The sequence below is a fragment of the Colossoma macropomum genome, unplaced genomic scaffold, assembly GCF_904425465.1.
Source record: "Colossoma macropomum unplaced genomic scaffold, Colossoma_macropomum, whole genome shotgun sequence".
NCBI lineage: Eukaryota > Metazoa > Chordata > Actinopteri > Characiformes > Serrasalmidae > Colossoma > Colossoma macropomum.
This window is the reverse complement of record NW_023494807.1, coordinates 23,607,487-23,679,575: the sequence shown is the minus strand read 5'-3', so window position 1 is coordinate 23,679,575 and position 72,089 is coordinate 23,607,487. Positions and strand designations below refer to the sequence as shown.

Here is a 72,089-nt window from a genome sequence, read left to right as displayed (position 1 = left end):
ATCCAGCGGAAAACTGACCAATCAGGAGTTGGTTTTTCTCTATCTAGCTGGATATAGCTAAGTGAGCGCTCCTATTGATTATTGACTTTAAGAGCTGAGGAGAAGGCCAAATGTATTAGACCTGCTACAAGGTAAAATATATGCTAATATGTTTGTCTGCCAGCTTCAACATGGAACATCTTTTAGAAGCTTAAATGTTCTGAAAAGGCTGTGTTTAATCTACCGCTTCCTAAAAAGTTGGGATGCTGTGCAAAATGTAAATAAAAATAGAAAGCAATGATGTGCAAATCATGTAAACCCAATATTTAATTGAAAATAGTGCAAAGTGATGTGCAAAATAAGCAAGGCCTTCCCTGAAAAAGACATCATCTGGATGTCGCTCCAAAACCTGTATATATTGTTCAGCATTAATGGTGCCTTCACTGATGTGCATGTTACCCATGCCATGTGCAGTAATGCACCCCTATACCATCATGAATACTGGCTTTCGAACTGCGCTGATAACAAGCTGGATGGTTTGTCTCCTCCTTAGCCTGGAGGACGTAGCATCCATGATTTCCAAAAGGAATTTCAAAGTTTGATTTGGCGGACCACTGGACACTTCCACTTCGCCTCAGTCCATCTTAAATGAGCTCAGGCCCAGAGTCTCAGTTTCAACATCTGATATGTTGTCTTTGTACAATTTATTAATTAAATATAGGATTTAAGTGATTTGTATATCATCGCATTCTATTTTTATGTACATTTTGCGCAGCATCCCAACTTTTTTTGGAAACTCATGTTTTGACCAAGTTTTGATATTTATGGCTTGAATTGAAGGCACAGCAGTGCTGCTGGGGTTTTTTATTCTCAGTCCAGCAGTGACAACTCAGCATCATGATAGTCCAACCAAAAACATCAGACCAAAGCATTCGGTGGGCAGCGTCAAACTCCAGCAGCGCTGCTATGTCTTATCCACTTGTACTAGTGCAACTCACACTAACACAACACCACCACGAGAATGATTCACCACCAAAATAATACCTGCTCTGTGGTGGTCCTGTAGGGGTCCTGACCATTGAAGGGTTCATAGGGTAAAAGGAGGTTAACAAAGTATGTAGATCAACAGATGTCGAACTAAAAAGCATATATATAAACTCTGAATCCTTTTTAATAATGAGCACTGGACTCAGGCCTGACTGTTTTCTTAAAGGGGAATTCCACCGACCTTTCAACCGTTCTGTATTATTAAATCGTTAACCTGTAAACAAAGTCATTCAGAGAGGTTTGATGTGAAACGTGCCATTCTAAAGAGCTTACTGAGCCACAGTGGTAGTGATAGAAACCAGACGTCCTAAGAGTTTAAAAGCTCACTAAAAGCTACATCAAATAAAGCTATTACATGAAATGGTTATGAATATGTTGCCTGATGCCGGAGACATTGATTTATGATAGTTTTGAGAAGGTTTTGGTCTAAAATGTATATTTTTAAATATACTCATGGAGTAGAGGCACATGCAGAGTGTTGTGAAAAAATAATTTAAAAAATTCCAGGTTTACCGCTATTTTACCATCATCAGCATTACATATTAAAAACGAACACCATCATAATCTGTTATGTTAATATCAGTTAGCATATAATCGTTTCAGGATGATCTCTATTGTGGTCACAGGCTGACCGTGGTGAATGATTAGAGATGGTAGAGAATGAAGAATACACTAGAAAGGAGTGGAGCTTTTCTAAAAGGAAGGAATGAATGAGGAACCACATCATCAGGACTTTCAAAACAGTAGGATGCACAGTAAGAGCTTCCTGATGATACGAAAACGAAATGAAATGACCTACAGTATACAAAAGTTTGTGTGCCCATGGTCGTTTTGTTGATTATCTAAGTGTAAATAAGTGAACACATTCTCTACAGAGAACACATTTCTGCACATTTTAATATACAATTACTGTTTATTTGCTGAATTTAACATACTAGGGGAAAAATGTGAACTTATTACATTACATTATTTTAAAAAGTTATCATTTTTTATATTATATTCTTTTTTCCAATATGTCAAACTCAATAAACAGAATTCGTGCACTAAAATTAGCAGAAAAAATGATATATTTAAGTGTGTTCCCTGTAGAGGACGCATTAACTCATTTTCACTCACAAGACCAGGTTGTTCAAACTTATGCTTGTCTAAAAACGTAACACTGCTTAATTTACAGCGCTTTACAGTAGTTTACAGTTTACAGTATTTAGAGTGCTTTATTGTAAATTAAGAAAAAAATATCAATTACCTGTATTTTGGAAGATTTGAGAAAGGCTTGAGAAAAATTAAATGTTAAAAAAGATTTGAGCTCTTTGAAGGTGGTCAAAAAGAACGATGGAAATAAAACGGGAAACAAAATCCAGGCAAAAAGAAAGAAAGCGCTGAAAGCCCTAAAGAAACTGCTGTACAGAGCTCAGACCGAACTACATGATGCCTGGTGTCCTACGCAGGAGACACTTTGCTGGTCTTGGGCTTGCTGGGCTCGTCCTCGTACTCTTTGAAGAAGGAGTTGGCCAGAAGCAAGGTCCAGAAGATCACAGACATGGACGTGTTCACGACAACGATGCCGATCATTAAGGGATGAATCATTTTGGCGGGAATGCCAGTGTTGGTGTCCCGGGTGTGTATATATTGGTGTGTGTGTGTGTGTGTGTGTCTCTTTATCCGTACCAACTGCCCCCCCTGCCCCCCCCTGCCACCCCCCCTATCCTTTTATTCCCTTGCTGTTATAATTCTCCCTCGCTCCAGAAAGGTAATCCTCCTAGCAGCCTCTCTCTATGTATCATAGCTGGAATGATGGTCAGGGGTCAGTGCTACAGGTCAGACATGTAACCATTACATTACCATACACTCTTAAAAACAGTCCCTACACTCATACACTCTGCTGCAAAAACCCATGGCAACCATTAAATGTTTCTGTTGGTTCCTGATAGTTTTGTAATGTGTTTTGGCTTTTTAAATGGGTTCATATCACAATATAAAGGATCCTAATGGTTTAACAGGTGACCAATGGCTGGTTCTATATGTTTATCTGATGGGATATAAAGGTGTTCTACAGAAAACTAGTGGTCTCTATTGGAATCTTTTAGGCCAATTTCCATTTTTTAAATCCTAATGGTTTCTAATAGCCCTTTTTTCAGCAGGGGACAGCAACAGGGGTTCTGTCACTTAGCAACAACAGCAGAATCATTTTTGGTGCACTGAATAAAGTGATGCATTGAATTTACTGCTTTCAAATATGAAGGTCACATGCACACTTTCTAAGCCGCTTATCCTTCTGGGTTGTGGGGGATGATGAAGCCTATCCCAGTGAGGGGAAAGCAGGAAACACCCTGGACAGGTCGCCAGTCCATCGCAGGGCAGACACACAGACATACACATTCACACACACACCCATTTTAGCGTGTCCTATTGGCCTGACTGCATGTCTTTGGACTGTGGGAGGAAACCCATGCAAATACAGGGAGAACATGCAAACTCGACATAGAAAGGACCCTGGTCACCTGGCCAAGAATCGAACCCAGGCCCTTCTTGCTGTGCGGCAACTGTGCTACCCACTGTGCCACCATACTACCCAAAGAAAGACAAACATCACCAAAACAATTACAAAGTTACAAAGTTATGCATTACTGTGACCACATTACATTTGTCTGTAAGTCAGTAATGTAACGCATCACTTGTTCTAAATTCAGTAATTCACATTTCAGTAAACAATAGTGCCTGCTTGCGCAAAAGAGACAGAACAACAATGGCAGAGCTGTCTACAACTTTTGAGGCGTGGAGATTCTTTCAATTTGTTGTGCAAAAGGACAAGAATGTGAGAGTAGAATGTTTGGCCAGGGCAGAAACAGCCATCCACTGCTTCACAACATCAACTCTCTTTTATATTGTTTTATATATTGACATTGTTTTATTTTGAGACATATAGTCCACTGCCAGTGCTTTGATTGCCCTGCTTGAAAGGTGTTCCAGCTTTTTTTGCATGTGCAACTGAGTTGTGTACTTGCCATGGCATTTTCCTGTGTAGTGCTCTTTAGGCTGGTTTTCACTGAATTTGCTGTCGGCTTTGTGTTACTAAAAAGCCCAAAACATAAAGTAGAAAAAAGGTAAATTAAAATTGTTTCATTTGCTTTTTAAATGCACAAATCTTCACTTTATTAGTATTGTTACAATAATGCTAATTTCCACTAGCACCTTTATAGGAATTTCAATGTAATGTTGAAATTTAGCACTTCACACTACTCACTTTTTGACTACGTGCGTCAATTCTAAAACATGGACATTTGAAGCATTTGAAGCTTGTGACATGCAAATGCCTTGTTCTTTACTTCGTATGTTGCAGTGTTTTACAGCAATCTGAATATTACTGGAGGAGTCTGTTAGCTGTCCGCTGAGCTGTTCTGCCCAGACTTAGTTAAACAAAACCTTTGACTTCATATACATATAATTTGTAACAACAAACATTTAATTTTACTTTATGTACATACATTTATGAGATCCTTCTTTTTCCTCCGTTTCTTATTTTGTCAGTGACACACACAACACCAACTTGAATGCTAACGGTGCCACTTTGTGGAGGATGTTCAGACCGTTGAACATGACTTTACAATGACCTGTTTTTCACACCCAAACGAAAAGCAATTTATTGAGAACATATATTTTAATTGATTTTTCTTTAATCCAGTTTTAATTGTAATTGTGACAGCTCTAAATAATAAATGATGCAATAAAAAATATAACACTGACTGTAACATAATTAGAATGGCACACATGAAAAGAACAATTTAAGCATTTATAGTTTCTGAGGTGTCATAAAAGACCTGATTTTTTGTGGTCAATACTGACACCGATTTTAAGGGGCTAAAAATTCTGATAATTGATGTCATCGGCCGATACGGTTTTCTATTTTTGATTCTAATATAACATTCAGATAGTTAAACAGTGCTTTCCTGAGAGATAGGATTGTCAGTTCTTCATTGTTACACTTCTAAAACTCAAATAAAAGGCAGAAACTAGTCTTAAAGTCTTAAATAATGTAAATACTGCAGTTTATATTGGGCTTCCCAGTAACACAACTATCTAAAGCACAATCATCATGGGTTGTTAATATTGACCAAGATATATAGATCATGCCCTAATATATGACCACTGCTTTTACTAAAGACTCCTTGATGATGCCTTTTTAAGAGTGTACGGTTGTAGGAAGGAAAAAAACCTTAATTAGTATAGAACCATTTAATTATGTGTAAGTTCTTTAAAGTTTAAAAAGGTTCTTCACATGCTCTTTCAGGAACTCTCCACTGAAAACGTCTTTAGGGAACCTATGGCACCACTCTAAATAACTTTTCACAACAAAAGTCAATAACATGGAGACAATGTAATAAATGTCTTGTATGATTGATTTAAAAAATGTTCAGAATTCTGTCGTTTGCAATTTGCAGTCCTATTTTGTTAAACGCACCAAATACCTAAACTAGACATCAAAAAAACATGTCAGCTAAAATGTCCTGACCCTGATGAGTTTGTCGGCTCAGATTCCAGTGCGTTCCCTTCTAAACAACAATAGGACAGGTCTATATATACAATATAATCCTCAACATAATCTTAACCCAGACTATACCTCAGAGCCATTCTTAATCTAAATCTCCACGAGCACAGCTGCCACAACACAACATAACCAACAAGACAGAAGAAAAGTGTGGCCTGGAAAGAGATTTGCGTCACTTGAGGGTTTCTGGGTCTAGAGGCGTCTAGACTTGTGGGTCATCTCAATAGAATCAAGAAACCTAGGCCTACATATTCTACAGTTTTGAGACAGAGTAGATGAGCAGATGGGGTTGTGAGGTCAGATGAGGACATGCCAGAAACTACGGCAGCACATGACCTTTTAGTAAGGAATGATGTATTTGAGGCAAATAGCATATAAAATAAGTTTAGTTAAGACAACTTTCCTGTTTTAAAACAAACACCTTCAAGACATAACAGAACTCTTTACAGAAACAGTGACAGTGAGATGTGTAACAATAAGTCCAACAACTTAGGCTTGAATCTGTACGGACCGTCCACCAGAGAGCGTTATAGTGTCCAGCTGCATGTCGGCTTTGGCTTTGCAGCACTCCTGAATTCCCTGAAACACAAACTTTAAGGTCTTTGCTCTCTTTGTAGGAGAAGGAGAAAATCCTAGCGTCTGCATATGTAACTTGAAAAACTTGCTTTGTTTTTCACAGCGTTGTCGCACAATTTTAACAAATAAAATGTTTTTTTATTTTTAAGACATCAACAAATACCATTTCCACTGCATAACACTGTACACTGTACTGATGTCTAATTTATTCAAACAGATGCTAATTTTAGTGCACAATTTCTGTTTGTTTCCCGAGTTTAAGAAATTAGAAAAAAAAGAAAAAAAAAAACAAAACATAAAACGTGCTGTAACTTTTTCACAGGCCACATTTTCTATTTAACTTTAAACAGTAATTGTGCAATAAAATGTGCAGAAGTGCGTTCTCTGTAGAGGATTTACTTATTTTCATATAGAAAATCAACAGAAACGTAATTTGAAGTCCATCCAAACCTTTACATATGACTGTATATACAGTTTGAGATGGATGCATGTATGACATATGACTGTCATTAGCCCTCCTCTCAATTTCCCTAACCGCTCTTTATTCATCTTGCAGTTCTTTTGATGTGCTACTGTAAATTAGTTTAATATACACTCTGCAACCTGCCTCTTCTCCTGATTCTACATCAGCTCTTCAACCTGGTCTTTAGCCATCGTGTTAGAATGTCATACCTTTAATAACAGTAAAAAGAAGACATCTTCAGCCATGTTATAACCTTCGGTTTTTAAAATGTATTTTAAGACGTAAGGATCTGAACTGTTTTATGGTCTGTTCATGATGAAACATTCACACAATGACAGCTGATCTTCAGAAATGGTGAAAAAAAATTACAAAAGTCACTACAAAAAAACTACAAACTATTTGAACTACAGAACAGGCAGGAACAAATAAAGACAAGCAAAATCAAAACAGGTATTAGAGTAAAGTAGACAAAAACACTACAACAGAAATGTAAGAAAGAAAACAAAGAGCACAGCTACAGACAAATATCACCAAAGGCGGAAGCAACAAGGTAGGCCTACACCTATACATATGTCCATTCAGGGTGAACTTGGCTTACAATTAATTGCTGCCTGTTATGCTCATACCAGCACAATACTCACTACCATGTCAGTCTCCATAACACTTTATTTGAAGGTTACCTAGACAAAACTTCAAAACACATGCACAAGCATTAAATTGTGTATTTGTAAAGCAACTCTTGAATACATTATGGCAGTAATCACAAGATGGAGTAAATGACATTGTATTGCCACAAAGGGCTTCAAACCAAAGTGATGGTAATTTGTCTCATTTATAACATTGTTATGAAGCATCATTTCTAAAAACTGGAACTTATAAGATGGAGGCCTAGTTAAGAGCACCACATACCAGTCTATGGAAGATTCTGGTACCCATAAACTATGTGATGATTGTCATACATGTTTTTCCATATGCATCCATACAAATACAAAAATTATGTACTTGAGTAAAAGTAGGAGTTTTATTTCAAGTACAAAAGTACAAGATTATGTACTTTTAAATATGCACTTTGATTTATCACAGATTTTGTGTAATATTATTCTAATAACATTTTCATTACAGAGGCCAGCAAACATGAAAAACAGAGTTAACTGTTCAGGTCTGCAGCCACATTCATTCAATGTAACATACTTTAATTCAAGTTCTATTACTTGGTAATGGTGCTTCATGACAGTGTTATAAATGGAGCAAATGTCCATCAAAGTGTGATTCACTTTATAAAATATCTGATGTCATACTGGGATTAAGACATAAGGTATTTATAAATGCTCATGTTTTGCTTTAAAACTGCTTAGTCATGATTCAGTGCTTATAAATGTGTTATGAAGTCCCAATGTAGGTAGCCTTCAAATAAAGCATTACCCTGGCGTCACTGCTGTTGTAATGGTCCACCGCCCAAATATCTCATCAGCAGTGGCCCTACAGTGGTCTCGTTTTATTGATGAACAACAGATCAGGGTACAGTCAATAACTGCAAACCTACCAAGTGCACCTATATGGTAGGAGTTTCTGATAAAATGGCCAATCTGTGTAGATATCTAATAAACACTTTCTTGTAGGGCAGTTATAGAGAACAGTTTGTCTCAGTTCTGCTGCTCCTGTTGGTTCTGCTGGTTGTCCTGCTGCAAGAAGTATTCACAGTACAGCGCTCGCACCTCATCTCCGGCAGGATTGTCGCCTGAGGCCGGCGCCTCATCAGCCGGCTGTGGATTGTCCTCCTGTCTCACAGCCTGCACCCACTCGTCCACAAAAGTGTCCCCGTGCACTTCGCAGACATTGTGGAGGATGCAGCAGGCCAGGATCATGGTGGGCACCACGTCCATGTGACAGTCGTTTCTTTTTAGCAGGCACTGCCAGCGTGCCCTGAGCCTCAGGAAAGCGTCGTCCACCACACTGCGGGCCCTCTCCAAACGCCGGTTGAAAGCCCGCTGCCCGGGCGTTAGTCCCTCAGACTCAGGGTAACCCTTTAGTAGCCAGCTTTGGAGGGGATACCCAGCATCCCCCAGCATCAGGTAACCCAAGGGCTTGCCCATGAAGTTCCGAGGCGGTGGATCACGGGGTGAGAGGCCGCCCTCACACCCCATGGCCCACAGTGTAGAGTTCTGTAGGATGGCGGCATGCTCGGTGCCCCCAGGGAAGCCAGCGCACACATCCCAGAACTGGCCGAGACCGTCCACTGCGCCCTGAGTGACCACAGAGAGCCAGCCGCGGCTGTTCCAGTAGCTGTCAGCATTGGCAGTCGGTGCAATAATTGGCACGTGGAGGCTGCCCAGGACACCCACGCAGTGCGGGAAGCCCCAGCGAGTGCTGAAAAGACGGGCAGCATCCTCCAGCTCCTGCTGACTGGGTGTGCGGAGGTAGAGTGGGCGGAGCATGACAGCGATGGCATGGCACACCTCCCGCACACACTTGCACACGGTGGAGCGACCTACGCCAAACAGCGTGCTGATGGTCCGGTACTCAACGTTAGAGGCCAGGCGCCACAGGGCCACCGCCACACGCTTCTCCAGGGGCAGCGCCGGCCGCAGGCAGGTGTCCTGCCGAGTGAGGCGCGGTTTCAGCTTCCCACAGAGGAGGAAGAAGGTCTCTCTGCTCATTCTAAAGTGCTCCAGCCAATCAGAGGGTTGGAACTCTGTCATGACCACCCGCTCCCACCAATCAGTGCTCTCTATGTTGGTCCAAGCACGAGTGCGTGCGACGCTGACAGAACGGGTGCTCTGAGCAATCAACATCTGGAAAAAGGAAAACAAAGCTGGACTCAGTGTTCCAAACAGAATTGTGTATGAATACTTTATAACAGCATACTTTACCATCCATAGCAATAAAAAGATTAACGGCTGGTCAATAAGTGTATTTTATAGCAAAGACTAAACATAACCCAAAATACCAAAAGAAAAAAACATGTCCACGTGTTGACTGACTAATTTTAAACAGCAAAACTGTAACTATTAAGCTCTATTTTACCCAGAAAGTGTGATTGTTTAGTTACAACATAATTAGGCACACATCAGCCTGTATTTCATGTCAATAAGTAAATTCTTTAGAGAGCCTTATAAGAGATTTACGAAAAAAAAGACACCCATGGCAACTACTTGATAATACTTAAAGAGGGAATTCCACCGATTGAAATGTTGGCGGAGATGTAAACAAGCCATTCAGAGTGGTTTCATGTGAAATGTTTCAATGTAGAGAAACTTTGTAGAGCACAGACTCTGTACAGTGGTGGTGATAGGAACCAGGGGTCATGATGTCTACAACACAAATATAACCAATTTATTTACTATCCAAAACCACCAGTGAACCTACATACATCTTCATAATTTCCATATGGAATACTGAACCTACACATGTCTCCTGAGTTTTTGTATGTAGTATTGATAACAGTGGTCTAAAGGTAAACCTTAGAAAAAAACGTTTTTGGGCACTATTTTGCTTTACAACATTACTCATGTACCTATCCACCATTAATGTGTTTTTAAAAAATGTCTTAGACATCACGCAGGTATCTGTAACCATTTCACATAATAACTTTGTGTGATGTAGTTTCTGAGCCTTAAGCGCCACAGACACCTGGTTCCATCATCACCACTGCAAACAATTCTGACGAGGTGTTTCTCTAGCATCACACATTTCACATCAAACCATTCTGAATGATGCTATACTAATATTGATACATGTTAAGGATTTAATATTGCCATTTATTTTGACTCAAGTTTCGTAAGTACCCATTGTCTATTAGCTAAACAAATCTGTTTTAGTGGGTTTGGTTTGTATACTCATCCAGAGAGAGACCTGTGACTGCACACAGACCAAAACTCGTCATGAATTTAGAAACATTTCTCCTCATTTTTGAGGCAAAAGCCTAAAGGCCAGTGTTTTCACACAGTGAAGAAAGAACATACGAATACTAGCTAAAGTATGGAAAAGGCTAAAGGAAGTACACTGGACAATTTAATTATGAAGCTGAAACCCAAAGTTGTGGCTCTCAAACAGCTCTTAACTGCTAATGCTAAGTAGCTCATAACTAGGACCATTTTTCAGAGAGGACCGCTGATCCAGCCTCTCTGAGACCAAGTTAAGGAGGTTAACCAGCTAACAGGCGCCGTTATGCTGGCTATCGTGGACCTTGTATATATTTTACAATGATAAATGTCCACTGAGACGCACACAGACACCGCATAACTTACCATGAGCATCCTCTTCTGTCTCTGGAGGAAATACTGCCTCTGTCTGATTCTCTGCTGGGCTTCATTCCGTCTCCGAGTCTCGGCGTTAGTCAAGTCTCTCCGCCGCTTCATTAGCATGTAAGTAAGCGTGAACATCAGAGACCTGGTCTTTTCGTCGTAGTCCATTTTGAGGCTTTTATATTGTTATTATGGGAGTGAGCGAAGCCTCAGGTTACACATTCAAGCCCAGCTTCCAGAGTACCGTAGTGCTCACAGCTGTAATCTTAAGTTTTTATTTAGCCTTCTAGCTGTCGAGCTACCGTTTCGTCTTCTTCTTCTTCAGTGGCAACGAGCGGCAGAATAAAAGTCCACATCGCCACCAAACGGCCGTTTTTTGACACGAAACAGGGAGGAAAACAAAAGCTAACTGCTGTAGTTCAGAACGGGGTGCTGATCAGCTCAGCAGGCTGTACGTAAAGCTAGAGTTAACGTTAATATAGATTGCTTCAATTTTCTATTCATCTAGGTATTTTATCTATTTCCTATTTGTACTTAAGGTTATTATCACTGTTTTATTATATTGCTTTGAGTGGAGTAGAGAGACAAGGACAGGTCTTTAGGGAAAAGGGTGTAGGAAACCAAACAAGGGGTTGTCTTCTATTAGTTTATACTGTACTGTGTTGTCATTGTTGAACATTACAAAATAAAAAACAGAATGTTCAAAAAACAAAACAAAAAAAAATATATAGATTGCTTCAGTGTTGCAGTAATTACCCAAAAAATAGAGTAATCCATTACAATTTACTGCTCTTTAAAAGTAATGGGATTGATGACTTATTTCGTGGAAAAAGTAATCTCTTATTTCTTAAAACAAGCAAAATTATCTGCCAATATAGTGAAATAATTTGACTCAATAAAATTACTTGAGTAAAAATGTCTTGACATAAGTTAAATAATTTTATAATATTCTCACAACATTCTTAAAATGAGAGACATTATACAGCAATCAGGCGTAACATTATGACCACCTCCTTGTTTCTACGCTCACTGTCTATTTTATCAGCTCCACTTACTATATAGGTGCACTTTGTAGTTCTACAATTACAGCCTGTAGTCCATCTGCTTCTCTGCATACTTTGTTAGCGCCCTTTTACCCTGTTCTTCAGTGGTCAGGACCCCCATGGACCCTCACAGAGCAGGTACTATTTGGGTGGTGGATCATTCTCAGCACTGCAGTAACACTGATGTGGTGGTGGTGTGTTAGTGTGTGTTGTGCTGGTATGAGTGGATCGGACACAGCAATGCTGCTGGAGTTTTTAAACAGTGTCCACTCACTGTCCACTCTGTTAGACACTCCTACCTTGTCAGTCCACCTTGTAGATGTAAAGTCAGAGACTGTAGCTCATCTGCTGCTGCACAGTTTGTGTTGGTCATCCTCTAGTCCTTCATCAGTAGTCACAGGACGCTGCTGGTTGGTATTTTTGGTTGGTGTACTATTGTCAGTCCAGCAGCGACACTGAGGTGTTTAAAAACTCCAGCAGCACTGCTGTGTCTGATCCACTCAGACCAGCGCAACACACACTAACACACGACGACCATGTCAGTGTTACTGCAGTGCTGAGAATGATCCACCACCCAAACAGTACCTGCTCTGTGAGGGTCCATGGGGGTCCTGACCACTGAAGAACAGGGTAAAAGGGCGCTAACAAAGTATGCAGAGAAGCAGATGGACTACAGGCTGTAATTGTAGAACTACAAAGTGCACCTATATAGTAAGTGGAGCTGATAAAATGGACAATGAGTGTAAAAACAAGGTCATAATGTTATGCCTGATCGGTGTATATTGACTAGATTTAAGATAGCATTTTTTGCAGTGTACACAGTTTCGCCACATAGGAGACCACTTATTAAAAGTATGCATTCCTGTCTTTTTCTTAGAGCCCCAAAATCAGTAAATGCGCCCCTGGTTACTGCTGAGTATCTTATTACAGTCGGATAACTGTGAATAAATGTCTTTAAATCATCTATATATCTTATCGTCTCTTCTTTGGTTGAAAGGGCATCCATTTGTGCTGAAGAAAGAATCGCTGTTTTCTTTAGGGTTTTGTGTGACTACTGAGGTACACTAATGCTACGCTAGCAGTGCGCTAGGCTACGCTATTCGCGATAACACACGACCTCGAGTGTTCTATTGCTTTTATACAACAGTTAAATAAATAAAGTGAGAAATTAATAAATTGGGCTGTGAACGCGCCCTTTAATATGTTTTAATGTCAGCAATTCCTTCTGCCAAATTATATATCCTTAACAAGCAGCTCGTTGCTACGTCAGACTAACGAGCTCCGCTCACTCACTGCACAGCCGGCAGTTCGTTCAGCTCCTTACACTAAACTCCCAAACTGTCATCACCGCTGAGCAGCTTCTCTGGTTTTTATCGCGTCAGTTTTATGGCTCAGTCCGATTTGGTCAGACTCTGAAGATCAGACTACACGTCTGGCGAATGGTATTCGGTTCGTTTCTGGCTAATTCCAGGTTGTTTAGCTGTTCTTCTGTCACAGCTGCCGACTGAAAAGCTGCTCAGTGGTGATGACAGTTTGGGAGTTTAGTGTAGACTCATCTTCAGAGTCTGACCAAATCGGCGATCTTGAAAGTGTCCGTTTTCTGTTTGTGGCAAAGTAAGAAGCAAAAACGTTCAAACGGCTTGAGCGTCTCCTACAGTTGTCAAAGTCGTTGCTTAGCAACGGCGTCTTAGCGGAGATATACAGTGTTTGTGAAAAACCCGTGATGTTATGGCGAAATATCAGCGCGGATAGAACGCCTCTCAACCAATCAGCTTGCGTGGCCGGAACTAACTGTCGTATAAATTTGCGTAATGCATGCTGGGTACTGTAGTGAAAGAACGCTGATGAACGAAAACATGAAAACAATTTAAAGTTGTGAATTCTGTCAAACTGATGAAGCGGAGGGATATAACGCTCCTCTCTAGAATACAGCACAGCACAATGAATAACACACTGACCTCTAGTTTTAGGCCGCAAAGCCCCTTTAAAAAAAGAGGTCTTAATGCACTCTTTTCAAGCAGTGGCTTCTCTGTGCTACACCCTTAAAAAGAAGGTTCTTCATGGGTTCTTTAGTAAAGAAAATGTTGAACCATAAACACTCAGAGAACCCTTTGCGTGAAGAAAGGGTTCTTTGCGTTGCTAAGGGTTCTTCAGGTTGATGGAAAGTGTGTCTTACATGGTTCTACATAGAACCTTTTTTGAAATTGGTTCTATATAACACCAAGAAGGGTTCTTCTATGATAACAAGCCTGACATTGCAACAATAGAAGAACCCTCTTGGTGCTATATAGAGCCCTTTTCAAAAAGGTTCTGAATAGAACCATCTACAGCACATTGTCCATCAGTCTGAAGAACCCTTTAACAATGCAAAAAATGCACTAATCATGCAAAAGGTTCTTTGAGTATTCATGGTTCTGTATAGAACTGTTTTCTTTACTAAAGAACCCTTGAAGAACCATCATTTTTAAGTGTGTAGTGTGTGTGTTCTTTATTTTTATGACATGTGGATGAAACAGAGCTGTTCTCCACTGAAGTCATCTAGTTTGAGAGAGTAGTTTTCCAGAAGCAGAGCTCTAAGGTCCTCCTGCGGCGCTGCTGTAATGCTGTAGAGCGGTGCGGCTTCTTTTTTTGGGTGTATTCTTTGATGGATTTTAACAGGATGCGAGGAAAAGCTTTTCCACACTGAAAGGCTCCTGCACTATGAATTCTCCCTGGATTTCTGATGTGCGGTGATGAAAAACTTTTTTTGTGTCCAAGGAGTCTCCAGTCACTCTTTCTTCCTCTGTGGAGCCTGCCCTGCTGTTTTCTTTCTCTCTCCTGCTCCTTTCATCATAACATCCTGTCATTTTAGGATGGGAAATTACTATCATCCAAAACATTATGCTGTCATAAGAGCTCTCAGCAATCCATTTCCTTTTTTATGGACACAAACAGTGAAATCCAAGAAGACAACGTGTGTTCTCAACCGCACTGTGCTCCATGTTTTAAACACAGACATTCAAAGCTTCCAAAAGACATTCTATGTTTAAGTTTGTGACAGACCTATTAGTATATATTTTACCTTGTAACACAATGACTCTTTCTTTCAGTAGCCCACTGATTTGGCTCCTGCTCAAGTCAGTGACATATCAGGACCTCCAGAGTGACTTTCCTCACTGGAAATAATGATTGGCCATCATTTGGTAACTAAGATGATGGTTAATCTAATGTGTTAGGGCTTTTATTTGACTCTTTAAGTCCTCTTTATAACCAGTACGAGAGCTTGCTTAGTTATATGGCTATATCTACTTAGATACCAGAGAAAAACAATTCCTGATTGGCAAGTTTTCTGCTGAACGGACCTAAAACCTTTGTTTCCTCCAAAACTTAACAATCAAACAAGTGTAGTACTTTAATACATACACCAGGGGTCGGCAACATGCGGCTCTTTTACTTTTTGATAATTTGGTGACAAATTGACGTATTTGCATTCATAAACACTCCAGCTGGTTTCCTGACACGTTTAATCTGCAATGAGAAACTGTCAAACACTAAAAAGTCGCAAGGCTGAAGTCGCTTCTCATTCAAATTTTCCCGTTCCACCTTAAATAGTGCAACATTTACATTCTGGCGCCTCAGGCACCATTTAAGGTGGAGCGGGAAAATTCAAACAAGAAGCTGACGAATGAGAAACTGAGTTCAGCCTCGTAAAAAGGTCGAACGTTGAGAGACATTTTACAAGAAACTATTCCACTTTCGCGGAGAAGTTTCCTGTCGGAGATGCGAGAAAAGCGACTATATATTATTGAAAATAAATGAACTAAAAATCATACACATGCATTTTTTAGTTTCCAGAAATCATTAAGCCCTGAGAGTCTGTAATGTGAAAAAAACTAATTATAACATAACAAAATGTAACTTTTCCTAGTACAAATTGTGGTTTAGCATGTAAGATTTCAGTTCTTACTTTAAAAAAAGGTTGGAGGAGTTAAAGATTGGGGGTGGATTTGGGAAAAGCCGTTGATTTTTACTTTAATTTTTATTTTAATATTTTTTAATCTATATTACATGCTAATGTAATATAAAATTTAATTTAATTTTAATTCTGATTTCTGAAATTCAAAATTGTGGATTAAAAGCTGAACCAGTTTTCCACGTTGAACTGCCACGATGAGGCGCTGTGACCGATCTGCCAGTGTAGCCGTGTAGCTGACTATGCTGAGCGACCGTGTTTTGTAAAGGTAGCTAAAGCAGATGTTTACACGAGGCCGGACAGGCGGCGGTGTTCTCAGGTAATCGCTGTAACCATAGAAACACAGCTGCATTTTGTTATTCAAAAAGGTGACGTCGGCGACGTAGATTACCCATATCACCTTGCGCTTTTCAGAACAACAATCATCTAGCTAGAGGTCTCAGTTACAAAAACAACAAAACGGAGGCACTTTGTCAGCTCGAGCAGTCAGTCTGGTGAGTAACGTTAGTTAAGCGTTTGATTCGTCTTTTACCAACGTCCATTACCAAGTTAATACAAAGTTCTGTGATTGAATTTGCTCGTCGTTAACTCTTAAATGCCTTTAGTTAGCTAACTTGGCTTCTCTAGTAACGTTAGCAGTGTTAATCTCCTGCTTCTTGTTCGAATTTGCCCGTTCCACCTTAAATGGTGCAGCAGTTACATTGAGGCGTCTCGGGCGACTGAATGTAACTGCTGCACCATTTAAGGTGGAACGGGGAAATTCGGAAAGGAAGCCGACTTCAGTCTCGGACATTAGCGAGGCTGCTTACTGTGTTTACCCTCTGAGAAACGCAGAATGAAACTCGCTTTGAATAAAGTTCTTATATCTTACATTTGAACTTCGTTCTTGTTTAAACATGTATGATGTCTGTTTGAACTGAGTTAGCTAACGCACTGTTAAGCACTTAGCTCTGCTGTTAGCCGTGGATTTCCGTGTTAAAGCGGGGGCTAGCGGTTAAAGCTAACAGCTGTTTTGCTTCGTCGGCTTTTTCTGTTATCAGGCAAAAACAAACGACAACGTTTTAGGGGCTTTATTCCCCCTAAACCAGAATCCGAACATAGCTAGGAATTTCGGCCACCGTAGTTATGTTATATAAATTCAGCCTGTGAGTATGTTTTGTTGTGGCTAACTTTTGTCAGACTACGTTCAAGCAAACTGTAATCCGTGTAGATTTCGTCTGAAGAAGGTCTAGAGCTCTGCGGATTGTACCATTGACCATTTATCTTATTTTACATTTTTACATTTTATCTATCCATTTTGTCTGGCGGATGAGTGACAGACGCGTCTGTTATGTGGATTAGGTGTGCATGCCTTTACATGGCTGGGAGCTTTTCGTGGCAGTATTTATAAGCGCATATTCCTGTGTTTTATGTATCCTATTACACTGTGGTAACTTTCTTGAAGAGAATAAAGGCTTAAATATGTATAAGGGAACGATCTGTGTTCCCAAAGCATGACGGGGTCTTTTATTATGTTTTAAGTGGATGTGGCCTGGCTTGTATATTCGCTCATACATATAGATCTCTCAGAGAAATTGTTGTAGTTAATATAGACAGGCCTACTGTACATACTAGGGGTGGGCGATGTGGCAAAATCATATCACGATACTTCAAGACATTTTCACCATACACAACATGCATCACAACATTTAGTTCGTGAGTTTAATTAGAGATTTAAGTTGAAACACAAAATAGAACCTGTAGTGCCGTGTATAATAATAATAATGATGATAATAATAATAATAATAATAAACATAGCTACAATGTTTTTTTTTATTCAGTATATTACTAACTGTGCTGCACTCAGTCCAAGTAAACAGGCTTAATTATGGTCTCTTTGTAATGAAACATATATTTAGTCAGTGTTATTTTAGTACTAACAATACCTGCAATATGATGATATCATCATATTGCCCACCCCTAGTACATAACAGCCTAATAAATCAAACATTCCAGTGCTTCTACTTCCAACCTGATTAAGAAAGCATAAAATGGTATCAGACATACTTTGGGGGGGGGTGTATGGCCCAGCTAGCATTTCGTTCTATTTTGTGGTTGTGCTCAGTTAACTTGGGTACTTTAATAGCCTGTAACTACATCACAATTCATCAAACTATATCTTGCTTATGGGTTCAGTTCTCTGACATCTTTTAAAAAAATATATACGTAATGCATGGTCTGAGGAAGTGGACAGTAGCATGTTTGGTCAGTCCAGCACATTACATTTTAAATAAAACTACAACTGTTATGTTACTGTGGTGAATATTAGCTTTAGTTGAAAGTATTCACAGTAAGTTATACAGTAATCCGTCCACTGAAATAGCAGTACTAACTGCGCTGCATTTACCTCACTTTTTTCACTTTTTCAGCCCAGCTAGAGCTTGTGCCTGATTTTCTGCTTGCTGCTGGCAATTTAGACTAGGATAATACTGCATGATCTGCATATCAGAATTCAATATTGTGATTATACTGCTACATGTTGCACTCCTTACAGTACGTTACAATATGTTTAAATGTACACAGGTTACTTACAGTACTTACAATATGTTAAAACATGTTGCTGCATCCTTGACAGGGTAAAAGATTGGCTTGCATTATTATTATTTTTTTTTTAAGCAAAAAAGGAGTCGTGTTTCATCATATGAATGACTGATTTTATCCAAAGTCCCACAAAAACTCATCTGGAACATCCGAGGTTGGGCCGAATGCTCACAGCACGTAATAAAACCTGTAGTGTTTAGTCAGGGACTCATTTGTGTTTTGCATCTGGATTTAGTCTTAGTGCTGCGAAGACCAGTATTGCAATGTTAATTAACACATTATGCAGTCGCATACAGAAAACACTGCTGATCAAATTACACGTTTATGTTGGTTTCTCTAGTGAAAGAAGTTAACACATCCTCTACAGAGAACACACTTGGTTTTAGAGCACAGTTTCTATTTATTTGCTGATTGTGCAACCCTGTTAGCAGACCATGGACACAATCCTGAATGTATTGAGATAAACATAGTGGTAGTAGTAGCTTAAGCAGTGGTGATGTGGGGTGTAATGCAGGAGTGTCCAGTCTTACACAGAGGGGACCACTGTAGCTGTGGGGTTTCATTACAACAAAGCAGGAGCACACATGATCAGTTGTTGAATACGGAGACTAACTGATTAAACAAGTAAATCAGGCATGTTTATGTCTGAATGTACTGAAAACCTGCAGCCGCACCAACCCTTTTCGGATAATATTGAACTCCCCTGGTGTAATGGTATTTACAGGTTTGATGCAATTTTTGATTCTCAGGTCAAGAGTCGATTTAATGTTTGATATTCTACAGAGCTCTAATTACATAAAACACAGTTTGGTTTGGTTTTGATTAGTTTGGCAACAAAAGCTGTTTATTGGTTTTTGATAACACAGACACGCTTAAAATACAACACTAAAACAAATATTGGTGGGTGGGGATGTTATGATAGTATCCGCATCATACTCATAGAACCGCAATCAAGCAATGAAATTTAAAACAAATATTAAATTATGCTTCTCTGGCCCTTCAAGGCCTCGACAAAAGCAATAGCATTTGACCAGTTCTGGATTGTGGCAGCCTTGTAAAATCTGCCTGTAGCCTGTTCCAAAATAAGAATATCTGAGAAATAGCAAGGCCAAAATGAAGATAACTCAATATCTGGCAAAAACCAACCCTTCAAAACAGACTTTTAGGAAGCCGTTAAGGCTGCTAATATAATGCTTTTTGCTGTGAATTAAAAGTTACGTTAGAATCATCACCTAGTAAAAGCAACCTGGACATAAAGGAATATCAATATTTAGGAGAACAGACTATGTTTGTACCACACGACTACAAAAAGACAAATGTAGGCACTGCCAGAACATATAATCCCCAAAAGCTTTTTTTTTCTTCTTGAAAGTGCTCCTAAAATGGGTACCCCTAGAATTTGAGTGACTTCAGAAAGAGCCTGTTTGAGAGCATAAGCCCCACCCCCCTCTCTGCCCATTTTACTCTAATAGACTACACTTGGATCCCAGTTATGGTCATTGACAGTGGTTTCCATGAAAGACAGACCTCTACAATGAATCAGTGAATACAGTGTGGGAAAGTAATTGCCGTAAGCTTAAATAATTGTGGTCAGGTGATTATGTAATACCTGTGATGGGCCTACCAGTAGTGTTGTGAAAGGGTGGGGGCTTGCCAGTGTGTTGCCAGTAGGTTAGTGCCCAGGCTGGTAATCTGCTGATTTATTAGAAGGACTTGAATATTCCCTGGATGTATGTGTAGTATTTCTTAATATATCAATAAAGGCAATAAGTGTCCTGATGAGTAAAGGCAGTCTGTGTTTTAATGTCATTTTAATAACATTTTGCTGTCTAATCCTCTACAGCCATGGACCAGGATTATGAGAGTCGGCTGCTACGACAAATCAATATACAGAATGACAACGCCAGCCCCATTGTGAGTCTGAGTTTCATCTTGATGTTTTTTTGAAGCTTCAAATGGTTTCATGTGATGTTTTCATTGGGTAATCATTGACCACTGCCTCAGTTATGGAGGTGGCGCAGGTGGAGGGGGCTAAATATCAAGGCTAGTTTTACCAGCTGTGAAGAGGGAAACGGCCAAATATCGTTTTCTGTGAATGGAAGCAACAGAGGTGTTTTCTTATCTCCGATATAGTAGCTTTTTATGGTTGAAGGAATAAGTGTCCTTAAATTTACATTCTGTTGATGGAGCAAGATTTTATTTTAAATCATTTTACCTGTTTCTGTTGTTCCGTCCATCATGAAATGTTCACACAATGTAATAAAAAAAGGTTTTAAAAGTTGTTCCTATGTCAATGATATATTGAGTATTTTCTCTGAGATTATGGCCATCTATATGATCCATGGATATACTCTGTCTGGGTAGGACACAGGTCTGAAAGTGCATTCCTATAGATCACTGTTTCAAAATCCTGGTCCTAGAGTAGCCCTGAACTGCACAGGGTGTTCTGTTTCTCAGAGACAGAAATATGCAGTTCAGTGATACTGTAGGACAGTTAATGGGAAATATTAGTACATAAGCACTATGATGATTATCTCTCTTTTTTCTGCAGAAGGTGACAGAGGTCATGCAAGCACTGACGCCCACAAACTCACCCCTGTCCTCACCAAGTAAACACGGAGATCGCTTCATCCCGTCCCGCGCTGGAGCCAACTGGAGCGTCAACTTCCACCGCATAAATGTAAGCCTCTAAACTGACGCAGTAGTTTGGTGCAAAATCTAATTTATATAATCGCATTTCCAAACAGAGTGCTGCTTTATCCAATTTTATAGATAACAGCCTGTTATACAGTGTCAGAAACCATATCAGCAAGTCTGTTTGAGCTTACTTAAAGGGGAATTCCAGCAATTTTCTGCATGATTAAATGCTTACACAAAAAAGTAATTCACAATGGTTTGGTGTGAAATTCTTCATTGAGAAACTGACTATGGTAGTGATAGGAACCAGACATCTGAAAAGCATTTAAAAGCTACCTCGCAGCAAGTTATTAATGGTAACAAATACGCTGTTTGATGTCTGAAAGACTGTTTTATGATAGTTTTTAAATATGTTTTTAGGCTAAATTGTTGTGGTACATGCAGGGTGTTGTAAGGCAAATAGTCCCCTTATTTTTTCATTATCAACATTACATAAATTCGTGTAGACACAAATAGGTTCACCGGTGGTTTTGGATAGTCCATAAAATATATTCCCATTGTACATATGACGACTCCTGGTTCCGATCACCAGCACAGTGAAGAAAACTGGCTTGGTAAGTTTCTGTTCAATGCGCCATTTCACATCAAATCATTCTCGGTGCCTGAATTATGCAGAAATTGTGAATTTTGTGGAATTCCTTTTTAACAATTCACTGTAGTTTGAGGCAGGTGCGTTTGATTTAGGCTGTTTGGCCGATGCTAATTGCTAGATAGAAACTTGCATTACTTGTTTGGGATATTGTCGCTAACAGGCAGCTCCAGTGAAAAAACTGAAGAAGCAAACTACAGATACCAAACAAGTCTTGGCTAATCAACTACATTTGATGTGAGGGGGAAAACTGTGGATTTTATTATTTATTTTTTTGCTGAACTATCTCTTTTAGAAAGTTCCTTAACAAAGCTCTCTTTGCCCAGCATGCATTTTAGTAGACTCACATTGTTACCGGAAAAATCCCATTCTTTACTGCAGTGTTATGGTATTTTGTCTTTTATTCAAAGGAAAACGAAAAGTCATACAGCCAAAACAGGAAGACAAAGGATGGCACCTCAGACAACAGCAAAGGTAACCTTTCAGCCTTGGATTTTTTTTTCTTTGTCTTTTGTGTAAGCTATAGTGTAGTTTTGTCTTTGCCAGTGTTCATTACATGATGAAAATGGTAAAGAAAAAAAGGCACTCTGGGTTTTTGGCCAAAAGAGGGGAAAAAATACAAACATTTTTGGCCACAAAAAACCCCAAAGGTTAAATAAGACTACAACAAAATATAAGACTTTACTATGTGCGTGCGTGCGTGCGTGCGTGCGTGCGTGCGTGCGTGTGTGCGTGCGTGTGTGCGTGCGTGCGTGTGCGTGTGTGCGTATTATGTATTTTCCATATGTCACTTAGTTGAGATGCAGCTGGCAGTGCCACCTTTTAATTTTTACCTTGTATTTAATTATATATTAAGACAGTTCTCAAACATTATAAGCTCCAGTTTTCAGTTTTATTAACTCCAAACATCTGTCACTGGTTAACGCTAGTTATCATACCTTTTGTAGATAGTCCACAGGTTTTCGCTGTATTAGAACTGGATTCCCAATGGGGGCAGGGTTGTCAGATCCAGTAAACATTTTAAAAGCTGTCCACCAGATGTAGAAAGGTTACAATTTTCTAGCCCAGTTTAGCAGGAAAACCCTGAACCTGGCAACCCTGATGATGGGTGCACTGTACCAAAGACCACACTAAGCAAACTCATGGGCACTCCCTTGAATGTGAAATTGGGACACTGTACAGCTTCGTGGCCTTCACATGCATGTGCTATTGAGGAGCAGAAACTGCAGGACTGCAAATGCAACAAGTGTGTGTGGGTTTTTTTTGTTATTGTTGTTTTCTGCAGCAAAACAATAGAAGCCATATCTTCCCCCAGTGTCATCTGTAGCGTATTGCAATCTGTTCAAATAACCAAGTATATGATATGAACACTGCAAAGCATTCTACAGCATAAAGCTTGTTCTAAAGTAAATGAAACATCAACTTTTTCTCCTAACTGACACCATTAATGACTTTAGTGACTAATCACTGCAGCCCTAGTAGAAATAGGCAAGTATTATGTGTCATTTGCGGTTCAGGTGAAAGACTGTGTGGATATATAACAGCATTGAGCAGTCTGTTTAATATGAACCTGTTCTCTGCTCAAAACATTCAGACAAGGCCTCCCTTATGGCAGCCTGGTAACTATGACAACCGGGTTCTAGTTTGCCTCCAGTGCACTCACTCACCCCTTCCTATCCTTCTGTTTGTTGATCTTTCTCTTTTTCTCTCCCTTCTGGGTTTCTGTCTGTCGTTTGGATTCCTTTCCCCTTTCGATTCCTCACTGTTTTCTTACTTTGTTTCTTTCTTTCTTCTTTCAGCTTTGCTTTTGTGTGGTTTTGTATTTTCGTATTGTTGTCTAAATTCTTTCATTCTCCCCGTCTCCCTCTCTCTGTCAGATGGCCTGGCATACTCGGCCCTGCTGAAGAACGAGCTACTGGGGGCGGGCATTGAGAAGGTGCAGGACCCTCAGACGGAGGACCGGCGGCTGCAGCCGTCCACTCCAGAGAAGAGGAGCCTGTTTAGCGTGAGTGACCGCTGAGAGACAACGAATGCAGTCACGATTCTACTTGCACACAATCCCCACAAGACCCTAAATGTCGTTGTGTATTTTCACATCATTTAGGTAGCCACTACTCTGAAAGCTTTTGGGTAATGAAAAAAATGAATAATGAACAGATGATCAAAAAGTATGAATATAAAACTATTTAAACTAATTAAAAAAAACAATGCAATTGGACCACCCACCCCCATGGTGGAGGTATGGCTTAATGTGGGTAAGGCACCCAAACATTGCAGTATTGAAAATTTGCCTCCGCAACAGCCCTATAAGCTCTCCCACTCCCACTCGTGCCATCGGCTTTGTTCAGCTTCAGCACGAAGGACACGGCAGAGGAGGAGTTCTAGAGTAGGCGGTTTCCGAATGGCCTTGGATTTGTGTTTGTGTGAATGGAGGTAACATACTTGCTAAAGCTGACCATTTACCATTCACTAAACAAAACATAAAAGAAGTTTTGGTTTGGTTGGCAGGATTGCACATTTTCTGAATTTCAGCCTGATGGTAGTATAACCAATGATTAAATGATCTGGACCTTTTTGTACATCGGTTTAAGGAGGATGTGCAGGACTGTGGAAGATCTGTGGATTCTTTTCGTTAGGGCTGCACAATATTAACAAAATGCTAGTATTACGATTATATTGCTATATATTATGATTGTGATATGCCTTGTAATTATGGTTGCACCAATCTTACTTTTTTAAATGGCCAGTTACAATTTCTTTATGGCTCAATATTTTTTATTTTATTTTATTTATTTATTTATTTATTTATATTTTATTATTATTTTTTTTTTAAATTAAACAGGCTGTTTTTGTTACTGTGCCTTTAGAATGTGTTTAGTAGGTGTTTTTGAGTAGGGCAGTTACCAAAGCGTTCTGGACAGTGGGCCTCCACGACCAGAGTTCAATACTCCTGGGTTTGGGGGTTCATTTGTGTTTTGCAGCAGGGACCAACAATATATGGTGCAGTTGTGCATCTGGTCTGGGTTTTTTCTCACCAGTTATGTGAACAGTTAAAGGCCCAGGGAACCTAAATCCCTGTTTTCTATTTCTCTTGTGGGCACACAATATATAAGTACGTCCTGTGAATAACGTGTGTGTGTGTGTGTGTGTGTGTGTGTGTGTGTGTGTGTGTGTGTCATAGTGGGGTCTACAACTCATCGTGTTTTTTTTTTTTTTTTTTTTTTTTGTTTTTTTTCCTCCCCAGTCTATTCAAACTTTGCTGGATATTTAATATAACACTCAATTTTCATACAAACATTTTAAACATTTTACACTGTGTTCCCTGGAACCTTAAGGTTAGATAAGTGTGGAACATGTACATTTTGGCGTGGCACAATTATTACATTATCACCCGATCAGTTGTTTGAGCTGCCCCAATTACTTAAGGCCTTTACAAACATATGTTCATGTTGCAAGAAACAAAATTTGAATTGGGTATATTTTCATCAGACGTGTTGAGGCAAATACATGCAAATAAAAAAAAAGTAGAAAACATTTATTTAGACACGTCACGGGTCTTACAAAACCACAAGATCTCTGACTTAGTGCTGACATCTTTAGAGGGCAGTAGTGAGTAATGTTTGTTTATTTGAGCTTGTTTCTGTTGTCATTTGGGAGCTATTAAGTATCAACAGCTAAGAAGCAAGATCAGCCAATTTGGCCACTTTAAGGTTATATTGAACATATATTGAACAAAAAGACTATTAAATTGCTAATTGCAGTTATTTATATGGCAGTTAGACGTTAGAGAATATATCATGATTGTGACGAGCCTAACTGTTATTGATGTGTGTTTGTGTGTGTTTTGCAGTATTCTTTAAGTGCCAAACGCTCAGTTCCAGATGATGGCAACAGCATCTCCCCTTACTCCCTGTCACTAGTCAGCAGTAACAGGTAACGGTCCTCATATGATTCATGACCTCTCACGACTCGGATTATGAATGATTGTGTTTTTCTGTGTGGGATCCACAGAGCTGCTAGTTCTGAGAGATAGAGGAAGTGTATGAGCAGTGTATGAACAGATCCCCAGTGATGGTGTATCAAACGTGACTAGATTTAAGGGGTGGGCGATGTGTAAAAAGATATAACGTGATACTTTAATACACTAAGCATCATGATATTTAGTTTTTCTGAGGTTTGGAAAAAAGACAGTAGTGGCACCTTTAAGAGGATCACTATCAAAACCCAAGCATCCTTTTTCAAGCTGTGCTATCTCAAGTAAATTATTAAATAAAGGTGAGGAGTTGAATATTTTATTGAGTGCATGTCTTCCTTTTGGTTTTTCAGAACTCGAGTTAATAAAAAGTAAGGGCATATAATTAAGTCATTGAGTCACAACAAGAAAAAACAAACAAATGAGAAAAATAAGTATAAGATTTAAGTGCATAGCTTTGAGTTTGCAGAGGCTGAAGCAGAGGTCATCTTTAATTGCAGTTGTCTGCTGTTACCTCAGCAGATTCTGCATTTCATTTAACGAGTTTGTCTAGTTGTGTCCTCATTGTCCTCTCCTGTGTCTCTTTTAGTCAGAAGCTGTTGCGGTCTCCACGGAAACCTATGCGCAAGATCTCAAAGATTCCTTTTAAGGTGCTGGACGCCCCGGAGCTTCAGGACGACTTCTACCTCAACCTGGTGGACTGGTCCTCGTTAAACGTGCTTAGTGTTGGCCTTGGGACCTGCGTGTACCTGTGGAGTGCCTGCACCAGCCAGGTGGGTGTTTATCTGAGAAGAGTCGGAGGCTGTTACCTGCAAATCGTGGGTTGATTTGTTTGCTAATATATTTCCCACCTGTGTCTGCAGGTGACGAGGTTGTGTGATCTGTCAGTAGAAGGCGACTCTGTGACTTCAGTAGGCTGGTCGGAGAGGGTAAGAAAGCTTGGATTATTGGTGTTTATTAGCCTTTTCTTTCACTCTAGATAGTTTCACAACCTGTTTCACTTGTTGTGACTTGAAGTGTACATGGTAGTTTTAAGCAGACCCTTTTTTGTGTTTTAGCTGGGCTGTGGTTTCCCAGTCCAACTTCACACTTCAGTGTCTCTCTGTTGTATCACCTTACCCTAACAGCAAGCGAAAACAAGAACATAACGCTGCCATTCTAATCAATGAAGCTGTCTACACCAGCTGTGAGTGGCAAAGCGTGATGTGGAGCGTTGTTATGTGGCTTTTTCTGACTGACGGCCCATTTCTATTTTTGACATGTCACGTGGCTCTACCATTCCACCTCAAAACAGATGAGGACAGACTCACCTATGAAGTGGAGAAAAGGCCTTTCCAGATACCAAATATTATAAGCATTTTAATTGTTCTGTTAATGACATTTGTTATTTAAAGTTAATATATATCTTGCTGCTGTCGGGACAAAACCTCGTATCTCCACTTTTGTTTCATTTTTTTGACATAGTTTGAAAAAGGCAGCTTTCCTTTATGTTGTGTTGAAATTTCATGATGAATGGACCCACAGAAATGGTCCAAAAAAAAATTTTTTTCTCCATTTAGTTCTACTAAAAGTTAAGAAAACTTTACGGAACAATGAAAAACTTGAAAAACACAATTGTAAAGTATGTGCCTAAAATATCCTAGTAACATTACGCTGACATTTACATGCTGGTGATAAATAGCGTAGCTATGTTGAAGTATGGTACTTGTAGTTTTTAGTTATCTTTTGATAGGTCTGTGGTTCCAGAAGGATGTTCTGGTATCCATCAAGAACTCATCAAAAAAATCTTGCCACTGCTTTCAGTGAAAACAAAGTGTTCACAGACAACAGACACCAATGCTTGGCAATTGAGTTGAGTTTTGATGGAATGTGCTCTGTAACCATGCATCAGCCAAAAGGAGACTGAAGTACAGCACAATAATGTCCAACATACTGGATCGGTTTTCGCACTGATACTTGCCCTAATAAAGGGTCTGGTGTTGGTCAGATGGCACTAATCCGTTATCAGTAATGTTTCTTAGACAAACTAGTTACTCTAAAATGGAAGAGGTTAATGCAATACGATACAAATTCCCACTTCGTTACTAGCAAATATGAATGTGTTCTTCTACAAGCCACTGCAGTGTGTCAAAATAAAAGCCCCTCTTAACCAAGCATGACATAGCGTATCAGAATAAAAGCGCTGTGCTGGATGTCTTTTCTAATTCTGTTGTGCTACCCACAAGCTTTGTCAGTAAACAAATACTTCAGACTTTTAAATTCTTTTATATAATGTGAGATAAAAAATAAGCATTGCCAGATTTTGGGATGATGAGATGCTAAGGTGATGGTTAGACTTTTACTAATTACTAATAAATTCAAAGAATATGGTTGAATATGAAATACTTTTCCAGTGTGCCTCATTTTAAATATCTTTTAAAAGAAATAATGTCCTTAAAATAAATATCATGTTATGTATCACCCTGTATAATAAATACTTAAATGTAGTATTTCAATATATTATTTCAATTAAAGAAAGAAAAAAATATTGGATCAGTACTCATATTTTCCCGATATCCTGAGCTTAGGTGTCAGAACCGATATCAGGACCTAGTAAGGTGGATTGGTGTATCGCTAGTTAATGCTGAGCAAGATGAAGGAGGAACTACCGCTGTGGTCATCACACATCCATAGCTGTGCAATCCAACTCTAAAAAATCTATAAGTAATGTTTGTGGTAAGCCTTGCCCTTTTCACTTCTTCCTGTGTAAAATAACAGCCTTAATTTTCACTTATGAGCATTTAGGCTTCAATTAGTTTCCCACGCACTTTACTTTCTGCCTATAAACGCACCTACCAGCAAAGCAGCAACAAGTGTCAATGGGTTTTGGGATGTAGACCAATGTGTCCTAAGAATAGTCCCTGAAAGGCTTGATGACTACCTGGCTACTGAGCCAGTGAATCAGAGATGTTTAGACTGTGCAGAGCAGGTGGACCAGTAGTTAAACTCATTCCACTGATGGCTGAGAAATGGCTGTGTACTAATGCACCACTGTGCTTTTGTTTTAGGGGAGCTTGGTGGCAGTGGGCACTCATAAGGGTTTTGTGCAGATTTGGGATGCGGCTGCAGGAAAAAAGCTCTCTGTATTAGAGGGCCACACAGCCAGAGTGGGTGAGTGTACTGCTACTTGGAGCTTGACTGTTTGCTTAGTACACTCTACTTGTTTCAGATCAGTTTATGTTCTGTCTCTTTTAAAGTGGCCTAGACATTGACCTGAAACATGTCAGCTGTGCCTAGTGCCCTTAATCCTCTTTGTCCCTCGATAACGGTGTCTCTGTCTGTGTGCCTGCGTGCATGTATGTTGCTATCTGTGCGTGTGGGTGCTGTGTTTTTTTGGTTTTTTTTTTCTTTTTTTCCCTTCTCTTTTTTTTCCCCCCCCTCCTCCTCTCAGGCGCGTTGGCGTGGAACGTGGACCAGCTGTCTTCAGGCAGCAGGGACAGGCTAATCCTGCAGAGGGATATCCGGGCCCCTCCACTACAGTCCGAACGCAAGCTCCTGGGTCACCGGCAAGAAGTGTGCGGCCTAAAGTGGAGCACAGACCACCAGCTCCTCGCCTCAGGTGGCAATGACAACAAGGTATCCCACCTTGCGTATTATAAGCTACAAACTTTGCTAGACAGCAGGTGATGGCTGGGATTCTGCTGACATTCTGCTGTCAAATTGCCCTGTGTTTTTGATATTTGATGATATTTGTTCAGTGTATTATTATTTTTTATTTTTTATTTATTTTTATTTTTTTTCAGTGTATGTGAATTGAAGGGGTATTTCACAAAGCAGAATTTCTCATTTGGCCAACTAAATTAAAAGGCTTATTGTGGAAAACCAAACATACAGTACTGTTGTACTGTACAGATTCATGTATAGAGCTAGGCAAAAGTCATAGATGCCTAAGAAAAGTTTAAACCCATTTTTCTGTGTTTTTTGCTTGTAAAAACACTGTATAACATTAGAATAATGCAAACAAATGTCAGTGCAGTAAAAAGTAACAAGAATTTCTTAATTTCAAAAGAGCAGTTTATATCTTTAGTGCTACTTAGAAGGTTTGGCTCCTGACTTTTCTACAATGCCCCATTTCAAAGGTTTGTTCAAATCCACCAGCATCACACCTGATTTAACCTAATGAAGCACTATTTAACCAAACTAAGTATTGGATGATAACTACAATTAATACTGGGCTGCCATGAGGAAACTTTGGAAATACAAATAAACACATTGACCTGTAGAATCACTGTGTATTGTATACGCATAAAATAGTGGTCTTATGTACATCAATGTGTTCTTAATTAGTTTTTATTCTAATATTAGTGCTTCTCTCAGCAAATAACTAACTACTGCCCAGATAAATAGCATTTTAAATAGAAATTTCTTAAATGCATAAGACTTTTGCACTGTACTTTTCAGTACAGTGTAAACACTGTTGAAATTTCAAATTGGAAAAGAATCTTGAAAAAACAGCCCATCTTTTGATGTCACAAAAAACAGTGCATGTATGTATTCCTACCCGTTCAGCCCAAAGCTGTTTAGCTCCACTCATTCACACTAAAGTTATAAGAGGTGTTTCAGTCCAGACTGCTTTTTGTATGAGGCACAATACAGGAGAGCCAATCATATATCATTTACATATAATTTACATATAATAAAATGGCAACTCTCACTTCAGGCTTAAATTATCCATCTTGCTGTAAAATAGCCCTGAGGTGGATGTCTTGTGATCAGGTCATATGTGCATATGTCAGTGTGCAGATTTAGGATGCGTTTTTGCCTTTCTTACTTTCTCACACTAACAAGTACAGTCATGTGTACACAGAAACGTGCAAGTCTCTCAGACTCACTCTCTCTCTCTCTCTCTCTCCCTCCCTCTCTAAAGCTGTTAGTGTGGAACCACTCCAGCGTCTCGCCCATGCAGCAGTACACAGAGCACTTGGCGGCCGTGAAAGCCATCGCCTGGTCGCCTCACCAGCACGGTCTGCTCGCATCCGGCGGGGGAACAGCTGACCGCTGCATCCGCTTCTGGAACACGCTGACCGGGCAGCCTCTGCAGTCCACTGACACCGGCTCACAGGTCTGCAACCTGGCCTGGTCCAAACACACCAATGAACTGGTACGTACATCTCTCAGGACCACACACAGGGGTTCAAATGTAGTAAGAATGTAGCTGTTTTGACTCCAAATGTCATTGAAGTACCAACCCTTATATTGAGTTCCAGTTCTATTAAGTTGCTCCGATGTGATTTAGAATCATATTCTGTATTAACATTTACTGAATGTAATTAGAATCGTATTCTAGCTTTTACAGTGTATTTTTAGCTAAACATTGTAGTTGGAGTTTCAGTATTATAATTCTGAAGAGAGAGCTGGGCAATGTAGACATTACTTTATTGTAGATTTATTTCTAAACAAAGCTGCAAGTAAATAATCAATCACTGAGGCCATTTTCTGTACCTATTTACTGTATTATGATCATTTGTTGCCTGTAATTAATCATGTTTTGTTTATCCCATTAATTAATATCATATATTGTTAGATAGTCATCACAATTTTTTTAGAGGGTCAGAGATACAATTTTGCAATTTGAGAGTTGGGGCTTATTTTGATGAGCACCCTTTCCACAGGTCAGCACACATGGATACTCTCAGAATCAGATCCTGGTGTGGAAGTACCCCTCCCTCACACAGGTGGCCAAGCTCACCGGACATTCCTACAGAGTGCTATATCTGGTAAAGAACACTTGGATGTTTGTCACAATCAGTTTTTCACCCACAAATGCCTTCTTTCATAGCTACTGATAAAAAGTTGGAAAAGCTTTACAGAAATTCCATTTAACCTTATGAGAGAAGTTGTTGGACACTTCGGTTATACATGAAAAATTCATATATTTTGTCAAGAGTGTAAGAATATACTGAAGCTACGTATATACATTATATACATGTATACACAATATACAGCTCAGCTAGGCTGTTAAGTCATGGCACATTAGCTTGTATTCCCCTGTCAAACAGATATGCTCAAAGGCTGTTCATGCTGATCTAATGGTCAGTAAAGACATTGACTTGTCATCCATTGCAGTAAATCAGAAACATGGGCTGACATGCTCTGTGATTCGCCTGAGAAACTTTAGACACATTTGACTAAGTCGGCAGCAGCCATGAAAACAGAGAAAATAAAGTGCTGTTAGCAGCCTTGCCAAGAATTTTTCTCTTTAGAATAGAGATTAATGTAAGGCTGTTGAAGAATATGTGCCATTTACATTGTGTGATTAAAATAATGTAGGTTCTGCATAACATCAACACTAATAACATTATGGGATTTTTTTTTTTTTTTAAATAAAATCAGATGTGAAGAGAATTTTACTCCTCTGTCCAGCAATCCGAATCATTCCCATACACCAAAAATTCCTAGAAAAAACTATATATGTTTATTTAGGTTTGTGAAAGTCTGAAATTGGAGCTTTCTATAACCTCAGATAAGATGGTAAGCTCTGATTTGAAGCTCTGCTTTGTTAGGTCTTGTTTGGGTGAACGTTCATGCCCTTATTCCAGACAGAGCTGTGTGTTTTTTTTTTGTATTATTCTGAAATGTTCTGTGCTGGTTTCCTGCAGGCCATGTCGCCGGATGGGGAGGCCATAGTTACTGGAGCAGGAGATGAGACTCTGCGCTTCTGGAACGTCTTCAGCAAAACCAGATCCACCAAGGTACCATTAGCCATAGGTTACACAAGGCCAGAAACACACCCCACACGGTCCTGTTATACTCAATTTGAGGTCTTGCACTTGCAGAGGATGGACAAATGCATTGGCTTGGCTAATGTCTGTTGTAGCACCACCTTGTTTAGATGGTACAGTTACATGTGAAGTTTATATACTGGTATGGCTTGTCATTTTTGGCCTTAATCCTATGGGATTAGTAAATCAAAATCCAGTCAAATCAAATCATGTTTGTCACATCACATTTACACAGGTGTGAAGATGAGTGAAAATCTTAGGTGCGCAGCCCCCTTGTAGTACTTAAATATATAAAGAATATATAAGAAAATATATATACATATACATACACATTAGACTATATACACATTCACAAGATACACATTTGTATGCACACAGTATTGCACCATTCCAATACACAGTTTTTGTACAGAAATATAAGTTATGACAAAGAAGCTATAATATGTACACATTTCCATATATGCACATTTGTGTGGACACATTTGGATATTTACAGAGAATGAAAGGCAGTTTGTGTGTAGACTTGTGTAGTATTTAGCCCAGTATTGGGTGGGTGTTAACTTGACGCTAGCATACAATGGAAAATCTCATATTCCCGCCAGCAGAAATTAGCATTCTTGTCACCACTATTTTTCGATAAGCAAACATTCCAACATTCCACATTAAGCTCTTGTATATATTAGCCCTGGTGCGGCATGTTTGTGATGATTATATGATGGAGTGCAATATATGCCAATTTTAGGGTGGTACATTATAGGTATTATTGTATGGTCCATGCTTTTATCTGAAGTTGGAGCAATGTAACAACAGATGTGTGATGCTTTAGGACTTGGGATGCAAGATGGAAACTTAATCCATCTGCTGCTGTTTTTACATCTTAAATCTTACTGTATGGTGTACTAACTAAGGCTATCTCAGGTATCTGTGTAACTGAATACAGTGAAATGCTGATATCTTTATGTTTTCTCCTTTTTCAGGAATCTATATCAGTTTTAAATCTGTTTACAAGGATCCGGTAATATCTGCATGCATTTGGACATGCTAACATTAAGGACTCCCATGGGAACATACGCTGATTATCACCGTGATAACCTGAGCGACTGATGGACGTTAGACCACACCTCCTCTTCTGTGGTGCTGTTTTGAAGAACTGGGAATAGACAGAGGGGCACTGTGGGAAATGTGTCCCCTTAGATTTTACTTCAGAGAGGAGCGGTTGCATTACTGCCAAATAACTAACGTGTGAATGTTTATTTGTTGGTTTGTTTAAGTTTCTTTTCACCACTGTGCTTTTCTAAATCTTGTGTGCTTTTCCCTCCCCCGCAGTTGTGTTTGTGATAATGAGCTTTGTGCCCATTAGCCTTAACTGCAGTGTTGAGTTAACCTCAGAGGGTCAACGTTAGGCCTTGGAACATTGCAGCTACATTTTCTTATTATTTTTAACAAATTATTTATTTGAGCTTAGCTCCCTGCTTTTGTAATCTAACTTGTTTGGTTTTTTTTTTATAGAAAAAAAAAATCAGATCATATATTTAATTGACATATCATAGATAAATATTCTGTTTAAAACTGCATTTACATTTGGACCCTTTGTGTTTCTGTGTTATGAATCATTTGACATAATCGCAGCAATTGCTTTAAATTCAGCTTTTGATTCTCAAGTTGGCAAGAACTTCCATTATGTCTATAACACACAGTACAGCATAATGTATCTTAAACTACATCCCAACCAGTGGAACCACTGTTTTACTTCAGCAGACTAAATTTCTGTGGTATGAAACATTTAGTCCTCTGCACTTGAATTATTCCAAGTTGTTAGATGTAAATTGTTATTGTTCTTTTCTATTTTTTTATTATTATTATTATTATTATTATTTTCTTTTTATTTAGTTTTTACTTTTTTTTTGGTAAATCAGATTTCTTTTTTAACTTGGCTTGTGGTTTGAATGCTGTGCTGGGCCGGTGAGAATGAATGGTATTTATTTGATTCGTGAGGCTGTGTTGACTTGTTTGTGCAGACATTTTATGTAAGTTGAAAGACGGATGCTTGCCTTTGTATATGTTTTGCAAACAAATTCTACATAGTTGCAGTGTCGGAACAGCTTAAAAATGTTCTAGAAAAAGAGAGAAGAAAACGAAAATGAGGAGTTTCTTACTGAGGAGAGTGAATAAATGTAAGTGTTCCATGTTTTGTGTGTCTCTTGCTTTGGCTGATCCAGTTCATGTTAAAAATCTTTAGTCTATAGGTAGCGCTGGAAACCTCTTCACTGAATTGAGGCTTTCATTGTATGTGTGTGAATGAGATGAGTAGGTTTGAATCGTGTTGGGTAGAAATTCCATGGTCAGTGCTGAGGCACTTGAATTGGTGCCCTTTTCCCCTCTCAAACATATACAAAAGTCAACATGAATGCCTCTAATGTTGGCTTGTAATGGTGCAAACGTATATTGTGGATGATCTTATTGGCTGTTTGGGACTCAGTCTTCTGCAGTGGGTGCTATGATGCTAATAGGCGTGATGAAGAGGATCAACACACAAATCTCACCATATCAGACATATTTCACGTTCTGCATTTTTTTAAATTGACGTCTTTCACGCTGTAGGAAAACAGGCATTTTGTTTGGTCTACTGAAACTGGCAATCTGAGGCGTGCCCACAGACGATTGGAAAGGGAGAGAGATGTACATTGCTTCAGGTTTGGAATAAAAACAGTAATAAGGGTTGTTTCATACAGAAGCCCTCGAAGGCCATGGAATCTTTATATATATATATATTAATATATATATATATATATATATATATATATATATACACACACCACCAATCAGGACCACCTCCTTTTTTCTACACTCATTTTATCAGCTCCTTTTACTATATAGGTGCATTTTGTAGTTCTACAATTACAGACTATAGTCCATGTGTTTCTCTGCATACTTTGTTAGCCCCCTTTTACCCTGTTCCTCAGTGGTCAGGACCCCCATGGACCCTCACCCCTCACAGAGCAGGTACTATTTGGGTGGTGGATTATTCTCAGCACTGCAGTAACACTGACGTGGTGGTGGTGTGTTAGTGTGTGTTGCGCTGGTCTGAGTGGATCAGACACAGCAGTGCTTCTGGAGTTTTTAAACACCTCAGCATCACTGCTGGACTGAGAATAGTCCACCAACCAAAAATATCCAGCCAACAGCATCCTGTGACCACTGCTGAAGGACAAGAGGATGACCAACACAAACTGTGCAGCAGCAGATGAGCTACCGTTTCTGACTTTACATCTACAAGGTTGACTGACAAGGTATCTGTGTCTAATAGAGTGGACAGTGAGTGGACACTGTTTAAAAACTTTTAAACCCCAGTAGTACCTGCTCTGGGGGTCCTGACCACTGAAGAACAGGGTAAAAGGGGGCTAACAAAGTATGCAGAGAAACAGATGGACTACAGGCTGTAATTGTAGAACTACAAAGTGCACCTATATATGTTATGCCTGATCGGTGTAAATGTCCTGTGTTCTCAAGTTAATTTAGATCTCAAGTAACTTGTCATTATCACAGCATAGAGAATTTTGCTTCCTAAGATAATGAAGTAATGATTTAGAGAAGAGAAATCTTTGTTTTCCCAAAATAACTTCAAAGGATGGTGTTGCCATATGGCAACAAATACTGTTTTCGTTTATAGCTTGTAATTCCTTTATATTTACAATTTAAAAGTCAAATATTTTCTTTTGGCAAACTGAAGGATTTCTGGGTAACATGGTATACTTGTATCTGGCCATATGCCTGCTTGTTGTAGTCTGTACTTTTTTCTACTTGATAGCACACATCGCTCAGTGAAACTTCTGAAACCTTCTCAAAGTGTATCATTTTGAATTTATACACAACTTCAAGAAAAAAGTAAACAGTCTGTGGGAGCCTACAATATCTTTTTCATAAATGAAAACAGATGCTATGGGTTTATAAAAGAAACTATAATTGTTGCCATATGGCAACAGTCTGCGACAATGGAGCTGCAGTCTGCAGTGCACACAATGGCAGTAAATGAATAAATATACTGCTATTAGACACTGCCATTTCACATCACTTCACTTTGTGTTTTTTTTATATGCCTGGATGATGAGCGTGGTTATGTGCTGTGGGGTATCGACTCATTTTCAATGTGTGCGTTGCAGATTGCGGTTACATTTTTGAATACTGTTGCCATATGGCACATGATTCAATGTACACTGCCCCAATTTTTTCACTCAGCATTGCATCCAAAACTCAACAAATGCTGGTTTTGTTGGTGACCAGCTATGTTTGTCTACAGCATGCCTTGTTACGCTAGCTTTGGCAGAAAACTTCTAATATATTTGAATTTAGTATGAAGATACAGTAATCATAAAACACTTTTGATTTAGTATTTGTATGGTGCAGTTTCAAAAATAAAGATGTCATTCAGTACCTTTTTCATACATTTGAAGACCTACATTTGAAATTACAGGCGTGGGACATGAACGTGGTAGTTTATCCAAAAATATGCCTCGTAAATTGCATTAGCTCAGTACATTGAGCCTAAAAAAGAATGAATTTCAAGCTGGTCTAAACTGGTTTATGCTGGTCTGATGCTGTTCGGGTGCTGGCTTAGCTGTCCACCCAGCATGGTTTTGCTGGTTGACCAGCATATCAGCATCCAAAACACACACACTGGTTTTGGTGGTGATCAAAAACCATGAAGACACTATTAAACTGTTTGCTGTGCGTTATGATACGTATATTAATAGATATCCAAAATTCACTGCTGGGACCTGTAGTTGTGGCTGTAGTTGCAGAAACACTCAAATATACCGACTGGCCACTTTATTAAGTACACCTACCTTGTATCTTCACTCATTGTCCATTTTATCAGCTCCACTTACCATACATGTGACCTTTGTAGTCCTACAGTTACAGACTGTAGTCCATCTGTTTCTCTGCATACTTTGTTAGCCCCCTTTCACCCTGTTCTTCAGTGGTCAGGACCCCAAAGGACCACCACAGAGCAGGTAGTATTTGGGTGGTGGATCATTCTCAGCACTACAGTGACAGTGACGACGTGGTGGTGTGTTAGTGTGTGTTGCGCTGGTCTGAGTGGTTCTGACAGCAGTGCTGCTGGAGTTTTACACCTCAAGGTCACTGCTGGACTGAGAATAGTCCACCAACCACGACAGCGTCCTGTGACCGCTGATGAAGGACTAGAGAATGACCAACAAAAACTGTGCGGCAACACGAGCTACTGTCTCTGACTTTACATCTACAAAGTGGGCCAACAAGGTAGGTGAGTGGACAGTGAATGGACATAGTCCAGGGGCACTGCTATGGCTGATCCACTCGTACCAGTGCAGCACACACTAACACACCCCCACCACGTCAGTGTCACTGCAGTGTTGAGAATGATCCACCACCCAAATAATACCTGCTCTGTGGGCATCCTGACCACTGAGGAACAGGGTAAAAGGGGGCTAACAAAGTATGCAGAGAAACAGATGGACTACAGTCTGTAACTGTAGAACTACAAATATAGTAAGAGGAGCTGATAAAATGGACAAAGAGTGTAGTACAAGGAGGTGTATATGTGTCTTACATATACACATTGATATCAATGCAGCGTCATCAGTCCGGTTCACTCCGGTCACTGGGCTATGCTTCTGTTCTTCCTCTGTTCTACCACCAGGGGGCATTACTAACTCTCCCCCATAAACAATACATTCAGCCACCTTACAATAAGAGGTGATCTGTGCCACACTTTAAAAAGAAGCTGTTGTTTGGGTAAAGAAGCATGACTTTCTTTGTACTTTGGAGATTCGTGATTTTCCTGAATCTGCTCCACATCTCTGACAATTTCTCTGCAAATGGAATACTGCAGAATTGATATGGATGACGGAAAGTATCTGTGGTGATTGTCCTCATGGTAATATCAGAAGCGACCCACCCAACCACCTTAAAAGAGAAGACATCATTCTCCTCGTCTCATCACAAATCAAGTATTCCTCTCTCACAATCTTCCCTTCATCATTTAGCATTCATGAACCTCGTTTATTCCTCCACAGTTCTGATGAGAGAGAGAAAGGGATGATCGGGAGCAATCAGAAAAAAACGTTCCCCATTTTTTTTGTATGCAAAAAGACCCCATGCAGAATACTGTACATGGTTTGAGGCGAAGCTTTAGTGATTTACTATTAAATCAACACCTCACCACAAGCCTATTAATGCCATCATATTGCTGCTAGGCTGCAGTGATGAGGCCTCATTTTGGCATCAGCAGCTGAGGCTTGTGATTAAGGCCTGGATAGAACTGAAAATCTGGCTGCTTTTGTTGAATGCGATATTCAATTTTGGCTCTCATCATGTAACGTTTGGGGGCATTTTTTGCTGAATGTTTTAGACAGCAGTGAAAGCTGTATGTGTCCAGCTATAAAGAGCAGAGAAGCTGTTGTTTTTGGCAGATTCTACTACATTTATCGAGCCCATGTGATTCTCAATGTTAAATTTAACAACCTCTGATATAATCTAAACCAGCTAAATGCACTGACTATATTTGATCATTGATTCAGTTATCTTGCACATACAGAGGCCCAAAAATAATATTTGGAAAACTCTCTAGGCAAATTCCACTGAACTTTCAAAATTTCTGCACAGTTCAATAGATTAAGACGTAAACAAAGTCAGTCAGAGTGCTTTAAATGCTTCATTCTAGAGAAACTTACTTAGAGTCTAAATTGTTCACAGTGGTGGTGAAAGAAACCAGACGTCCAAAGAGTTTAAATACCCAGGGAACCTGAATCTGTGTTTTCTTTCTAATTGTGTGTGAAATACACATAACATGAAATAATGTTAAGTGGACGGATAAGGCAAAAATATATTTTTATGACTTAAATGACAGATGTTATGTTTAGCAAAACCAAACACTGGATTCCACCATAAGAACCTCAACCCTACTTTGAAACATGATGGTGGCAGTCTCATGGTTTGGGGCTGTCTTGCTGCTATGGAACCTGGACAGCTAGCCATTATTTGATGGATCTATATTAATTCTGGACTGTATCAAAATATTCTACAGGAGGCGCTCCCAAGTGGCGCAACCGTCTGGATGGGTAGGATGGCCCTCCCTCTCCTCCCTTCATTCAGTATCATGCTAGCCAGCATAGGTGTCTGTTAGCTGATGTAACTGAACTGTACTGGTGGTTAATGTTCTCCTTTATTCAGCTGTCCAATGATGCTGCATTAACAACGGCTGGCTTTAAACACAGAGGAAGAGTGTGTTTGCTTTCACCCTCCTAACGTTGGTAGTATTGTGTGATTGGAGGAGCCCTAACTAGTGGGTGGAACTAGATACAATTAAATTCACGAGAAAATTGGAAAAAGTTTAGAGTAGAATGTTAGGGCATTCATCTCAAAAGAAGGTGGGTCCTGCAGAAAAACAACAACTTTAAAAACCAGTCAGTCTACAAAGAATAGTTTAAGCAGAAGAAATATTGCATTTTGGAAAGACTTAGTTAAAGTCCAGACCTTAATCAAGTAGAAATGTTGAAGCAGAACCTAAGATGTGGTGTTCATATAAAAATGACCAACAACATAACAGAGTTGAAGCAGCTCTGTAAGGAGGAATTCCTCCAAATCACTGTGCAGGGCTGAACAACACTTAGAGAAACTGTTTGGTTGAAGTCATTGCTGCTTAAGGTGGTCAACCCAGTTCCTGAAAGCAGAGGTTCAGATATGATTGCCAACAAAGACATTTAATCTTACATAGTTCAATAAATGAATGAAAAACTATATACCTTTTTGTGCTATTTGTTTACTTGGGTTCTCTTTATCTATTGGTATGAGTTAAATGAAGATCTGATTATATTTTAGTTTACATTTATGTAGAAATTAGAAATTCACAAAATGAAAAAGAGATCACAAACCTTCAAGCAGCTATACTCCAAATGTAAAGCTTTGGAGCATCAAATCTCCAATCCTTGGAATCGAGGAAACCGATTCTTTTTGGAATCAACTCCCAGACCTACATTTGCACACTCAGGGCACTTTTATTAAAGAAACTCTAAATCATTCAAAAATAACTGGATTGTGCTGAAACATAATGCAATGAATTGCTTCCTAAAAACTGTAATTGACTGAAATTACTGAAAGGTCAGAAATTTGACCTTCTAGCCTCCAGAAGTGTCACTGCTGACTGCGTCCTGATTGTCCTTGAGGTCATGCTGCCCGAATCAGTATATTCCACCAGCCACAGGCCTGGAATTGAGAAAAAATCTGTTACTGCGAGGACACCACATGAGACGCTGCTTTTTGAGGAAAATCATTTAGGATTAAGGTCGTGCCGCACACGCGCACACAATGGCCGGAGTGCGGTTGCTGGTGTGGGGCCTTCAGGCTTCACCTTGATTCCGAATAACAACGCTGATCCAATCCAAATCAAAAAGCCATTGTGATGTAAAGATGCATGGCACTAGAACCCTCTCAATGGTGCTTTCAGAATGAAGCGCCATGCCGTCTAGCTCTGGGAGAGAGAAAGATAATGGAGGGGACATCTTCAATATGCATAATCCCTCTTCCCTCCGTTTACGGCCAGCAGAACCAAATGACTTGGGCCTCTACGATCTCTTCTAATCCATCCATAATAGCAGCCCCAGGAGCAGGACAGCCACAATGAACCTGCCCATTGTGCCGGCCAGTCCTGTTCCCCCCAGGCAACATCCGCAGAGGAAAGGGGGCAGGAGAGGGTCAGGTTTCATTTGCAAATTGAGCAGCACCTCCACAGAGAGCGCCTGCGGACACACGCTGGTTGCACTGCTCTGGTTCTACCGTCAGGCCAACGGTAAAGCCTGGGTGGATGCGGTTAAAACGAGGCCGCAGCTCTTTTAAACCACAGATTAAAGCAACAGGCTAAATATCTAATTTCAGCCATTCCTCCTTATTGTTAAAGTAATCACTCAGCCAAGACATGTTTAGTGTCCAAAGTTTGCTTCTTTAGTTTTGTACTGAAGCTACAAGGCTAATGTAGCTAACGAGTAGTGGAAGCTTATTTGTGCTAATTAGCATCATCCAAACCGCTAGCATCAATCGTCACATACTTGCCTAAACCACACTGAGCTGTTAAATAATCTCTATTATAAAAAGGGTAGTTTGGTACTGAAATCTGATTGGCTGAGCTGCGTTCAAAGCCACTGTAAAATACACGATATACACACACTTATGACCGCCCCTGAACTCTGCATTACTGTGCCACGTCACGAAGAATTCTTGATAAAGATTTTAGCTACATGCCTACATGCATCCTATAGCCATATAGTAATAGTCTCTGGAGCGAGACTAGGAAAACGCTGGGGACTGTAGTGAGAAAACACTGATGGATGAAAACAAGAAAATTACATAAAATCACAAATTCCACCAAACCAATGAGGCATCAGTGAGGCAAAGGCATCGATGCTACACTACAGAATACAGCAAAACACAACAAATAACTCATTAAACTGTAGTTTTAGGCTGGAATGACGTGTTAAAGGATGCTAATTGATGTGTATAAGCTTTCATTACTTGTTAGCTACATTAGTCTTGTATCTCCAGTGGAACACCTCGGACCCCAAACATGTCTTGAGCAACTGAGTATAGCTGGGGTAAGGGGAGATTGTTCAAGCTTGATTTGTGGCTAAACCATTACGTTAGGACACACTGTTCATCAACTACTGTACATAGTTCAGTAACTGCTATGAAGCTAATGTGTGAGTTATTCAGCTATGTGAGTTGGAAATGGAAGTGTGGGTCCACACAAGGGCCCTTAGCATTCAGGGGTTAAGAGGGAGAAATGGCAAGGCACGCCAAATGAAGCATACGGTCGGTCTAATAACGGCCGTGTGATTCTTCCAGCATGTGGAAAATGGGTCTGGCTACTCTGAGTCATATGCAGTTGAAGTGCGTGTGGGTGCGCGATGTTTTCTTTCAGAAATAACCCCCTTGCCTGTCTTATGAATCCTAGGATGAAAATAAACCTCAATATACAGAAAAGAACGAGAAACACGGGAAAATCAAAGCGTATAATCATGAATGAGGCACATATCTTATTTATTATTTATGACTGAAAGGAATGAACCAAAATAGCATATTTTTTACATTTGCTATATTTCTTGCTAATGAAGGAACAATAGTTAAACTCTTTAGCACTCCTAGCAAAGATATATAACTGAGCTTATTTCTGTAATGATTAGAACCTTTCAAACCCTTCCAGGTGGTTTGGTGGTACAGAGGCACAATCTTATTTTATCAGGCTTAGATTTTATAATCCTACAGGAGTTAAAGCCTACATTTTTCAGGTGCGCTCTTAAAGGGCCCATACGGTGGAAAACTGAATTTCTCTTGCTTTTTTTAAAATAAAAGAGTTTAAAATGGTATATAAACATTGTTAAAGTTTCAACAATGTCTGTGGAAACTACACTGCAAAAACAGCCCATTTTGAATTCATTGTTTTTATGATGTCATGGAATCAACTCTTTTATGTATAGACCACTGAAGTCGTGTTGTCATTTTGTAGTTGGCTCCATGCTCTTATGTCCATATTAGGAGCTCCGGGTCTGAGCCCGATGTCTCTATGGCCAGAATGAATGGGGTTTTCAAAAAATCATCTCTATCGAGCCCTGTGGTAGATAAAAATGTCCAGAACTCGATACGTTTCATCCTGTGAACATTCTTCTCTCGAATACCACTGGATCCTCTGAATTATGAGGTCGTTAAAAAGTTGAAATATGAATATTGCTACATGTGAGCTAAAGCTACTGTGCACTAAATTCACGTCAATAGACTGGCAGCCTCCTTAAGCAGGTTTTGTTAGTGTGGTAGTGTATTTTCATGTACAGAGTGAGGGCAGATGAAAAGAAGTCAGAACAAAAGAAGCAGGTTTCCCTGCAGTTCTCTGTTATTCACCAGATACTTAGTGAAACACGATAGAACACAATAGAATTGTTTGTTTTATTCTCTATCTCTACTTATTTTTTATTTTTTGTCACAGGTGCCAATCACCTGAAATCATCTGAAATAACATTGTGGTCGGTTCTTGCTTTTAAGAACCTAATGTTCTTCAGCAGTTAGTGAGTACAATGTCTTTTTTTTGGTCAGTTCCATCTAATCATTAATAACATTACAAGATACACTCATATGCAAAAGTTTAAACACCCCAGTTCAAATGATGTTTTGTTGATTTAATAGTCAAAATAAGTTAACACTTCTACAGGAAACAAACTTAAATATGGCATATTTCTGCTAAATTTAGTGCACAATTTCTATTTATTTACTAGTTACTAGCAGTTTAACATCTTGAAAAAACATAAAATATAAACTGTGCCATAACTTTTGCACAGGCTACATTTTATGCCCCCTCTCCCATATGTTAAGTTCAGAAAATTGTGCGTTAAAGTGTGCTGAAGTGTACTCTTTGTAGAGCAAGTGTGTTAGGCTCCAGTCCTCGCAGGCCACAACACTGCAGACTTCAGCACACTGTCTCGTTAAACACATCTGATTCAGCTCATCAGCTTATTGGTAAGACCTTGAACTCAATTCAGAGCATTAGATGAGGGTAAACGCTGATCTCCACAGCACTTTGGCCCAGAAGTTCCCCTGTTTAACTTATGTTCACTTCGAAGATCAACAAAACATGTCATTTGAGTAGTCGCACCAAAACTCTTGCACATGACTGTACATCTCAATCATGGTAATACATTTTCAGTAATACATCGGCAGTCTTTCTTGTTATTTCGGCAGATCCATTAAGATTCATCATTAGAGATCATCAGAGATGAGGCCATCGCTGAAAAAAAAACCTGTAGGAACCCTCTAAAAGCACAATGACGAACATCATTCTTAGAAAACAATGGCTTGTATTTAGAGCAGCAGGGATGTGGTTTGGATTCATAGAGGACATTTGGCCCCTCTCCAATGAGAGTTATTTCATAGGTAGACACTTAGGCCCTAAAACATCTTCAACAATAAAAGATGGCAAATTAAATTATTCATGAGCTCGTGGATGTACGTTCTGGGCACAAACAAACGTCTCTTTTACCTGTGTGAAGATGAATTGTGGTGTAGTAAGCCTAATAAGGCCACTGAGCATAGACTATGCAAATAGGGCCACTTCAGGTTTCACAATAAATGTAGGACTTCTAGAGAGAAGAGCTGGAGAGATGAGTGAGCCTGTATCCATTACTTAAGGATATTGCTATAGTCTACCTCTTGGCCAGCTTTGGTCAACCGCTCCTTCTGTATACAGAGGTGAAGTATGACTGTGTTCTGATATAAAAGCCATTAAATTAAAAACAAAAAACGTAGCTAGTAGCTCTACCTCACAGTTTCACTCTCAAAAATAAAGATGTGGTTATCACTCAAAAATGAAAAACTGGCTCTTGTACATGTTAAGAATACAAATAAACAAAAAGAATATTGATAAAAATTTAACTGACTTATTTTAAAATGTACAAGTATTGGCACTGAAAGAATGTAATTATCTTAATAGTTAAATCAACCAAAACAGTCAAGTCAAATATAAGAGAGAGTGAATTGTGTTTTTAACAAGTCTTATGGGGTTTCCACTTGCCATCATGAAATGCACCACAGGCCAAAAGTATGTGGACACCCCTTCTAATTATTGAGTTCAGGTGTATAAAATCATGCACATAGCCATGCAATCTCCATAGACAAACATTGGCAGTAGAAGGGGTCGAACTGAAGAGCTTTAAACATGGCACTCTCATAGGATGCCTTTGCCACAAGTCAGTTCATGAAATCTTTGCCTTGCTAGATCTGCCCCAGTCAACTATAAGTGCTATTATTGTAAAATGGAAGCATCTAGGAGCAACAACAGCAATAACAATGAAGTGGTAGACTGTGCAAACTCACAGTGCTGAAGTGTGTAGCATGTAAAAATGGCCTATCCACTGTTGCATCACTCACTACAGAGTTCCAAGCCACTGGACTCTGGAGCAGTGGAAACATTCTCTGGAGCAAAGACAAATACATGCTTCCAGCTCTGTGGCTACAGTTTGGGGAAGACCTGTTCCAGCATGGCTGTGCTCCTGTGCACAAAGCGAGGTCCATAAAGACTGACCTCAACCCCACTGAACATCTTTGGGATGAAGTGGAACATCAATTACGAGCCAGGCCTTCTCATCCAACATCACTGCCTGACCTCACAAATGCTCTTTTGTGGACAGCCTTTCCACAAAAGAAAGGCTGGGCGGGGAGAACTCCATATTAATGCCCATGGTTTTGGAATAGGGATATCCAGCAAAGCTCATACAGGTGTGATGATCAGATGTCTGCATACTTTTGGCCATATAGTGTAAATGAGGTCTGTTATCCTTAGAACATTTCACACATTACTCAACTATTTTGACTTTTTGATGCTTTCATGCATTCAGATGAGATGTTTGAGTTCAACATATTGAAGTTTAGTTTAGTCTGTTGTCACAGTTGGAAAGCATGGAAGAGAAGATTTTATTGGCTCCTGGCTCCAGCTGTTTGCTTATTGGGCATATATTTTTCCTCATTTTACTTGCCATCTCTGTGCTGCCTTTACTGATCTTTCCTTAGGTGCACACTAATATTGTATATTTCGGTTGGTTGCTAAGCCTTATCTTTGTTGGTGTTACTGTATTCTGTACACTGTAAGCCTACTTAAAACTTAAAAATTGAGGTAACCCGTTGTCCTAAAAATATTAAGTTAAGCATTGATAAAGTTTATGCACTTGAGATACTAAACACTGCATGTTAGAATTAATGTAAAGATTAATGTAAATGAATGTTTGTTCCACATATTAATTCTAATTAATTTAATTTAACTTTTTGAGGTAGTCAAACTAAAGTGCAAAATACAGGGGCTGCTGGGGGATCCGGGACCCCCTAATTAACCTCTTGGACCCCCTATATGTCTCAAAATCAAAATTTTGGCAGGGGGTCCTGGAAAATGATGATGTTTATACTGTCTGTTATTGAAAAAATGGTCCTTCATAGTCTGGCAACTGTAACTACTCCTGGGATACCTCTGAAAACCTTTACAATATGCCTTAGAATATTCGCAAATCTGAAAACTTGCCCAGTTGCCCAAGAGACTGGACTGGTAGAAGAGTGAATGGTTACTCATTTCTAAAACCGAAGACAAAAGAGGAGATATGTAAGATCTCATTTAAACTGTGGAAGAATGCATTGCCAAAATTGTCAAACCAAATATGTTGTTGCCATTGAAGCTAGCATCAGTTAGCTATAGCAAGTTACTTAGCAGCCAGCCAGCACTGGAGTAGCCAGCCAACGTCAGACCCCCAAATACCAGGGGTATTTCACACACTGAGTCAAACCTAATGTCCTGGTTTAATTACACGTTTCTAGTATTTTGTCTGATTAAGTGATATTGACCACTTTACCACACACTGAAGAGTTAATCCTTGGTGTGAATATTGACACCAGCCAGCACAATCCTGCACTCAGCAGCAGTGAGAACAATAAATCATCCTTTTATTTGACAATACAAGGTCAGGTAGCTTAGTAACACATATAGGAAAAGCAGCTGTCTGAGAAAAGGTAGCCTAACTGGAATGAAAACACGTTGATGGTGAGTAAAACAAACTGCAAGCAAGACCCAATATGCAAATAAATGGAGCCAGGAGCCAATGGGAAAGAAACAAGTTTTACCCAACAAGATCATATTAACAAAACAAACATGTCACTGTATTTCACTTAAACAACACATCCCACTTTGTTTGACTCAGTTATACACATTTGTTGAGTAACTTTAATGAGAGAAACACTTAAAACCAACAGCAGTGCAGTTTCATGTTTCGAATGTTGAGGTTTTAAAGCTGTCATGAAAACAGACAGACTGCAACAAGTTGATTCAACTCAAAAAAGGCATTTGAGTGAGCGAAATCATCAAAAACGTTCCCCTAACTTAAAATAGTTAAGTAATACGTAGGATATATTCAGGCTTAATTTGTTTCCGTTAAAACTAAATGTGGGATTACAGTGTATTGCTGTGTGTGGTTCTAAACTGACTGGGCACTGCAGTGACTGTTCTAAACCAACTCAACAAACAAAATACGTTTGACCGACAGGTTAAATCAAGACTAGTAAATCAAGTTAAATGGGCTTAACAGGAAATGTATGGAAGTCATAATTATGAGAAAGTAAGTCAGTATTATGAGGTACTAAGCCATAATTATGAGATACTAAGTCATAATTATGGTATAATAAGTCATAATTATGAGAAAGGAAGTCATATTTATAAGACTGTAAGTCATAATTATGACTTAGCAAGTCATTATTATGAGGTACTAAGTCATAATTATTAGATACTAAGTAAAAATTAGATGCTAAATCATAATTCTGGGATTGTAAATTATAATTGTGTGGTTGTAAGTCTTAATTATGACATAGTAAAGCATTATTATGAGATACTAAGTCATAATAATAAGATAGCAAGTCATAATTACAGTATAGTAAGTCATAATTATAGAATCTCATTAGTAGGAGATAGCAAGTAATTTTTTCCAGTGGTGAAAACAGGCGTCCTTGGAAATGTGACGGCAGATTAAGTTTATCCACATTTATTATGTTAATATTATAGTAATATTTTGTTGGATCTTCAAAATAGCCTGAAAGGAACACATTAAGTTGTGTGGAAATCCGTTATATAATTCAATTAAGTTCAGGTAAAGAACGTTTTTTTGTGGGTAGAAGAACCATGTTTTCTTGACTAAAGTGTTCAAGAAGCTTTAAAGAACCATGTTTATAATAAGGTGCATAAATGTGAAGAATATTTTAAAAGTTTACAAAGCCCCCACAAAATGTAAAGGTTCTACACTAGAACTGTATGTTAATCCAAGAAGAGTGCAGAGACTGTAGCCCATCTGTTGATGCACTATTTGTGTTAGCCATCCTTTTCATCATTAGTCAGTTTTTCCCCACTCATGACTGGATATTTTGGGTGACAGAGCACTCTCAACCTAACAGTGACCCTCACTGTAAAATCTCCAGCAACCCCACCTGTGTCCAGTACACTCATACCAGCACCACACACACTACCATGTCAGTGTCACTGCTGTGCTGGGAATGATCCACCACCCAAATAATCTATAGTCAACAGCAGAGCAGTTTCTGACCATTTTTGGGGCCCTAACAACATCCTACATGGGGCCCCCACCCAGCAGTCATATGATTTTGTATGTAAGAATGAAAAATAATGAATACTTAATTAAATTTGATCAAAGAAGTGTTTAAAAATGCTAAAGGAAACACAATAAAACAACATACTAGTGTGTCCACACTTTGCCTTTATTACAGCTTCCATTCTTTTCAGGAGACTCAAAGAAATCTGCAGAGACATTTTTCCACACCTCCAAAGTTCAGTCTTAGAAGTTGGCTGCATTTTCTGCTTCTCGCAATCCAAGTAATCCCAAACTCACACATTCAGTGATGGACTCTGGGGTGGTCAGTCCATTGTACTGAGAATATCAGCAGCTTCTATGTTTGATTTGCAAATTGTCTTCTTTTTTGTCTATTTCCTTTTGTTAGTAAAGACTTCTTGACAGCTTCACATCCTTTCAGACCCATAGAGTTGTCTTTACAGTGGAAGGATGGACAGAAACACCTGTTTTTTTTCAGATCTGAATCAAGAGTGGAGCTTGATTTTCTCCTCTCTTTGTAAGATAAAAGCTTTGAGTACTAAAAAACTTGAGTACTAGTTTTTTTTTTTATTTTTACAGATCTCTTGTTGTTCAATTATTCTGCCATGAGTTCCTTCCATTTTGTTCATTCTCACCACACAAGCCAAAACACCCCTTGAAACCTGATGATAGATCTGAATGACAACCTACTGCCTTACTAAATAGTTATTGGCTTGACGTGCGGTGCTAGGAAAAATCTACAATTGGTACAGAACCTTCACTTTCATGTAGAGTTTCTTTAAATTTTAAAAGGGTTGAGAGAGATTTCAAATTTAAAAGCATTGATTCCAGCTTTCCCATTTGGATGCATAAATGGCTCTTTGGATGGTTAAGTGGTTCTTCTCTCTGATTAAAACCTATTGTGCATAGTTTTAAATGATTCTATATAGCACCAAAAAACATTCTGCTACTGTTACAGGTCATACAACCATTTTTGGTACTTAGAGCCCTTTTTGCTAACCGTTGCTCCAAAGAATGTCTTTATTTTCAAAAATGCACTTAAATATGTTACAGTTTTTAAATGTAAACCAGCAAACAAAGAGTGTGAAGTATTACATACAAACTACAGCCTTGAAAAAGAGGTTCTTCATGGGTTCACTAGTAAAGACAGTGGTTCTATATAGAACCATGAACACTCAAAAGACCATTTGCATGCATTTGGTCAAATGGTTCTTCAGATTGATGGAGAATGTGTTGTATACAGTTTTATATAGAACCTTTTTAAAAAGGGTTTATATAGCACCAAAAAGGGTTTTGGCTACTGTTACAAGCTTGACATAACAATAGCAGAACCTTTTTTGGTGCTATATAGAACAATATAGAACACATCCTCCATCTGTAGAACAGTTTCACAATGCAAAGAACCATTTAAGCATGCCAACAGCTCTTTGAGTGTTTAGGGTTCCATACAAAACCATTGTCTTTACTAAAGAACCATCTTTTGAGTGTATAGAACCCTGTGAGTTCTAGTACGAATGAACCAGTTTATTGTACCTTACAGCGAGCAGCACCTGCTCATAAAAAACCTGGAGCCATATTGGTCAGATCTGACCACAGCACCGGCTCAGAGGGACGAGCAGAGTGAAAGATCGTGGACAAACGAGGCATCTGAGGATTTTTAGGACGTTTTACATTTTAATGTGGAAGAAGCTGCGGCCGCATCTGCTTAAGCCCTTTCTGCGTCTCCCTGTGGGCTCGCCTGAGAGCCCTTGGTGATTATGAGGCGCGAGTAAAGCGCGAGCGAGATTCAATTGGCTGGACCCTCGGAGTCGTCACTGCTAATAATCCATCCCTCCGTCTTGTTTGGACAGTATATAAACAGACAAGGCGCTCGTTCTCTCTCCGCGAGCCGCCCAGTAACATCGCCGTTACGCTCGGTTTGGGGTTGGGGGGAGGGTTGGAGGAGGATGGTGGGGGGTGGTCGTGGTGGTGGTGCAGGGGGAATGGACGGAGACTGACGTTTGGGCTTTGATGGCAGAAGCTGAAGAGCATGAAAACGCTCCGCTCCAGAATCACCTGTTGCATCGAGAAAACGGTGAGTGATCGAACTGACACGGCTGAAACTAGCAAGACTGAGGCCAATCGACACCCAACGCCCATCACGATTGTGCTGGAAGCGGTTTTCTGGTGTTTTTCGTGAGGTTTTTGAGGTTTAACGCTTACAATAACGGCCAAACGTTCGTGCGACGTTCTCTTATTGACCTTCCAATGCGCTCAATCAAGTTCTGAACGCCCATTACCTTTAATAGTCATCACCACTGGCTACGTTTGGGTTCATAGCCATCTGGCTGCTTTTATTTGCGATTCCAAGCGAGAGAGCGAGAGCTGTGCTCGCTAAAGGCCCTTTTTAGCAGCTAAAACTTTTGTGCAACAGGTGGTGAGTTCTCTTGGCCGGAAGAAGAGCGGATGGTGGATGGCATTGGGCGGATTTCAGCACCGACGTAGTGGACAGCTCCCTTAGCCCAGGCTTCCCCATTTGCTGCTTGTATTTGCCTTTTTGAAGGGAAGAGATCTGAACACAGATGTAACATAGCCTACATCGAGGCTTGTAGGCTTGGGTAAGGCGCAAATGTGAGCTTTCTTCTCCTCCTGCTAGCCGAATTGGTTTAACTGAGGCTGTAGAGGCTTGGGCAGAAAATGTAAACAAAAATGTGTCAGGAGTAAAGCAGGGCATGCAGTGCTTTAAATGTGATGCAGGTTCATGTTGATTTCTTTGTAGCATGCTGTTATTTACTGATGTAGCGAAGGCGCACAAAGAGCCATATGTTCCGGTAAAGAGATGCCACCATGACTGAGGCAGAGCAAATCAGCAGGAGATGCTATTTCAGGCAGGGCAGCACAAAATAACATAACGCCATAGGGGCCGAGCTGAACGTGCAGCAGCTGGAGAGTCCAGGAAACAGCTGTGTAGCTCTAAAGCAGCCAACAGGTAAGTTTTCTTCCATCGCTACTGGAGGCTAATCATCATCCACGTCCAAAAGGCCCCCTTCCCCCATCTTCCTCCACCCCCTTCCCCTTCTGCTGCTTCAGCCCTGTTGCATAGCTACCAGAGCTGCCCATGAAACACAGCACAGATGAAGGACAATGATTAGTGTGTGTGTGTGTGTGTGTGTGTGTGTGTGTGTTTGTGTGGGAGGGTGGGTGTGGGTGTGTGTGCGTGTGTGTGAGAGTGTGTCAGTCTGGAAGGAGGGATGAATCTGATATCATGTTCATCTGGGCTCGCCGTGCAGATGATTATTCTGAATAGCAGGTGACAGTCAGTGCAGCGTCCACTGAGAACGTCATCACTGCTGTAAATTCACTGTGTACTCTGAACCGACCGCAGCCGCTCGAAAACAGACTTCACCACAACGGGAGGAGGAGGAGGTGCTCCACTGACTGACAGCTTATTAGCAGGGTCTCTCTCTCTCTTTCTCCCTCTCTCTCTCTCTCTCTCTCTCCCATCCCCATTTCCTCTTGCTTTCTCTCTCCTCTCCCCTTGCTTTCTCGCTTTCCTTCCCCTCACAGTCTTTCTCTCCTCCATTCCTGCTCTCTCCCTCTCTCTCCCATCCTCATCTCTCCTGCTTCTCCTCTTTTCCCCATTCCTGCTTTCTCTCTCTCTTTTCCCGCTCTCTTTCTCCCTTCCTGCTTTCTCTTTCTTTTTCTTTCTGTCTCTCTCTTTCTCTTTTCTCTCTCATCCCCTTATTCTCCTGCTTCCTCTTTTCCTTCATTCCTGCTTTTTCCTTTTTCTTTCTACCTCTCTCATCTTTTCTTTCACTCCTTTCCTCCTTACTCTCTCCCATCCCCTTTTTTCTCCTGCTTCCTCTCTTTTTCTTTCTATCTCTTTCTTTTTCTCTCACTCCCTTTCTCCTTTCTATCGCTCCCATCCCCCCTTTTTCTCTCCCTCCTCTCTCCATCCTTTCCTGCTTTCTCTTTTTTCTTTTTCTCCCTCTCTTTTCTCTCACTCCCTTTCTCTCTCTCCTATCCTCTTTTTTCTCCTGCTTCCTCTCTACCTTCATTCCTGCTTTCTCTCTCTCTCTCATCTTTCTCTCCCATCTCACCCTTATTCTTATTTTCTCCTGCTTCCTCTTTCTCTCTCTCTCCCTCCCCCCACTTTCTTTCCTCCCGCTCTCTCCCTGTTCCTGCTGTCTATCTCTCACTCTCCCTCACTCCTAATTTCTCTCTCCCCCCTCTCCCTCCCTCTCTCCTCCTCTCAGCCGCTTTTGAGGGGAGGGGGGGTGAAGCCTTGGCATTACAGCAACAAAGGGGAAAGTGAATGTCAACAGGCTTCAGAGAGAGAGAGAGAGAGAGAGAGAGAGAGAGAGAGAGAGAGAGAGCGAGAGGGAGAGAAGCACACGTGATGAGGGCAGGTGTATACATGTGTGCGTTTGAGGGAGAGACTAATGAAAGAGAAAAAAGGGTAAAAGAAGAGGCAAAGGAAATAGACTAAAGCGGGCAAAGGCAAATAGAGGGGCACGGCATGCCCCCCACCTCCTCCACTTACCTTTGCCTGCTCTAGTTCATTTCCTTTCGCAGGAGACGGGCCAGTCATGCGGTTTCTGTAAGACTCTGAAACTTTGCCACATCAGAAGAAAAAGCAATGTGAGTGTACACAAAACCACACTCTGTTGACCAGTTGACCTGTCCATGCAACTGTTGCGAGGCCGGACAAGCTTTACAGAACATGATGGAAAACCCCATCCTGCCTTAAGAGAAACTGTACCACACAATACACAGGCATTCACATGGGGCCGCTGCAGCATTTGTTTGGAGTTGCTGCGTAACTTGTTAAATTATGTTAAGTTGCCAGTTTAAAATGCTACTTACTGAACGTTACTGTAGCTAACTGAACTAGCCAGTTTATAAACAGCACCATGCTAATGTTAGCAAAAAATTTATACCTGATCCGTCTAATTATTGTAACCTTTCACACTTATACAAAGTACTAAGTAAACATATTCTAAATATCAGTATTTAAAAATATCTACAATTTCTAATTGAGTTAAAAATGCATTTTCCGCCAAGTCTAATCTTTCATAGCAACAGTTGCTATGAAAAGCTTTTGTGGGTGGAGCATGGATAGATCAATTTGATTAAACTACATTTTAAGACATTTTAATGTATGTTAATATAACAAGATTTTATTTTGTTAAGTTATTTTGAACCATTTCTATTGGTCTGTTTGTCATTAAATGTATATACGACACAAAGAGCAGCTGGAATTTTCAAACGCTGTGGAAAAAAATGTAAAGCAAATGGTTTACAATCGCTAAGGCAAACTGGCTAATTCACCTCTTTACTCTTGGCTTTTTTCAAACGCACTTACTACAGATGTGTAAAAACGCCATGAAAATAGGAATAGAACCCAGTCAGGCTGTGATTGCTGTGTTGCTTATATGAAAACTGAAGAGCTTTGTTGTTCCATACAGCTTTAGCCATTCGCAATAACACTGACGCAGATCAACCGGCCAATCACTGCCGACACTGTGCCTGTTCTCAAAGACTTACTATAGAAAAGGATACAGTGCAGCGTGCTGTTCACTGGCTTTTTTATGTCATATTTTCTTTTTCTCTTGCAGAAACGCAGCCTCACCGGTCTATTACTGAAGCCTGAATGGCCTGCAGTGCTGAGTGGAAGACTAGTGATTTTGTTGTGATACTGAACAAAGAGACCAACAACAAAACCCAGTCTACCTCTCAGTGCCGGGTGCAGTCAGCATACTGAACCCCCGGTCAGCTTCGGTCAGCCTTGGGACAGCGGCAGTGTGGGAACTGCTTCAAAAAATAAAGTTGTAAATGGGATCATGGAAGTGCCAGTTTCATATTTTTATGTGAATAAAAAAAGAAAAGGAAATATCTGGTGAAAATGCTTGTTATGGGTTGTTATGTTAATACTGTGTACCAGTCTATTCCCTTTAAGAATATTTTCAAAATAAACATTTTTAATGTGTTCAAAGTAGCTGTGAGATAATGCACTGCAACAGTCATGAACAATGAGCAATGGCAAAAAGATGATGTATAATATGTGAGGAAAAGCTGATGTTGATGTTAAGCTTCTAAATAAACAGACTGACAATAACAGGGAGCAAGGAAAATCTGAAAAGCACAAAAATGGCCTCACACATGACCAGTTTATCCGTAAGCCTGCTCAAAACAGAAAGCTCTTTTCAAAAAGCAGCTGAAATCAATATGTGAGCTATAGGCCTTTGTTTGTGCACAGTATAATAAGCTTGTATCTCACATAAACATATCTAGACAAATAAAGATTATTATATTAAAAGTATTTGCACTTAAAGTATTAAGTTCTTAAGTAGCCTACACTATTTGATTTGTGTTTAAATGTGAAGGGGGTTTTGTCATACCCACATGGTGTTAGGTCTAGGTTTAATGTTCATTTTAAACCTATGTGAGTATGTTTATATTGTACGTGTATGCTACAGTATTCTCTAAACCAGGGCTGCTGAAAGTGTGGTTCACGGCTCAAAGCTGGCCTGAGAGGACGTTTGAAATTTGGCCTGCCAGAAAATTAATTTAACCCTACCCCCCTCACCCAATGAGAGAATACCTATTTTATACATTTTATTATATTATTATTTTTTATATTTCCTGTTTAATATATTTTTGAATTCTATAAATAAAATGTAGTGTAACTTGGTTTGAAACGTCTTTGTTTCTATATTGTTGGTCATTTTGGCTCTCAGCCCACCACAAACACTGCACTTTGGACCCCCACGACAAAAAGTTTGGCTGCCTGCTCCAAACACACACTTCACTTTAGCAGAATGCAGCAAACTTGAAACGTTTAAAGGTAGAATTTTAAATAAGCAACGAATTTCTGTTTCATTTTATATGTAAATTACAGTAAAATCATAATTTTTAACTGTCCCCTGTTCCAGCTTGTCAAATGCATTGTGGGAAGGTAGTTTAAAAGTGACACCTAAATAACTACCTCAATCTGAGAATAAAACTACAATTCCTCATGCACGTAGCGTCGAAAGCGTCTTCCAGGTCGTAGTGCATTGTGTGAATTGTATTTCCACATTCTATTTCACGCAGCGGAATGGGAAGGGTTCAAAACTACAACGCCCACAATTCCAAGCGACAGTGGTAAACAGAGATCTGTCAAACAACATCGACGCCATTTTGATAATAGCCTTAAAATGGCAGAAAAAGCGGGGAAGAGTCTGAGCTTGGCCGAGGATTTGAGCTCTAAACGCGAAGGGAAACGCTCCCTCGTCGTTTCGGTTTAACTGAGGATTTGAGAGAGACTGAGCAGGTCGCATGCGGGTAAGATGGATATAACGACTGCGGTGTTTAACGCGGCGAGAGACGGCAAACTGAAACTTATCCAGAAGTTGCTGAGCAACAAAACTCCCGAGGAGTTGGAGGCACTGGCCGAGGAGAAGACCCAGGGAGGTACGCCGCTCCTCATAGCCTCCAGGTACGGACACCTGGAAGTGGTGGACTACTTACTCGAGCACTGTAAGGCTAACGTGGAGCTCGGGGGCTCCGTTAATTTTGATGGCGAGACCATTGAGGGCGCCCCTCCGCTGTGGGCGGCTTCTGCCGCGGGGCACCTGCCCGTCGTCAAAACTCTGCTTAAACACGGTGCCTCGGTGAATAACACGACGCTGACAAACTCTACCCCGCTGAGGGCTGCCTGCTTCGACGGGCACCTTGAGATCGTGCGCTACCTCGTTGAACATGAGGCAGACATGGAGGTAGCCAACCGTCACGGCCACACTTGCCTGATGATCTCGTGTTATAAGGGCCACAGGGAGATCGCCAAGTTTCTCCTGGAGCGAGGGGCCGACGTGAACCGCAAGAGCGTGAAGGGCAATACAGCCTTGCACGACTGCGCTGAGTCAGGTAGCTTGGAGATCATGAAGATGTTGCTTAAGTGTAATGCTCGCATGGAAAAAGATGGCTATGGGATGACCCCGCTGCTGGCTGCCAGCGTCACCGGCCACACCAACATAGTGGAGTACTTGGTCCACCAACCTAGAGCCTCCAGAGAGGAGCGCGTTGATGCCCTGGAACTGTTGGGGGCCACCTTCGTGGACAAGAAGCGCGATCTTCTGGGCGCCATGCGCTACTGGAGGAGGGCCATGGAGCTCCGGCAAGCTGGGGACAGAGTGAGCTTCCTGGCCAAACCTCCTCCAGGGCCCCCTGTTCCAGCGTACGACTGCGCCAGAGAAGTGAGCACGGCAGAGGAGCTGGAGGCCCTCATCACAGACCCGGACGAGATGAGGATGCAGGCGTTGCTCGTCAGGGAGCGCATCCTGGGGCCTTCGCACCCGGACACCTCCTACTACATCCGCTACAGGGGCGCCGTCTACGCGGACTCGGGCAACTTCGAGCGCTGCATCAGCCTGTGGAAGTATGCGCTGGACATGCAGCAGAGCAACCTGGACCCGCTGAGCCCCATGACTGCTAGCAGCTTCCTGTCTTTTGCCGAGCTCTTCTCCTTCGTGCTCCAGGACCGTGCCAAGGGCGCACTGGCAACGCGGGTCACCTTCCAGGACCTCATGGCCGTCCTGACCAAGGGTGTGCGGGAGGTTGAGCGGGCTATAGCACAGCGGGACAGCCCTCCAGAGGCACCGCAGTTCACCAAAGCCCTGTCCATCATCCTTCACCTCATCTTTCTGCTGGAGAAGCTTGAGTGCAACCCGACACAGGAGCATCATAAGAAGCAGACTGTCTACCGGCTGCTCAAGCTGAACCCAAGAGGCAGGAACGGATTCACACCGCTCCACATGGCTGTGGACAAGGACACCACCTCGGTGGGGCGCTACCCGGTGGGGCGGTTCCCGTCTCTGGCCGTGGCCAGTCTGCTTCTGGAGTGCGGCGCTGATGTGGATTCGCGTGACTGCGAAAACAACACTCCTCTGCACGTTGCGGCTGCTAATGGCTGCCCGGAGATCATGGCACTGCTGATCAGCTCGGGGGCGCACTTCGACATCACCAACTCAAGGCGCAAGACGGCCTACGAGCTGCTGGAGGAGCAGGGCGGCGGGAGGCACGCGCTGCACCCTCTAAACTATGTCACTCTGCAGTGCTTGGCTGCCCGAGCTGTGGAGCGACACAGACTGCCCTACAAGGGGCTCATCTCTGAGGAAATGGAGGCCTTCATCGAGCTGCACTGACCTCATCTCAGCCCCTCATCTTCCTTTCTTTTGACCCCTATATAAGTCAGATCCGAACATCACCTCCCTCCCACCTTATGTTGTCCCTCTTTGTTTCCCTCCTCTACTTTTCACTGCAGACTCAACCTGAAGCCTCCACCTACCAGGCCTCTCACGTTGCTCAGGCTTTAGTCTAAATCACAGCAATAATCCCAGGCTACTAATCGCAACTAAGGAAAGATTTGTACTTTCAGCGGCTGATGTTGTGCGTGTGTGTGCGCGTATGAGACTTTTCCCCACTATGCCTGCCTGCCTGCCTGCCTGCCTGCCTCCCTGCCTTTAAGGGCTTGTTGAAAAGAATAAAGAACTGAGGACACTTTGATGTGCCAAGATACTTTTTGCAGTTCGCCTGCGGGGAAAAGACTTTTGGGTTTAATTTAGGCTTCATCTGTAGACTCCCTCTTTTTTCCTCCCCCTTTATGAGGAGGATATGAACAATTTTTTGCCTGTTTGTATTCGTTTATAATATTTGAATGGCTCATTTTTAAGACGAGGTCAGAAGCTGCATCGTTTATTAATACAAAATACACTTTGCTGATTGACTGCATGGGCGCAAGAGAATGAAGAGTGGCATGGATAGTACGTTTTTGTGCGCTCTCTTTATAATGCAAGAAGATGATGCCCTATAGAGTAAGCATTGCTGAAGTTTTTTCTCTCTGGTTACCTTCTGTCATCAAGTGTCATAACATGATACAGTTTTATTGAACTCATGTTATAATATCAGAAGGGTAGGCCTGTAGGGTGATCCCTCTCGTGCCAAATAGTAGCCTTACATTTCCAAGTCTACTTGATGTGTTTGGCTTTTAAAGCACTAGGCACTGATGTTTGTTTTCCTTTTTTTTTGTTGTTTTGAAGGGAACAGTCGAACCAGGCGATGCTAATGGGGCTAACAATGAATGAATGCCAGTGTTGCTATGCTGGTGATGTCATGCTAGCTGCAATCATTGTTTATTTATTGTTAAACACATTAGCATGGTCTGTTAAATTGTCCCTTTTAAAGACTAAGTGGGTGATGGTGGGATAAATACTTTGGCCTCTGGAACATCTGCACAGTGTTTTGCACTTCGTTTACCAAGTTTATTTTGCTCCTCAGCCACAAGAGCAGACATGGCTCTGTGTGTTTTTTCCCTCTTTTGTGAATTAACTGTAACATTTAGGACTTGGCACTTTACTCAGTACAACAACAATTGTATTTGTTGGCTGTGGACACTATGATATCTATGCAGTTTTATCACCAGAGGTGGATTCAGAGCGACAGGATTGGCAACCCAGGTTGCTAGCTACATATGCCTCGTAGTCTTACTTCTGATCGTCCGTTTCATTTTCTTTGATGACCTGTTCTCTGTATCAGCTTTACATTCATGCTGGTCTCTCAGTTATTTTTCTCTGCAGATTCTACTCAAAATGAAAGCACTTTGAAACATGCTAACAGTACTTAGCGTCTAAACCTGAGACTGTTCTCTCAGTAACTACATCTACATCTGGTTTGATTTAATTTAAGACAGTTTACTTCAGGACAGAAATGTGTTTGGCGATGCCTGAATAAAATTCACGTATCCCGTTAGCGTCTGTGTGTGGAGATGTTCTTGTTCTTACATGGACACAGTAACTTATTTGCTGTCACGCTGGTATGCTGCCGTGCCTTGGGGAGAACTTTCAGGAACTTTCCGTTCAGGTTTGACGGCATACAGCCGACATTCCTGTGGTACGTTTTAAGGTTTGTAACTACAAACAGTTGTAGTGTATCAAAGTTTGCCTTTACGGGATCAGTCATATCATTTATGCATTGTATGAATGTTAGTCTCTATGTTTTAATAGTTTTGCACTACAGGATGGCTGTCATAACTTAGTGTTGTGCCCATGTTCTGTCAGTGTTTTCTCACTTTCTGGGTATTTTATCCCAACTGGAATGTTAAACTTCAAAATTTGCTCTTTTTTGTTTCTGTTTCACCAACTGGTACTGACATTATGGAAAACGAGAATATTAGGGGGAAAAAAAAAGTTTTTCCATCATCAGGGTATTTTATGCCAACTTTTAGCCTTCAGAAATGGTTTTTGGGGTGAATTTCAGCCTGTTTTTTGATGTTCTGGGTATTTCGCACCTAATGACTTTGAAATATTTGCTGGACAAACTGGAATTTTAGCCTAGCCTTTTTTCTTTTCATCTTCTGGGTATTTTATCCCATTTTATCCCAACTGTTGTTGGAACATTTTAACAGCAAAAAAAGCTTTTTTTTCATGTTCTGGGTATTTCGTACCAACTTAGCTGGAAAACTGGAATTTTAGCCTAGATTTTAGATATTCTGGGTATTTTATCCATTTTATCCCAGCTGTTTTTGAACTTTTTTGGCTGCAAAAATATTTTTTTGGGGAGAATTTTAGCCTAATACTTTTATGCTCTTGAGTGTTTCCAACTGATTTATCCTACACCACCCGATATTTTATCCCAGCTTGTAAGCATTTAAGTGTGCAAAGTTTTTTGCATAGAAGTGTTTTTTTATTTATTTTCTTCCTCAGCTAAAAACCTCTACCCCTCATAACCACTTTGACACTAACATCTTCAAATGCACCTTGATCTGTGTTACAGAAATGGCGGTGCTCAAGCTGCTGGCTTTCTAGTCCGTCCAGGCTCATGGCTACAGGTCTGCAGGATCAGGCAGGGTATAAATTGCTTCACATGCTGTGTGCCGGCTGGCCTAAGTAGTAGGTGCAGTAAGTGCCAGCCTGTATGAGTGAGGTAGGATTACTCCTGCTGTTGAGTTCACATACCCTTTCAGGAGAGGGAGGGAGCTTCTACTTAGCCACCGAAACTGCTGTGTTTACGCTGTCGCTTACCAATTTTCTGCTCATGTAGTGCTCTCCGGCAAAACCGTGTCAAATATGCACTTGCTACACAATTGAGGCCTGAAGTACCTCAAGCACTTCAAATACTCTGTCGGTTTGAGCACCAATATGATTCTCTGTTTTTCTGTCATCAGCTGACACTTTCACAGGGAATTTTCGTCGTGATTCAGACAGGCAGCCTTTGGGGGCTCCCTTTTATATGAAATTATTTATTTATTTTGGTGCTAATTACAGTGGTTTTTACCAAATTAACGACACAAGTTTTTGTGTATTTATAGAGTGTTAAAGGAATACTCAGTCTGCTGCATCTGTAGCATACGGTCAATTACCATAGGCAATTTTCATGCGTTTCCCTGTCAACAGAAAACCCAGTCTGAACATGCTTATAATAGAAGCCAGTGGGCAGGAGCTGTTTTGGCTGAACAAGTTTTTTCTTCTTTTCTAAGTACATGAAAATTATTGTTCATGGTAATTGACTGTTTGCACATGCAGCAGATAGAGATCAGATTGAAAAATGCTGCCATATTTCTTTGAGGACATCAGTTTGGGGTACTGGAGCTTGGAGTCTTTTCACTGCACAGTTTAGTGTTTTCCATGGTTTTCCTTTTTAAACCATTAGGTGTGTTTGGTTCAAGGTTAACACTGAAATCTGCAGTTCACAGATTCTCCAGCACCAATTGGTGAGCTCTATTTTGGTTAATTATGGCACATTAATTCTTTTTGGGAGTGCAATTCATATTTTCATGCCACAGTTGTATACTGCAAAAAATATTTTGGCAAGAGAAATCCTGAACACAGCATCTTAGATGTAATCAACATGTCTAGTATTTTTCATTATCAGATTGTTTTATGAATATTACCAGATTAATCAACCTGTTGCTAGATGTTTAAACATATAAATTATTTTATTTAGTGGAATTATCTTACACCATTTGCAAATAATTTTGCTTGTGTCCAGAAATAATGCAGGTGATTTTTCTTGTTTTAAAACATTTATGCTTGAAATTTACAATTGAAAATAGAAATAGGTTGAGTCATCTTATAATAGTCTTAGAACAATCTTGCAGTGAGAAACATTCGATAGACTGACTAGACTTCATAATTTCAGTTACCAAGATATTTTCTGCAGTGTATGTGGACTGATGTGGGGCTTTAAAAAGGGCAGGAACTTGGAGAACTTGGCTTGGAGTTTCTTTTGGCATCTGCTTTACACTAGAAAGACTTCCAATAAAGGACTGAGGGATAGTTGTAGCAGCCAGGAGGAATAGTGAAGAGACATGGAGGTAGTTGAGCATAATCTTGTGAGAGAGCTGAGAACACAGTACAATGCAAAGTCCAAGAGACTTTTAGATTGTTTTATTTCCAGTCAAAACTGACATTAAGTAATATTTCAGCATTTAGTGTGTCCACCCTTTATTTTTATTACAGCTTCCATTCTTTTCAGGAGACTTGCTTCCAGTTTTTCAAAGAAATCTGCAGGGATAGTTTCCAGTATACAAATTTAGACTAATAAATCCTTGCTTCATGTCTCAGATGTCCTGTTTTGGTGTTCTAGTGCAAATGTTCTTTTTTTTTTTTTGTCTCTTTTTCTCAGTGATTGCATGAATTTGTTCAATTCCACCACCTGCATCCCTGAATTAATCTTATGAAGCATTAATTCGCAGAATCAGCATTCTGGAAAAGCTTCCTCACTGATAGACACATTTAATTGTATTAAGCTTTATTTGTCTTTAGCATTATGTTTACTAATTGCCATTAAAACTAACTAAATACCTTTGCACAGCATTATATGTAGGATGGATAGGGAGGAGCTTTAGCCATCCTTCTCTCAAACTTCAGTTATTTCATTACTCTGTGTTGTGCTTCTGCCTGTCTGCTTGGTGGTTTTGGCAGAGCCTTGGCTCTCTGACAGGTGTTTACATTAGAGAGAGGGAGAGAGTGTATGCGGTCGGCCGACAGCTGGCTTTATTTGCTCTTGTGTCCTTTTTTCTCTCCAGAGGCCCTTAATATAGTTGATTCTCAGAGGCACAAGTGGCTGTAAGTCTTCCAGGTTCACACAGGCCCATGGACTCAGTTAGAACAGCTTATAGCACATTCAAAAACATTAGAGCAGAACAGGCAGATGTGACAGGGCAGCTATTCTTATTCATGAGTCCATTTGGTTACGTCGCCTCACAACCAGTCATACTGAAGTGAAGCTCTACACTCCATAATAAGAGAAAATGTCTGTGCTGAGCGAACTAATTTGGTACTGGGTTTCCACTCCATAGAGAGGTGGTCACAGGTCTGTGTGTGTGTGTGTAGTGTTGGGCCGATATCAGCAGAAAATACAATATTGAATGTGACAGTGAAAAAAAAAGAATGAATATGATGTAATCCTGTTTGTGTGTGTGCACGCAAGCAAAAGTGTGCACCTAAGCACATTATTTGAAACTGTTTATCTTGGCCAATAAGTGTTTTTGCTTGCAGAATCAGAACAAATGCAAATGAACAAATGTAGTAAAACCTAATTTCTTTTTTCAGAAATGTAACTGAAATCTTGAGCACCTGAATTAAGTACCGTTTAGCCAAACTATGTATTGGATGATAACTACAGTTAATATTGCACTGCCATGACTATTGGATTATTAATATTGGACTGCCAAGTAAAATCACTGCTTATGTTATTAATACTGTTTGAATTAATTTTCTCAGCAAATACACGCTTACTGCCTAGATAACTAGCCTTTTACCCTGTTCTTCTGTGGTCAGGACCCCCATGGACCCTCATAAAGCAGGTAGTATTCATGTGGTGGATCATTCTCAGCACTGCAGTAACACTGATGTGGTGGTGGTGGTGTGTTATTGTGTGTTGTGCTGGTCTGAGTGAATCAGATACAACAGTGCTGCTGGAGTTTTTAAACATTGTGTCCACTCACAGTCCACTCGCAACACACACTAACACACCACCACCACATCGTGCAGTGTTACTGCAGTGCTGAGAACGATCTACCACCCAAATAGTACCTGCTCTGCGAGGGTCCATGGGGGTCCTGACCACTGAAGAACAGGGTAAAAGGGGGCTAACAAAGTATACAGAGAAACAGATGGACTACAGTCTGTAACTGTAGAACTACAAAGTGCACCTATATAGTAAGTGGAGCTGATAAAATGGACAATGAGTGTAGAAACAAGGAGGTGGTCATAATGTTATTCCTTATATAGACTCAAGACTTTTTGCTATACAAATATATACACTCAACCTGCACTCAATGGTAAGATGAAATGGTGAAGCTAATTTAGTGCTGATTTCCATTGCTTTGTGCACTGGGGCTCAGTCATGCTGAAACAGAAAAGGTACTTCCCCCAAATTGTTCCCACAAAGTTGAAAGCATACAATTGTCTAAAATATCTTGGTCTGCTGAAGCATTTAGATGTCCCTTCACTGGAACTAAGGGGCCTGGGTGGCATGACGTTCCATCTGATGCTTGGTACTGTGCTTGGTGATGTAAGGCTTGCTTGCAGCTGCTCACCCATGGGAACCCTTGCTATGAAGCTCCCGGCGCACAGTTTTTGTGCTGATGTGACTCTGCAGTTATTGAGTCAGCAGAGTATTGGCGACATTTGTGTGTTAAATCTACCTGAATTAAGTCATTAAGTAAGTCTTTAATTCACGTTATGGTTTTTTTCCCCCTGCCTCTGAGAAAGGCGCTATATATGTTGCGCACATTTTTTATGCACTATGCTCCTCAGCACTCAACGACCTGCTTTGTAACTTTACACGGTCTGACACTTTGTGGATTGCTCACAAGTTGCTGTGGATGCTAAACGCTTCCACTTTTCAATAATAGCACTCACAGTTGATCATGGAATATCTAAGAGAAAAGAAATTTGGTGAACTAACTTGTTGCAATGGTGGCATCCTATTACAGTACCACGCTTGAATTCAGTGAGCTCTTTTAGAATGACCCATTATTTCACAAACGTTTGTAAACTGCATGGTTGGGTGCTTTATTTTATACAACTGTGGCCATAGGACTGAATAAAACACCTGAATTCGGTGATTAGGAGATGTGTCCCAATACTTTTGTTCATATAATGTATGTATGTGATATATTGTCTTATTTCTCTTTCTTTCACTCCTTTTTCTCTCCTTTCTCTTTCTTCACTCTGTTGTCTGTTGTTTCTCAGGCCGCTTCTAAGAGCTCCTGCTTCATGTTTATTGCAATGAAGCAGAGAGAAAAAAATATCCATGTATCCATGAGAAACCTGATCTTTCAGCATCACTGGCTATTAAAGTAAAAATAGTGTGCAGTGAACGTCAGTGGGGGCGTGTGTGTGTGTGTGTGTGTGTGTGCGTGTGTGTTGTGGTTTGCTCTGGTAGTGATGGCGTTTCCTTGGCTATTTTAGGGCTGCTGTCTGCCCCTGTAAGCCAATACTATACAGTGAGGTCAATGATTAAATGCTTGCGTCTGTATTCTCTTTCACCACACGAGACTGACCTCGAGACTTAACCTACAGAGTGATCATCTGATTGCAAGGTGTCATATTAATTCAACATAAATTACTGACCTATTTATTCCCGTGTCTGTAGCTTTCAATTTATTGGTGGTCTAGAGGGCTGAGAGTGCTGTTAAATGGGAAATGTACTCACTTTATTTTGGTATACTGTGTTTGATAATTAATGAACTTTAATATTTCACATACATTCACTGGCTGCTCTATTGGAAACACCAGCCTTATAGCTCCACCTTGCTGGTGTAGAGTTAGATACCGCAGTTCATCTGTTGATGTACGTTTTCTATTAATGTAGCTTTTCATCAGCGGTCACGTTCACACAGCAGAGTCACTGTTGACCGGTGCTCCATTCTTTGCACAGTAGTGAGAAACAGCAAACAGCAGCTGTGGTCAGAACCTGACCAGTGATGAAAGGGGTAGAGAGGGGCTGATAATGTATGACAGTCCAAATGCCAGTGCACATTTAAGTGTTTCTAATAAAGTGGCCATTGAGTGAAAGTACAAGGTAGAAGTTTCTAATAAAGTGGCCAGCGGAAATGCATATTTGTGTTTTTAATGAAGAGCCCAGTGAGTGTAAGTGCACATTTAATTGTTTCTAATAAAGTGGCCAGTGAGTGGAAGTACAAAGCTGGTGATTCTAATAAAGTGGCCAGTGAATTGTATTGCAAATGTAGGGGTTTCTAATAAAGTGGCCAGTGAACGGAAGCACAAAGCAGGTGTTTCTAATAAAGTGGCCAGTGAACGGAAGCACAAAGCAGGTGTTTCTAATAAAGTGGATGGGGGGGCATATTTTTTGAATACTGTGAATTAAGATAAGTATGTAGATAGAGTTCTAATCGAGTAACCCAAACCAAGACTGTTGTCTGTTAGCTTAGGTTTTGTGAGCCATATAGATGTCTTTCCAAGCAAACAGGTGGTAACAATGTTCGTGTCTTAATCAAGCTTTTTATCCCTCTCTTACTCACAGAGATTCCCTTTCTGAGTGATATGTAATTGACGGAGTTGTTTACTGTTAGAAAACTTCATAATTGGAGCGCAGCTCCTCATTACGCTAAGGATATGATAAACATCTACCAAAGCCAGTTTGATGTGCTGGAGAGAGCTGTTTTAATACTCCACTGATAATGATTTGTGCCTCTTTTTGTAACCAAGTATGATGACAGATGGTGGGATTGTTCCATGATGTGCAAGTTTGAAGAGAAAATTAATTGGAATGGATTGTATTGAGTTACAGATTGTGTGGGGTTTTTTTCCCCTTCTATAAATTAATACATAATAATATATTAAGTGAAAATAAGTACACTTCTGCACTTTGTAATGCACAATTACCGTTTAACAAAAAAAATCTATAAAATATGGCCTGTGTGAAAGTTATGGCATATTTTATATTTTAATGTTTAAAATTCAGTAAACAAATAGAAATAGTGCATTAAAATTTGGAGAAAAAGTTCATATTTAAGTTTGTTCTCTGCAGAGTATGTATTAATTTATGCACTTGATTATATGTAAGTAAAATGAATTTTAAAAAAGCACAGTTATAGATTCTAGATGGTTCTTCAAGGGTTCTATAGTAAAAACAATGGTTTTATATAGAACCACGAACACTCAAATAACAGTTTGCATGCTTAAATGGTTTATGGTTCTTCAGATTGATGGGGAATGTGTTGTATATGTATATGTATATACATATTGTTGCTGTCGGAACAAAACCTTGTATTTCCTTTTTTGTCGATTTTCAGTTTTTGACAATTTGAAAATAGCCTTTTCCCTTTACATTATGTGTAAATTTAATGATGAATGGACCAAAAGAAACGGTCCAGAACGACTTGGAAAAAAGTCTGGTTCCAGTGACTTACATTAAAAGTAAAGTAGGTTTTTTTCTTTTCCTGTAAAGTTACCATTTTGGAGATACAAGGTTTTCTTCCAACAACAATAATATTAATGTATATACATATGTCTATGGTTCTATATTTCACCTCTGTTGTTATAGGCTTGACATTGTAACAATAACAGAACCCACTTTAGTGCTATATGGAACCATATTTCACCATGCAAAGAACGCATGCAAATGATTCTTTGAGTGTTCATGGTCCTATATGGAACCATTCTCTTTACTACAAAACCCTTGAAAAATCATCCAAAGTAAGAGACTAGGTCTATGTGACCATGAACAAGTCTGGATCTAAAAGCACTAGCAGGCTTGCATTCCTAATATCATCTGGCAGAGTATGTTGCAGTTAAAAATATGAAGTGTGCATGTCACTTTTGACATTTAAGAGTAGGACACTCAGTCAGCACTGCTGTGGAGATGAAGCTCAGTCTTGCATCTTCAGCTGCTCTGTCTCCGCAGCTCAGCAGATAAAGCCTGAGAAGACAAACAAGTCAGTGACATCACGCCTACCCTTGCAAGCTCTCGTATCTCAGGCCCAGCGTCAAATCAGCTTCAGCACTTGCACCGTCTTGAAGGCTGTCTTACCTCAGCTGGTTGCCCTTGTAGGCGCCCTAGAAGCTTACAGAAATGTATTAAATCCGAATTTTGTGATTGCATGTTGTTTTTAGTGCATTGATACTTCTCAGTTCTTTGAGAAATGTGCAGTGTTTTTTCTGTTACGTTGGATATTGGGGAGTATCACACTGTATCCTGTTAAAGAAACAATTGCACTGGTCAGTTAAGACATAAGTGAAGTCCTTCAGAGAAGTTTGGTGTGAAATGTTCCATTCTAGAGCAACTTACTGAGTCAAGAGTTGTTCACAGTGGCAGTGATAGGAACCAGACATATGAAAAGTTTAATGGCACTAGAAGCTACATCACAGAAAGTCATGATACAAAATGGTTATGAATGTGCTGCCTAATCCTAATTTTCAAATAACATTCATGGTGGAGAGGCACATGCAGGGTGTTGTAAAGCAAAATAGTCCCCAAAGAAAACGCATTTTACCAGATTCACTACTATTTCACCAATATTGACATTACATATAAAAACTCAGAAGACACTTGTAGGTTCACCAGTCATATTGTGTAGTAAATTAACTGGCTATATTTGTGTGTATCTTATTAAGCACGACCTAGTGGGCATCATGCCCATATTACACTCTCAAAAAAAGGTGTCTGTCACTGGGGCAGTACTCCTCTTGTACCCTTGAAAGTACCACCCCAGTGACATCTCAGTACCTTTAGTAAGGGAACATAATTGTACCATAATCCATTGAAATTATATTTTGTAAGTTGTACTGACTCCACACACCCCGTCTCGTCTCCAGGCTTTTTATTGTACTGTTCTGTTTTAAAACGTTAGGTTATGAAAATGTACAAATATGTACTTTTCACCTGGAAAAACTTATTTAAGGTACACAGTTGGACCTTAAAACCTGTTATACCTTTGAGAGAAAATTTACATTGTTTGTACCTTGATGAACCAAAGTGTACCTGCACAGAGCCTTTATTCCTAACAGTGTACTATTAAACTTTAACGCTATATATACCAACACCAACTACTCCTAATGTGCTTTACTACAGCCAAAGCAACTTCACTACCACACTGGATGAAGCTTGCTGGTTTCTGTGGGGTATTTTAGTGAGGTTGCCAGTCTTGTGAGCCTTGTCAATTCAGTGTGAAGCAGTGTGAGCTTGCATATAGGAAAATTCATATTTCAACTCCTTAACACCTGCGTAATTCAGAGGATCCAGTGAAATTCACAGGAAAAATGTTTGCAGGACAAAGCATATTAGGTTTGGAACATTTTGCCCACCCCTGATAGCAGCAGCCAGGATTTTAGAAAATCCCATTCATTTTTGCCGTAGAGAAATCCAGCTTAGAGTCCCTAATGGACCTACAGAATGATGAGACAACTTCAGTAGTCTACTGAATACAAAATATAAACAACACAAAAAATTAGGCTAACAACATACTATATGCAAAAAAATATATGCATGTAAATCTTCAGTTCAGCTATATATGTGCGTGTATTTCAACATATTGCATATATATATTTAATATGAGCATATATATGTACATGCGTTTTTATTCTGTATGAACAAGGCAATTGTTTTGCAATGGTTGTGTTTTATGTGGAACTTTTTATACACTCTCACAGGAATTTTATCTTTAGTCATTTGACCACAGATAAAAAAAACAGAATTATGTGCTGGTGATGGTGGTGGTGATGAGACAAATGATGTTATGGTGATCATTGCAGCCCTAGTTTCTACAGGTGCATTGTTTGCTCTGTCATTTTGTACAGAGATCAGTTTTCATCTCAGCTGACCATCTTAACTGGGCATATTTTATTCTCAGGATTTTGATTTTTAGTAAAATATGTACGTTACAGTCTTTTTGGACTAATATTTTGTGTGTGGTATCTCATTTACTGATGCTATGCTGATTTGGAGATAATATTGATGTTACCGTCAAACATAACATGGTCTTGCAAAACACAAAGGTACGAAAAGAAAAGGTCTTAAAGTCGGTGTGAAAGGGTTAACTCTCAGCAGGCAAAGATCTCCCCTGGCAACTGTAGCCTCATCTCTGTAGCCACCAGGGGGCAGTAGATCATAGCTATTCTTAGCACAGGCTGAGCCACAGTCCTCGGAGCCAAGTGAGATTTGGCCATTAGCTGGCAGACGAGAGGAAAATGCAGTCTTCTGTGTGGGGCTTGACAGTGGCAGGGTGGTACGCCCTGAGAGGCATCAACTGATGCAATCTGAATGAACAGAGTGGCAACTTTCACACTGTTCTGGGACCAGTGGGAGACAACGGGAGGCATCTGTACACGAGAACAACCTGTTCTGTTCTAATCTCTCCCAAAAAAGCAGATATCAGCTGAAGAATCACTCTTTTCTATTATTAGCTTGCTCTCGGATTTTGGTTCCTCGTTCTTGCACCATCTCGTTGTGAGTCCCACAGGGCATTGAGGTTTTCTTTTGCTTCTCTCCAGGGAAGCACAGTGAGGTGCAAAAGTCAAGAGACCACTCTTCATTTATTGAATTTCCGGTCAAAACGGCCAGTAAATATGTTTTTCATTTTTCGGCATCAGGAAAAAAGCAGAAAACACATATTTGACAAACAATAACCTCAACAACTAAAGGGAATAGCCATTTTTTCAGCATCCACCTTTTACCTTTATTACAGCTTCCATTCTTTTCAGGAGACTCACTTTCCAAAGTTCAGTCTTAGAAGTTGATTGTACATTTTGCTTCTTAAAACCCAAGTAATCCCAAACACATTCAGTAATGTTGATGTCTGGCCTTTGGGATGGTCAGTCCATTGTTTTGAGAACACCCACAGCTTCTTTGTTTGATTTATAGATTTTCTTCTTTTTTGTCTATTTCTGTTTCTCAGTTAGAGCTTCTTGGCAGCTACACATCCTTTCGGACCCATAACGTTGAGTTGTCCTCGTACATCAGAAGGATGGACAGAATCACCCAAATAATATCTGTCTGCAGAGCTGCAGAGCCACAGTTTCACGCCAGCAGTTTCACTCCAGCAGGTTCAAGCCAGTGGCATTCAGCACATGCGCTGAAACTTGTTTTGGTTTTTCTTAGCGAGTTTAGTCTAATCAACATTTCAGTCGTTTTATGTGGGTTTCCAATAAATTTTGTGATGAATTTGCGTTGGGCTGACGATATATTTGAAGCTTTAGGCTAAAACAAATTTTGGTTTGAATGGATATAGAGATTCACAGGGTAAATATTACAAAACTACAGCTAATTTGGCCTGGATAAACAAATGGGTTATGTAGACATATAGCTCAATTAACTTACACTTAATACAGGGGCTTTATGTGTACACTTGCATTACGTGTGCAGGAATAAAACTTTACCTTAAGCAGCTTAAACTGAGCATAATATTAAACTTTAGGCCAAAACAAACTTTAGGTTTTGAACATATACCTGCTGAAAAACATAGAAACCATTGAGTGTTTCTTTTGGTTTCTGATGGTTTTATAATGTGTTTTGGCTTATGGTTAACAATGGTTGATTCATATATTGGCAATTGTATCCCTTCCTGAATGGTAATATGCATGGCGACACATACAACCAGCACAAACAGTCACCGTTTACATCAGAAACGTTAGAAATGAGCAGACTGGCCATTGGTTGAAATACGAATGGGACGCTCATAACGCTCAACTTTCCTACAATCGCGTTGTCCTACTGCGCATGTGTTCCCCTGGCCTGAAACCGCTGGAGTGAAACTACGGGTGTAAATCTATGGCTCTGTCACTCTGCAGTCAAACCCTTATCAAAACACCTGTGGGTTTTCTCAGATCTAAAGCAAGAGTGGGGCTTGATTTTCTCTCACAGATGAACGCTTTAAGTACTGTTTATCTGATGGGGACAGTCAGGTGGTCTACCAGGTTTTGCATGGTTGTTAGGGGGGCCATTTTCTCTATAACTTCAAATCATTTTTTGAAATCTAGATCTCAAAACTCTGTTTTTCACTTTTTTCCTTTCACTTTCTCCTTATTATGCAATTATCTCATATCTTAGCTCCTCAGAAGTATCTCCCATAAAGCCTTTAAGTGGAATAGAAACTTTACATTATGGAGATGTTCTTTAAACTTTGAAAGCATTCTTCACCCTCACACATCTCATTTCTGAAAGTGCTTCTTTAAAGAACCACCCATTAAAATGTTCTTTGGGGAACCAAAAGTGGTTATTCTGTGGGATCACTTTCTAAGACCCCTTTGGCATCTTTGTTTTGAAGTGAGCGTAGAGAGTCTTTGGTCTGAGAAACCAGAATGATCATTAGTAGAGATGGTAGAATACCATTTTTTCTTTTCCAATACTGATACTGAAACTTGACTATCAGCTAATACTGTTGATTTTTTCTTTAAATGTTACTAAGCTTTAAAATGACCTATTCCATAATTTAAACTATTTGCTTCAGAAGGCTGTCTAAAAGCGACATGTTCAAAGCACTCAA

The 72,089-nt window shown here is 40.1% G+C and overlaps 4 protein-coding genes across 5 annotated transcripts in view; 3 read left to right on the top strand and 1 right to left on the bottom strand.

Annotated features, from left to right (window-relative positions):
• Positions 1–5,942: 5,942 nt before the first annotated feature.
• LOC118797441 (protein ANTAGONIST OF LIKE HETEROCHROMATIN PROTEIN 1) lies at positions 5,943–11,172 on the bottom strand. Its single transcript, XM_036556797.1, has 2 exons — positions 10,859–11,172; positions 5,943–9,403 (listed from the first exon to the last, which is right to left on the bottom strand). The coding sequence occupies exons 1-2, from the start codon at positions 11,021–11,023 to the stop codon at positions 8,255–8,257; spliced, it is 1,314 nt and encodes a 437-aa protein (XP_036412690.1). The 5' UTR covers positions 11,024–11,172; the 3' UTR covers positions 5,943–8,254.
• Positions 11,173–16,064: 4,892 nt separating this feature from the next.
• LOC118797277 (fizzy-related protein homolog) lies at positions 16,065–34,279 on the top strand. Of its 2 annotated transcripts, none has more exons than XM_036556583.1 (14): positions 16,065–16,169; positions 20,274–20,344; positions 20,982–21,110; positions 22,127–22,190; positions 23,594–23,721; positions 25,567–25,649; positions 26,279–26,462; positions 26,553–26,618; positions 28,737–28,839; positions 29,120–29,304; positions 30,596–30,829; positions 31,341–31,445; positions 32,328–32,420; positions 33,428–34,279. In XM_036556583.1, exons 2-14 carry the CDS (start codon positions 20,276–20,278, stop codon positions 33,467–33,469), a joined length of 1,485 nt encoding a protein of 494 aa, XP_036412476.1. In that variant the 5' UTR covers positions 16,065–16,169; positions 20,274–20,275; the 3' UTR covers positions 33,470–34,279. The 2 variants fall into 2 exon arrangements, with proteins under 2 accessions (XP_036412476.1, XP_036412475.1); XM_036556582.1 differs by having other exon boundaries at positions 16,113–16,344.
• Positions 34,280–55,764: 21,485 nt separating this feature from the next.
• fem1a (fem-1 homolog a) lies at positions 55,765–59,386 on the top strand. The gene has a single exon (XM_036556161.1). It carries the CDS (start codon positions 55,930–55,932, stop codon positions 57,781–57,783), a length of 1,854 nt encoding a protein of 617 aa, XP_036412054.1. The 5' UTR covers positions 55,765–55,929; the 3' UTR covers positions 57,784–59,386.
• Positions 59,387–59,771: 385 nt separating this feature from the next.
• The window catches only part of LOC118796978 (receptor-type tyrosine-protein phosphatase S-like), a 217,850-nt gene continuing 205,532 nt past the window's right edge, over positions 59,772–72,089 (top strand). Inside the window, exon 1 of the mRNA XM_036556159.1 lies at positions 59,772–60,559. The gene's annotated coding sequence lies outside the window, so the exon portion shown is untranslated. The remainder of the gene's footprint in view (positions 60,560–72,089) is intronic.

Bases quoted from the DNA above. Each gene is read 5' to 3' on its own strand.
- LOC118797441 (XM_036556797.1), bottom strand. From the start codon at position 11,023: ATGGACTACGACGAAAAGACCAGGTCTCTGATGTTCACGCTTACTTAC. The intron at 9,404-10,858 runs GTAAGTTATGCG...TCCTTTTTCCAG, and splicing joins GACAGAAGAGGATGCTCATG to ATGTTGATTGCTCAGAGCAC.
- LOC118797277 (XM_036556583.1), top strand. From the start codon at position 20,276: ATGGACCAGGATTATGAGAGTCGGCTGCTACGACAAATCAATATACAG. The intron at 21,111-22,126 runs GTAAGCCTCTAA...TTTTATTCAAAG, and splicing joins TCAACTTCCACCGCATAAAT to GAAAACGAAAAGTCATACAG. The intron at 22,191-23,593 runs GTAACCTTTCAG...TCTCTCTGTCAG, and splicing joins CACCTCAGACAACAGCAAAG to ATGGCCTGGCATACTCGGCC.
- fem1a (XM_036556161.1), top strand. From the start codon at position 55,930: ATGGATATAACGACTGCGGTGTTTAACGCGGCGAGAGACGGCAAACTG.